Here is a 62,411-nt window from a genome sequence, read left to right on the forward strand (position 1 = left end):
ATTAAAGTACTTTCCATGTGTAATTTTTATCTACTGTGGGGCAGGGGGAGTATGCATTACTAGCTAGTTATGATTGTTAACCATTTTTTATATAGTTTTCAAGATGCGTTACTTGGGCTTGAGCACCTCAAGGTTGTTCCTCATCCTAAGAGATTAGAATGTCTCGCTTTAGTGCAATTTCCTTTAACTTTTGCTTGTAATAGAGGATTTTGATTAGAACTGGGTGGGAGTAATGTTAATGAGATGGCTGTGGTGGAAGCATGGTCATTCTGCTTCAGTATTGTTGGGATCAATGATGCCATACCTGTTATGTGCTATGACTATGAACTTAAACTCTTACTAATGATTTCATGTTATATATACTTGAAAAATTTGGCATCTTCTGTAGCTCAGTAATCTTGTTAGAGTGTTGTCTTTTACACTATTTTGTGAAGGTGAAATGTCCAGAAAACTCTTACTATTTTTTTTGTTAGAAATGAATGGTCTGAGTTTGGAGAAGCTCCTTTTCATCTCAATTTTTGCAAGTCCTATTATCATTTATACAGTAGTTGCTGAAAATAGTAGTTTTGTGAAGCTTTTTGCCCCCACCCCTCACCCAAAAAAAAAGCAGGATTTGTTTGGATGTACGGCTACAGTTTTCTTGAATAAGAAAAGTAAAGCAAAAAATCTAACCAAAATATTTTTGTAGCTGGAGAATTGATTTTACCTTTCGTACTTTGTAAGTGACTATTCAATATCTATTTGCTTGGAAAAGGCAAATTTAGTATATAAACCTATCTGAGACTAAATGTGTTAACATTTAGCATTGATAAGTCTATTTAATTTTAAGTTCAAAGACTGTGGGTTAATGTTTAATTGTCCATTGAGGTGAATTTTTTTAATGGGAAAACTAGAGGATACTTCACCCATTTTTATTAGGTTTTTTTTTTTTTTCGTTATACCTTATAGGGATGTTGCAACACACAATAATAAAAAGTTCTCTGATTAACTTAGTTGTTTCCAAGTCTTATGATGTTTTTGATTCCATAAGGTGGGACCACTTGTGTGAAAGAGCAATTTAATTAATTAGAGCATAATGTGTCAAGAGGTGGCTGAACATGGCTCAAGTTGAATTAGTAAAGAAGGTATGAAATCGTAAGATATATAATGGAAATTGTGGTTTTTTAGTGTTAAATGATGGGAAAGTAATCTTCTGGCCGAATTCAAAGACCAATGTTAGTTGAGTTGAGTCGATCTGTGTGTAGGTAAATATACAATCTATGCATGCTCGCGTGATGAGCTGATATCTTTGTCCTCAATCTCTTATGAGGGTAGGAGGTGCCATTTTGGTCCAAGGATCATGGGCAGAATGGGACAACTTACAGATCTGGTGAAAGAAGGAAAAGATGGACCATTGGAGTGTTGGTATTTTCAATGTAAAGAGCAGAGGTGCTACTGAAGTATTTTTAATAATACACTTTTGAATAAATGTATTTTCGCTAGGTGGGTAATAATACAGTTTACTAGAGGAGTGCATCTCTCAGCTAAGAAGAAACTTACCAGATAGGACAGGTGAAAACTAGAGTATCAGAAGAGCAGGTAAAGTGGGAATTGCGAAAAGCATGAGGTTTTAAATTAGAGAAATCAGGTCAGAACCCTCCTGTGTTTTTTGCCATTTTGACGTTTTAAGACCTTAGTTTTCAATTTGATAGATTTGAGACCTGAGTTTGGATTCATTCTAAATTCGAAACCTTCGTCAGCATTTCCATCAAATTGATAACAGAAATTGATGTGAAAATATACAACACTCAGATACTTATAATAAAAAAATAAAAAGGTGATTGGGTTGGCTACCCAGCCCAGCTATGGCGGTGGCTGACGGCTGTGAGTGGCACGACCCAACCTCCCAGCCACCCACAGCTTACGGGTGGCCTGCGACCACCCTCTATTATGGAGATGGTCGCGAGTGAACCCTTCTTTACAGTGTGGTGGTGGTGAGCCACCCCTGTAACAGACGGGTGGCTTGTGGCGACCCCCTTAATAGAGGGTGGTTGTGGTCCACCTCCTAAGCCATGGGTGGCCAGCATGGCTGGGCTTTTAACAACCATTTGATGCTAAAAGTGGTCTCGAATTTAGAATGAGCCTAAACTCAGGTATCAAATTCATCAAATTTGAAAATTAGGATCTTAAAGTCAAGATGACGAAATGCAAAGGGGTCTTGAGTCTTGACCTTTTTTCCTTTTAAATTGTGCTATATTTTATGAGACAGTAATTAAAGGTCTATTTCACCCTGTAATTTAGAACCTTAGTCTTAACTAAGAGATATAGTTGGTTCGATTAGTCATTTGGTACTGTTTTAAATTTTTAATAGTTAGAAGCCTATTCCGATAGTTTTTTTTTTTTTTATAAATTTTGAGTGCTTGCTTTTATTGAACAGCTGTTATAAAGAAATCAGTTGGAAATGCAATTTACTCAGCTTCTTTTTGGCGCTCTCCTTTGGGCATTAGTTAATGTGAATTAACAATTATAGATTTTCCTGTCCTTGTAAAAGTGCTAACAAGTTTGCATACTGTGCCAGAACTGCACCTTATTATGTAGTTACCTATTTGTATTATTATTTTTGGCTGTTGGATATGTCAATATATATTGTACTGCAGTCTTTTTTCCTAGCCTGTCACTTGGGTTTCGAGATGTTGCGTTTTATACACGTGCTCACAACTTTTTATCCCTCCTCCTGACACCCACCGTCCCCCTGATTACATTTTTCTTGTATCTTTTGTAGGACCAAGATGCAGAAAATTTTCAAGGTTATGAAACTGGCGATAATGATGAATCCAGTCCTGTGGATGAACTACAAAAGGTACCTTAATGCATTCCTTGTTGCTGAACTTTTTATTCTTTTGATTGGATATGTGAGGCGTCTGCTTGTGCAGGATGAAGTAGAGATGGAAAATGCTGCAGAGGTCATCTCAGTTCAACAAGAACAAATCAACCCACAGGCAGAACTGGAGCATAATGAGATAGATCCACAATCAAAGGGACAGCAATACATTCCCAGAAGGACCTATCAGAACCAAAGAGGTGGTCGTGGTGACCGTGGAGGTGGCCGTAGGGGTTATTCCAATGGCCGTGGCGGACGAGGCAGTGGCAGGGGAAGTGGATCCTATCAGAATGGTCGCAACCAATATTATGAGCAGCCTGGAAATTATTATCCAAGGAACTTTTATAACAATAGGGGAAGGGGTGGCAGGGGTGGACAGGCTTATAACAACCATGGTTCTGCAGTTCAAGGCAGTCATGCCCCAGCTGATGTTGGGGTGCATTCATGACATAACCAATTAGGTGTTCATATGGTGTTTGGTACTGCCTTTCTTTGGGAAGGGGGTGAAAATGTTTTCTAGTTTGCGCAAAGCATGTTTTGAATGTTGGTTGCTGTTGATGAATTTCACCATCCCGGACCACACCCTTTTGTAGTTCGGTTAATGCAGAACTTTTCATCAGAAACCTTTGAGAAAAAAATAGTTTTGCGACATTTTTCATTCAAAAGTGCAGTGCGGATGTATGTTTTGCTTTTTATGTGGTTGCCTCAGTTCTTGGATGAGCAGAGTACTTCAGGTCAGGAACCTTGATATTGACTATTGAGAATCAAGGCTTCTTCATGAATCTGTTAGCAGCTTATTGCATTTCCTGATCTGCTTGGAATTTAATCTTGCAATCAGATTTTATTAAATCTAAATTTCTGTTTGTATTTGGTCTCTCTCCCTATGAAAAGTGGTTGTCATGACACACTCAATAAAATACTAAGGGTGTGCAAGTGGTTAGCGGTTATTGCTTCTAATTGCTAACCACAATCTTCTTAGGCGGTAATCAAATGTTGCAACTGCACCCGCTCCATTTTAGGTGGTTAGCGGTTTTAAAACTACTCTGCTTATAAAAAATGAACGTTTTGGACTTATTGTTTTTTGGTATTTTAGATCTTTCTTTAACCTCTGTTTAGGGCTTATTTTAGATGGTTTTGGACTTTTTTTTAAAAAAAAATAATAATAATTAGAAGGCTTCAAAATGTAATGAAGTTGAAGAATATTATTATTTATGAAGAAAGATTAATTTCATTAAACTCAAAATGAAAACTCTATATCATATCAAAACGCACTAAAATGATGTCGTTTTTTGCAACCCCTTATAAAAACTAACAGTTATTAAATAAAGGTCCGCTTTTACACACCCCTAACACCCATAATGTAAATGGAAGGCCATTCTGGCATGCAGCAGCAGTAAGCAACACGAGATGCTCAAGGCATATCTCTCTTTTGACATAAATATTTGTAAAGGGAATTAGATTGTTGATGGGGCATTTCTTTGGCATTAAAATTGACTTAAAAAAACTCTCTACTTTTTCATTTACTTTTCCCCCAGTTTGTGTTTCCACTACTTATCCCATGCACTTTGCACTTAGTTTTGTTCATTAAAAGGCACATCCCACTCCCCTCGTCATAGTGAAAGCAAAGCTTCGAGAATGCACATGAAGACCGAGATATGACGTTAATTATAGAGCTTCAACGTCAATGGGGTATTTAATTGGAAATTTGGGAATCACAAATATTGACTTTTCCTCTCTTCGTTACAAGAAGACAGTTGGCCGAGGAATAAAACTTTGGAAGCGAAGTGCGTCATACGGCAGCCGCCAAATCAACAGTCGTTAGCTTTCGACTGTAAAACACCCCAAGGATTGAACGTAATTGGCACGTTGGTTAAGCTTGTGCAATTGGCACCGTTCATGGGGGGATCCAAGAATCTAGCAGTGGCGCCGAAAAGGCAATAATCCGTGGCCGGTCACCTGTGGCTGTGGCTGGCATGGCTGCTGCCAACTCCAAAGTGAAACTGGGGACCAATCGGAAAGAGAGTAGAGAGATGCGCTATTTTAAAGGGACACCATTTAGTTATGCCATGCGGGCTTGTTTCCACTGTACATGTTGTCATCACTTTTATATTATTCAATTTTAAGAATTATTCTTTTTCTTCTACTTTTTCAAAATTATTAAGTTCGAGTTTGTCACTGAATTAGAACAGATTCATAAGCTGCTTAATTAACTTATTCATTCCCTATATAAAGTAAATGTCGTCGTTATTTATATTTTTTTTCGCAATTACATACTAATCATTAATAACCTAATTGTTGTTAAGATTTGATCATTCAATTTAATTACATAAATTAATTTTGTAGTAATATTTGCTAAAGGAGTTGATTCATGTTCCATGAATTATTTCTCAAACACATAACGGAATAAATTGTTAGGTTCTGAAAGAATTTAGATCTTAGACTCAGAAGGAGCCTAAACCTTTTCAAACAAAAGGTTTGGGATTAATTTTCTGCTTCTTCTTTATTAATTGATCACCATTTAAATAGGGGACTACATAACTACACAACTAAAAATGAATCAAACTAAAAGACTTGGAGATAAACTCCTACAAGGAACAATAGAAACCTACTACTAAATGACTTATGTACCATGGTGCTATGCTAGAGTTCCTTCTAGTGTTCTTCTGGTGTTCATCTAGAAGGACATAAATGTAATAAAAAAAATTACATCTATGTCCTTCTAGATGACATAGATCTAATTTTTAAAATTTTTTTTTTATTACATTTATATCTTTCCAGATGGACACCAGAAGAACACTAGAAGAAGTTTTAGCATTCCTCACAAATAATTAAAAGACTCTGACTTAGAAAGATAACTATAACTCTAAGATAGGATAAGATACAACAAAAATAACTGGAAGAGTTTTATAGAATATGTGCTTATGAGTCATGGCAACGTCTTCTAGCTGCTGTAGAATTTTACTTTCATAGCAATTCATTAACGCTTTTGTCTTCCGTATTATTATGAAAATGAAAATCTAAACGTCCCAAACCATGGCCGTTCAATGACACAAAAGAATTGCCGCATCACAATTTTTAATTTAATTTAATTTAATTTAAGCCACTAGCTTATGCTTCAACTATTGTAATATTAAAGCCAACGGTGTACAAAAAAGAGTGTCTGCGTCAAACAGCAGGACGAGAATCTAATTCTCTATCTTGAAAGCGTGATAGCTGTTGTAAATTTGCTCGTTACAAACCTTCTTTCTTGCTTTGCTTTTTTCTTCCAATCGATCACTTCTTGTTACCGACCTTCAGCCTATATAAATCCCTCCAGCCTCTGACCTCCAACCATATCCCAAAACCCCAACCCATAAGAGAAGAAATCTGCATTAGGAAGCAAGAAAAATTAATGGGAAGCAACTTTTCCGACATGGAGCACCCCCGCAAAGTGTTAGAGACACGTAATGAGTCAGAGACATCTCACCGCGTCCTCGCCTTCCATTCAAAAGACCAATGGAAATCCCACTTTGAGGCTTCCAAGCAAACTGACAAACTGGTAACACTACATACCATTGTGATTTGTACGTGTGTGCTTACTGCTTCTTTATTTATTTTGACGGGCTTAATGTTATTTTCTGGTGCTGAAGTTGGTGATTGATTTCACGGCAACATGGTGTGGACCTTGTCGATTCATCGAGCCGGCCTTCAAAGAGTTCTCTGCCAAATACAGGGATGTCGAGTTCGTCAAGATTGATGTGGACGAGTTGGATGTATGGCTCTCTCTCTCTCTCTCTCTCTCTCTCTCTCTCTCTCTCTCTCTCTCTCTCTCTCTCTCTGTGTTCTTGCTTAGCTTTCCTTCTTCTTTTCCTACAATATTGGTTCGGACATGATTGTAGTAACGAGGTTTAAATGCATACAGTCTGTGGCTCGGGAGTTCGCGGTGGAGGCCATGCCAACGTTCATATTTATTAAGAAAGGGGAAGTGGTTGACAAGCTGGTGGGGGCTACGAAGGAAGGACTGCAGAAGAAGATTGAGAAACACAGAACATAAGAATGCCAATCATGGAGCGCGCATGATCCTGACATGGCCACTTGAATGACAACGACAGCCAAATAATAACCCCCTTACTGCTGCAATATATCTAAAATAAGAGGCCGAAAGAGGGTGTCTTTCTTACCATGTTTTTGTAAAATGCGTCAGCATCTTTCATATTTTAATTTACGTAAAATGCGTGAGCATCTTTTATATTTCAATTTATATATAAAAACTTCCCTCCCTCCCTCCCTCTCTCTCTCTCTCTCTCTCTATACTCATCAGCAATATGTCACTGCAGTTTCTTCAGCTGCCAATTTTCCATTACATTACATCTTTTCCAGCATTAGGGATTTCATCACTGTAAAAACACGAGGGTGAGAGCACAAAGAAGTAAAAAACAGAGCAGTTTCATATCAAAACAAATGAACAAGAACAGTACTTTTCAAAGACAATAGCTAAATCTCATAGTTGATCCGAGATCTGTTGATGCACCAAAATACGCTATTTAAAATGTTCTCTTTGTGACTGCACATTAAAAAAAAAAAAAAAAATGAAAAACTTTCTTTACATTCCTAGTTTACAGATTATAATTAAATAAACCAAAAGTCATCTTGTGGCAGCTAAGGCGGCAGCTGAGGATGGTAGGTTTTTCCCAAGGCTTGACTGTATGCTACCAACAAAACTACAACAAAAAATGGGCAAAATCCGTTCAAACTTCCATCCTACTATTCACAATATTCGCTCTTATTAGTAGGAACACGACATATTTACATTTTTAACTGACCTCACAATGTTAATCAGAGTCACTGAATAGTTATAAACCTGTCCTTCAACACAACTAATTATCAGCTCCACCCAGTGCCCTCCTCAAGTCAGATTTCTGTTCTGCTGTGAGCCTCGTAGGAAACATAACGTCAAACTTAATTATAAGGTTTCCTTTCTTGTTGGGTTCCTTTGAGATGGGCATTCCTTCATTAGGGATCACCATCTGATGGCCAGGTTTTACAATATCGGTCATTGAGATAGCAAGACTCCTTCCATCCAAGGTTGTCAAATTATAAGTTACCCCAGTGAGTGCATCCAATAGTGATACCTTATGATTAACCACCAGATCATTTCCATCCCTCTTGAAAATAGCATGAGGTTTCTCATCAACCACAAAAATTAGATCGGCCGGAGTAATGCCAGGTTCTTGGTTGCCTTTCTCAGGAAAAGTGATTTTTGTGCCCTTCTTCCAACCAGGTTTGATGTCTATTTTCAAGATTTCTTCAACAGGCTTTGGCCTACTGCAAAAAGATTTCTGGTATGTGAGGCCATGAAGAGAAGAAAAGTTGATATGATATGTAGTGGCATTAGAAAACAAACAAACCAATGAAGATGCCACAAAGTTGTAGGAGTTACATTTCCCTTCCCTTTCCTTTCTTTTCTTTTCTCTTTTTTTTTTTTTTTTTTTTGGAAAAGCTAAGGTTTTCAGGAAAAAAACTGAACATTCAATTACAGCCACACATGGATTTAGAACTAGGTTCCAGCCACTTTAGTTCAGAACTAACTAACGTAAGGTTGATTTATAGATTCAACTGAGGGCCCAGCTAGAATCCTGAAAGAACACAAATTTTACTGATACAGATCCAAAGATTAGATAGGAGATTAAAAGGGGGAAAAAAGAGAGGCTAATCAGTTCGGGTACATTCCTAACTTCAAAAATAGGCCGCAATATAAACAATTAACTCATAGTTGTAAACTCACATTTCAATTTTCAAGAAAAGCTAACAAAATCAGCCAGGCTAAATAAAACTTTCATAATCGGTTTGTCAAAGCTAAAACAAAGAACAATTTTCTTTAGTCACCAGTGCCTGCATATGACAATTTTTCTACAGCTTGCAGATGATAAGTACAGACAGCTCAACCCAAAATGAAATTGAATGTCATAGGTCATCACGGTTTCTTGAGTTTAGACCAGACACATTCCATAGAACACGAAAGCAACCCAGTCAGGGTAATCTGCTTTTTGAATCTACTCAGCCTGAGTTGGGCTACAAGTTACATGAAGCCCTTCAAAATTTTGACTTAACTGAGTGTTTAGAAGGCTAAACATACTAAAGTCTGACTTCCACTAGGCCCCAAGGGAAGGGAGAAGGAAAGATTCAAACTAATGACCTCTGCTTCATGAGGTCACAATAGTTTACTTTGGCCAACAAATTCTTTAAGAGCAAAGCTACAGTAAGTAGTAACTGTTATAAGAAACCACACATTATGGCAGACGACAAAAGCTAAAGAGAAATCAAATATTTTTCCTCATTTCCTTCGCGCGTGTGTGAAACCATAAGGTGATACATGTTTGATAATCAAAATTATCAGAACAGCGTGGAAGCTTCCTCATGATTATCTACAACAGTTATATACTTTTATTGGAGGATGTCACATAGTGATTCGTGAAGATGGTCAGATATCCAAGCCAAGGAAATTCCACCAAATCCAGTTATTCGGCCTCCAAAATTTCATTGTCAATTAAGATTTTCTCAAGCTACTGTCATGAAAGAAAATCCCAAAATGGCATAAAAAATGCATAATTCATGTTTTCTTAAGCCCAAAACTGTTATATTCTCATTCCTACAATTTTATAACAATAGAATCTCAAAATTCTCCCCGAAAATGCACACTCCACTCAATCTTAAAGAGAAACCCAAATTGGCCATCATTTTCAAGCATCCACATCCCACTAATTGCCACTTTGAAACGCTACGACACATTATAAACCTCTCACATGCATCTACACAGAGACATTTGGAATCCAAACGAAAGAAAAGTCGTACTGTTAAATTGAAATAAATTAATTAAAAAAAAAAAAAAAAAAAAAAGGAGAACAAGAGCAAGAAAAAGAGAGACCGTACCCAAACTCATCAGGAACAGACCGCGAAATCCTCATCTTCTTTCTGCAACCCTTGTAGAGCTCCTCCAAGCTACACACCAGCTTGCTCTCTATCGCCGCCGCCTTCACGTTCGCCATCTTCTTCGCCTGGCTCTTCCCAGCCACCTCGACACCGTTCCCATTCTTGAACCTTCCCCCGCCGTCATCGCCGCCGAAAAACTCCGCGAAGATGTCTTCGGCGTCTCGAGGATTCCACCTGAACCCCGAGGGCCCCCCGGCGGAGTTAGGGCTTGCGAACTCCACCGCCTGAAGGCCCTCCTCGCCATAGACGTCGTAGATCTGACGCTTCTGAGGGTCGCTGAGCACGTCGTAGGCCTCGGAGATCTGCTTAAACTTGGCCTCTGCCTCCCTCTTGCTCGCCGGGTTCTTGTCCGGATGCCACTTCATCGCCAGCCTCTTGTACGCCTTCTTCAGGTCCTCCTCGCTCGCGTTCCGGCTCACCTTCAGTATGTTGTAGTAGTCCACTCCCATCTCTACTTTTCTCCCTTTGATTCTCCCAAACTCTCACAAATCTGCGAGTGTTCTGATTGTTTATACGATCGTTATATTCCAATGAATGTGAAATGTGAACGAAATTTCAACCGAGGTCGGACAGAGAAACCGGCGAGTCGGCCGTTGTCAACAAGGCCAAAGCGAACGCGCTAACGAGCAGTGGCCACGGTTTTGATACGCGTCACGGGATATTCTTCTAAGGGGAATGTTTGTGTAACGGTTGTGGTATTGGAAAATTCGTGAAAGTCCAGCAATAACTGGGACAGATAATACTGACAAATCATAATTCCTTTATTCAATTTTATTTTTCATTTCAATTTATATTTTATATTGGCAAATTTTTTCTTTTAAATTGAATTAGAACAATTTCTATCAACTCCGTTTATAAAATTGCAATGTATCTTTTAACATGCGGTAAATAAATGCACACATTTTTAAAAAAAATTATGTTAATTATATAAAAAGATGTATTTTTCATATTTTTAAAATATTTTATAGACAAAATTTAAATAAATTCTTATTAAATGGAAACTCCTTTCCTATTTTATTTTAGTTTTGCTCGTTTCAATGCGTTTTACATTGTATTTGGTAACAGGTTTGTCAGGTTATCAGAAACCGTATTTTCTAATATTAAAATGCCAAAATATATAATATTAAAATGAGAACGTGCAGTGAAGTATTAGTAATAGCTGGAGAGTATCTTCTCTTCTGTTGGAAGAGTTTTTCAAAATACGGTTACACAGAATCTGGTGGATAGTCGCGGAAGGAGCGAGTGGAATCATTTCGATACGCAATATGTCTGCTACACGACACCGTTTTTTGTTTATTTTATTCAACAATTCCCCCGCCTTTTACGCCTTGAACGTTTTACCTGGTTTTCGAGATCTATCATATTTGGATTGGATTTTTAAAATCTTTAAAATCCAGATTTTACCAATTTAGAGATTTATTAATATATATATATATATATATATATATATATATATATATATATATATATATATATTTTCAATTCATTAGATTTGATTAAGTTGATGTTGTAATCAAGATTTTAAGAAATCTACTTATGATGATCTTGATCCATCACACCCAATTAAAACTTGACAAATATTGGGTTCAGTTTTTTTGAGCTTCATTGTTAATACCAGGTATCCAATAGTTAGCATCTTAAAATGAGTTGTAAAGAGTAGAATAAAGTCATAAACATACTTTTGTTCTAATGTAGGACCAAGAATGAGGTACACTGTTAAAATACTGTCATATAAAATTGAAATTATATGGTAGTAAAAATCAATCATATTGTCAACATTTTAAAAAAATTAAAAAAAAAATCAATTTTTATTGTTATATCATTAAGTTGTATAGCAATCATATAAGAGTAATTCTAAAAATTATCTACAAGATGGCCCAGTGTTAAGGGCGATCTCTAGCTCCATTCCCAAATTCTGCTGTTCTCTTCAACATTCCCACTCCCCCAATTCAAAAATCTGAGTCAGCACTGTTGAAAATCAGGAATATTCGGTCCTTGTATTCTAACGTCTTCCGTGAGCTTTCACTACTTTGAAATTTTGAATCAGAAAGGCCCGCAACATGAGAAATTGGGAAGTCTTGTATTAGTCTTTTGGTGGACTTTGAAAATCATGTGGTTTCTCCCGTGTAAACAATGCTCTTTCAATTTCTTTTCATTCATGTGATTTTGTATGAATCCAAACAATTCCCACAATGCCTTATGTTGTTTGATTTAAATTTATTTTTGTTGGGATAGTTTATGGTACGGTGTAAACGGCACGGGTCTCGTTTCGATATCTAAGTCAGTCTTTGATAAAATATTCAGTATGTCGTTTATATCTGAGATATGAGCCTATTTAAAAGAAAAGAGGTGGAGTCAAACCTGAATTAACTTTTCTACTCCCGCTTAAACTAAGAGTGACTGGAGTTTGATTTGGTCTTAGTCTTATCATTATTCAACTGAGAGTTTGACTGTTGATTACATTCTTTAAGGAATTCTTATTGGACATGGATTGAGACTCCTACTCCAATTTGACTTTGAGGAGGATTATTCCCAACAACTTTATTTATTTTTTAATGAAAAATTTGAAATTAAATCTATCATTGCCAAATAAATCTTATCATTTCTATCAATTATGTGTAAATGTGACAAAATTTTTTTTATAATTAATGCTATTAAAAAACATACGAGAGAAGCACGTACTATTACAAAAAAATATGTATTTTTCATATGTTAAATGACAGATATAGTTTTTACAAGATAGTTTATAAGAAATTTCTTTCAAGCTATTTCAGAAAAAAAATTTCAATATGTGTAAAAATGCATGGGGCTATGGGATTAAAGAAATGTTACACATTTCAAAATTGGTGCGTAAGTAATGTGTCATAATCTTATGTAATTTATTATTTTAAAAAATATGTCATCATTTCATAAGATTGTGACATATTATTTGATGACCAAATTTTAGATAGAAATTTTGACACAAAGGTTGTTACCAAGAAGTTATTGACAGGTTATAATGTAGTTACATGAAACCGCCACGTGTTATAGGGCACTATATCGATCAACAAAATTTGATATTTATCTAAGAGAGCCCCTATTATAAGGATGTGGTGTGAACTAACTTATTTACAAAATCCACTCAGATTCAGACACATCAGCTTGATACACAAAATAGAATAAACGCAAAAACACTGGATTACCCCATGCTTGGTATGGTTCCGGAAACTACCAATCCACGTCCACCCACACCCGACTTTTCTGCCAAACGCCACCGCCGAAATCAACGGAAGGCCACCGTATCTCCTCCTCCTACGCATAAAGCCCTCCGATCATGATTTCTCTGAGAAGCCATGCTCCCAAGAATTTTCTCGGCAACCAATCGGATCAAAGAGAGAAAGTGAAAATGGATTTCAGTTGGAAGAAGAAATCAGGGGAAAAAGTTTGCTTAGTGTCTCAAAGCTCGGTGTAGGAGGTTCAGCATCTATTGACAGCGGGGACTAAGATCGTCGCTGTGGGCAAAAAATATGCCGCTCATGCCAAAGAACTCGGCATCGCCGACCCCAAGGTCTGCCCTCCTCTCTCTCAATATGTCTTTTTTTTTTTTGGAAAACTACAATTTACCCCCTGATGTTTACACAAATTTTCAATTTTGGTACCAATGTTTAGATTGCTTCAATTGCACCCAAGAAAGTTGAAAAAAATTTCAGTCCACCTCCTTCCGTCCAATTGCTCCGTCTGATGAGACGGAAATGGACTCACGTGCGTGGCATGTGACTTATATGCAGATAACCGGACGAAAATACCTTCAAAAAATTGAGCCATTGTTTTCTAAGTCACCCGTTTTGTTTCATGTGTATTTGGTTCAAATATTGGGGAGAGAAAAAGAGAAGATAAGGTTTCAGGAAAAACAAGGGTTTCGAATTTGAAGGCTGACGGAGATGATGGACGCCTCGACACAGGACTCGACCCCTGACCAGATACCCGTCTGTTCTGGGCAATCGATTGGGCACTCGAAGGAGAGGATGGAAGCAAGGTTGGAGTCCCCACAGAGTGTTGCCACTTTTTCACGACAACGAGTATGCTACTGCGAGCGGCGGATGAATGTGAAAACGGCGCACACGAGCAAAAATTTCGGAAGAAGGTTTATGGGGTGTGAAAATTGGAAGGCAAGTAGTACTTATTCTGATCGATTTTAGGGTTTCATTTTGTATTTGGGAGTTCAAATTTGCAATTTTATAGTCAACTTTTGAAATCTGGCTTTTCTGCATATATACCATTCGATGTTGGATTGTTGGTGCTAAAAAGTAGCAAAATCTGGAATGCATTCCAGACAAGTTGGACAAGTTGCAATTTTTTCATTATTTGTTGTGTTTTGCAGATCCACAAAGATTGTGGTTTCTTTGAGTGGGTTGATCCCAAAATGTGTGCACATGGTCAGAGGGTTGTTGGTCGATTGGTTGAGTGGCACGAAAGTTTGGTGGCAGAAACTAAACGATGTGAAACCATGGTTGAAGTAGAAGTTGGGAAAGTGAAGGCCGAAATGGAGAAAGAGATTGAGAAGGTGAAGGCTGAAGTTGACAATGAGAGGAACGCAGAAATTGCACAATACCGTAAAGAAATTGAGATTTGGGGGATCAAATTTGAAGCAGCGAAGAAGAATTACCACACAATGCTTGTGTGTTCGTGGATTTTATTTGCATTGTGTTTCTTCTTCGGACATGCAGCCAAACCAGGAGGACAATAGGGTTGGTTATTTGAGGTTGCCTTGAGTTGTATTGTTAGACATTTTTTGTGCACTTCTATGGGGCCATAGAAGCTAGAAGTGAACCATTTTTTGTGTACTAAGTTGTGTTGTGGTATTTTGGTTGCCTTATTGCATGTATTTAAGTGAGATTATTTGTAGTTGGAGCTGCTTGTATTTATAAAGTAACAGAAATTTATCCCATTATATTTTTCACACTATCATTGAATTAAAAAAAAAAAAATTGATCCACAATCCGATGATATGGACCTGCTTAAAATTGGATACCTTAGAAACAACTCAAGACAACATTATGTATCACATCAACAGGTTCCCTTCAAATATTGTAATGTCATTCCAAAATCACACAAATATCAAAACTTGCAATGCATTCCGAAACCACACAAATATCAAAACCTGCAATGCATTCCAAAACTACACAAATGTCAAAACCTGCAATGCATTCCAACATCATAAAACACATTGTAATCATTACACAAAATAAGCAATTCTGCATTGCTAGTACTGTCTGTCAAACATACAACCACCAATCCTGCATTTTTAGTACTGTATCAAACACACAACCACCAACTGTCAAACACACAACTACCAACTGTCAAACGCACAACTACCAATTGTCAAACACATAACTACCAATTGTCAAACACATAGATTATGCACATGTGCATTAAATATAAGCACATATTTAATTAACGCTTCCATTCTGGCCTCATTCTCTTCCTCTTCGCTTCAGCAATCTCAATTGCCTTTTCAACAGTGGCCACCACACGTTTGCCCTTGCTTTTGGATGCCGAATTAGTTACTGTCCCACTGATTCCCGCACTGCCACCTCGAATTTCATGGCCCCCTCGGATTGCAGGGCCACCTCGTTCATCACTATCACCCTCAGTTAGATCAATAGGTATGGTGGGACCCGGTTTGGACTTCCCAAAAATAGCCGCGACCCTTTGTGTCTTCCGTCTCCTTGGAGGAGGTGGGACCGGATTTGTTGTTGCTAGTGGAGGCAGTGGGACTGGATTTGTTGTTGCTAGTGGAGGCGGTGGGACTGAATTTGTTCTTGCTGGTGAAGGCGGTGAGACCAGATTTGTTCTTGTAGCCTGTGTAGGAGTTCTTGAGGTGGTACTTTGTGTCTGTTCCAAATGAGTCAAATAAGGTGTGGGACTATCAGTATGCATATAGTACATAATAAAAAATAAAGGATAATAAAGATTAATAAACTCACACTGTCTGGAGGTGGGGTAGGCAGCACAACACTTGCATGGATACTTCTCATTGGACATGCCCTTTTATTGTGCCCTCTACCCTTACACATGGAGCATTTCATCCTAGCACCAAATTTTCTCATTCTGTTTGGATTTTTCGGATCTCTACATTCATCAACTTGCCTTTTTCTTACCTTCTTTGGTCTACCCGGGGCCACTCTTGATACTAGGGGTTCCAACTTGTCATGCTGGGTTGGTATCCACTGCTCTTGACTAGGCATTGGGTATATAACTGGCTCATATGCTTTCTTGTACATCTCCACAGTGAAGTACTCATCAACATAATCCTCTGCATTCTTACAACTATGTCGAATAGCAACACATGCATGCACACAGGGGATTCCAGACATTTCCCACACTCTACAACCACAACTTTTTCTCCTCATGTTGACTACAAATTGTCTACCATCTGGACCAGTCACTTCAAACATGTCATCACCAGCATATAGGGCAACATAGTCCATTGATTCATTCCGTATTGCATCCAACTTATTTTGGATTTTAGGAGTTAACTTCCCTGTCAAACTTTGAATGTCATCCCTCTTAGCCTGGTATCTACTCATCAACTTTTTTCGTATCTGCTCCAGCATGGTCAAGATAGGCTTATTGCGAGCCTTTAGAATGTATGAGTTAAAACACTCACATATATTATTCTGCAGAAGGTCACACTTTGAATCCGTAGCAAACCATGCTCTTGACCATGTACTAGGATCAATTTTGGCCAAGTACTCATGGGCATCACTCTTCATTCTCTTCAGCTCACCCATTACCCTTAGAAAATCCCCTTCAGTGTATGCAGAAGCTGCAGCCCATAACTTCTCCTTTAAGGCAATTCCTCTATGCCCCCCAATGTCCCTATAGTTCGCATAAAGATGCCTTACACAAATCCTGTGATCGACGGTTGGCATGACATAATCAAAGGCTGGCATTAGACCCTACGATCAAAAAACCACAACATTAGATTAAGAATGTTAAACATTTTAAAATAAAATGAGATCACACGGGGCACTAACCATGACTTACCTTCTGTCGATCCGAAATAAATGTTGGCCTGCCATGCCTCTCATGGTTCCCAAGATCAGACACTAGGGTTTCCAAAAACCAGATCCAGCTGTCCTTAGTCTCAGCTTCAACTATGGCATATGCAATCGGATACATGTTATCATTGCCATCGCGTCCAACTGCAGCTAGAAGTTGCCCCTTAAATGGCCCTTTAAGGAAACACCCATTCACCCCTATCACAGGCCTGCAACCTTCCAAAAAGCCCTTCTTCATGGCTGCCAAAGAACAATACAGTCTTTGAAACCTTAGATTCGCCTCGGGTACTGTCCTATCCACTTTCATCACAACACAACTTCATGGGTTGGTTGCTCTCAAGGTCTCACAATAGTCCCACAAGGCCGCATACTGACCCCCATGGTTGCCATATATTTTTTTATTAGCCTTGATTCTTGCCCTATACATCATGCTCGGATTCACATCTATCCTCCATCTTTCTTTCACTTCATTCTGTATCACATGTAATGGCATGTCGGGCTGAACTCTAAACTTATCAATCAGTTTATCGGCTATCCATGTAGAGTTTACAATTGAGTTCCTAAATTGCCTGCCACACACATGTCTACCTTGAAGGCTGATTATTTGGAATGTAGCTTCATCATCCACCTGTCTAGCTTACACTCTATAATTACACTTTGGTTCTTTACATACAACAATACACTTTTTTCTCTCATTTTTTTTAAAGGTAATGTCATTGCCCCTCTTCAAATTGAACACCCTAACAACCTCCCTAAATGTCTGTATATCTGGGAATCTCATCTTAACTTCCAAACTTGGATCCCTTCGGTCAACTGCATGGAACTCAGACCCTCTTAACTCAGAATTTTCAACTTCTTCATCACTAGCTACTGGTGAGACAAGTATGTCACTTCTAGCCACATCAGAGTTATTGTCATCGTCATCATGACCAACTTCATCTTTATTATCACCATTACCACCCTCTTCACTATTCTCATCATCACCACCCTCTTCACACTTCTCATCACCCTCTTCACTATTCTCATCATTACCACCCTCTTCACTATTCTCATCATTACCCCCTTCATTATCCTCTACATTACCTTGTTCAACCCTAGGATTATCAGGTTGTACATTAGAGGGTCCAGCACTATCAACATCAACACCAACATCAAATACGTCTTCAGTATCAGTAAGCTTATCATCCCACCAAGGATCATCCAAATCAGCCCTACCTCCATATTCATTATCATCTTGACTATCCTCTTTATCACCTCCTCCATCCCCAAAAGACACAATATATAATTGCAAAATGGCATGCCCATCATGGCAAGCAGACAGGTTCAGCACATCATGGTCTGAAGTAATTAAATGCAACCCATCAGCAAGACTCTTCACGGGGTCTTTAAAATACATTAAATCCCCTAACTTATATCCATATTCCTTACATATATCTTGAATTTCAAAGAAAGATAGTTTATCAAGGTCAACACTATCTTTGTGCAGTTCAACTTCACCACCCGTATACTCACACTAAAAACTCCGGTCAAACCTACCCCCAAAATGGACCTCAACCACTAGTTTATTGTGTGCCATCCTACGAGGTAAATTTAATAAAACATAGTAAGTGACATGTTGTAAAATTAAATAAAGGCCAACAACACATTAAGTGACATATGGGGACCACAACACAGCAACCAATATACACAACCACAACTTCTCATCTGAGGACCACTACTCTTTTTTGAACACACAATACAACAACTAACTTCACACACAGGCACCATTTTTCTCATCTGACCACTGTTGTTTTTTAAACAGACAATACACCAACTAACTACACACAGACATAATCATGTACCATTTTCTCCTGATGGGGACAACTGCTGTTTTTTAAACACCAAATCAACACAAAGCAGCACATCATGCACATGTAAAAGCAAAGCACATGGTCCCATCATCATACAAAGCCACAAAGGTAATTGAAATTCAACAAAACACAAGGACCCAATAAGAAAGCAACTTTTCAATAAAAAATATACAAAGCCAATCATTGAAAGCATCTTCTCAATAAAACAAAGATTTCATAACCCAAAACGACGGAACCCTAAGCACATTTTAGTTCGGTTCCTTCGCTTCATTCAAGACAAAATAAAGGAATTATCGAATGAATTTAAAAGATATCATAACACAAAAACGACGTAACCTACTTTTGCACAAAACCCTAAATTTAAAAGAGGGGTCTTTTTATTTGAACATACCTTGATCGAACACCCACTTCGGTCGGTTTAATCACGACAACCCTTAGCCCAAAGTCGATTTCGGCTGAAATTTGTTGTTGATGATAATCCACAAAGGAATCCTAAATCAAAAATTTGTTGTTGGTTCCTTCTTCGGTCTCCCAGGATGTTTTTCGGGTTTTTACTTTGCATTTGAAGGTTTCTGAGTTTTTAAGCTTTTAAGCGAACACAAGGACCGGTCTTTTTAAATTTAGAAAACAACGGCTCAATTTTTTGAGGGTATTTTCGTTCGGTTATCTGCATATAAGTCACATGCCGCGCACGTGGGTCCATTTTCGTCTCATCAGACGGAGCAATTGGACAGAAGGGGGTGGATTGAAAATTTTTTCAACTTTTTTGGGTGCAATTGAAGCAATCTAAATATTGGTACCAAAATTGAAAATTCGTGTAAACATCAGGGGGGTAAATTGCAGTTTTCCTTTTTTTTTTTTTTTGTTTTTTTTAGGGCTTTACCCCAAAGGGAGTCATTCCAGAAATTCTCGAAGGCCAGGGCCAAACACAGGCCTAAGAGGGGGGTTAGAAATAGTTTTCAACCAGCAATAGACGTGCCTCGGTTAGAACCTCTCTCAACATGTCTTAATCTTCTGTTTGATTCCCGAGAAACCGCAGGGAAAGAAGAACAAAAATAGGAAATTTGTAGGAGTGAATAGGAAACGGGGAGGGTTTTGACTTGTGGAAGCTCGGTAAAGGATGTTGTTGCTAGCTTGTCGAGTAATGGTGGCGAGTTGACTCAGTGAGGGAATTGGGTGGGGGAAGGAGTGAGCTTCCGCTTGCACCAAGAGTGGGGTTGAGAGTTTGATCGAGTTTGAGATTTTGATGATGAAATAAGTGTGATAATGAAAATGATTTTGTATTTTGTGTTTTTTTTTTTAATTACTTGTCAACTTTTAATTGGATGCTGTACAATATAGGCTTTACAGTCTATCCGGATACGAGGTATTCTCAAATTGCTTAATGTTGCCTTTAATCATAGTTTAGTAGTTTAATTAGATTTAAATTTCTATTTTCTTTTAAAAAATAAAAAATAAAAATAAAAAAATAAAAAAATAAAAAAATAAAAAAATAAAAAATAAAAAATAAAAAAGCGAGACAATCTACAATTCTTTTGTAGCTTATTAACACGGCACGTAGTCTGAATGCGGCAATGGTTCTCCCGATCACACGAAGCCCACCTCCTCACATTCCGTCCGCGTTCACAATCAACAACAACAAAAATGGCTACTCAGCTAACCATCACAGCCACAGCCGTCTTCTCCTCTTGTTGAATGAGTGTACGGACATGTCTCAGCTCAAACAAATCCATGCTCACACGCTCCGTGCTACCTCGACCAACAATCCACACGCCCTTTTTCTCTATAGCCGAATTCTACACTTCTCGTCCCTGGCTGACATCGACTACGCGTGCCGGGTTTTCGATCAAATAGAGAACCCCAATTCGTTCGTCTGGAACACTCTCATAAGGGCTTATGCACGAAGCTCCGAGCGCAAGGAGGAGGCCATACTGCTATATTATAAAATGTTGGAAGAAGGAATTGTGATGCCGGATAAGCATACGTATCCGTTTGTTTTGAAAGCATGCGCGTATTTGTTTGCGCTGTTTGAAGGGAGGCAGGTGCATGCCCAGCTTTTGAAACTTGGGTATGAATCGGATGTGTATATTAACAACAGTCTGATTCATTTATATGGTACTTGTGGGTGTCTGGATTTAGCACAGAAAATATTTGAAATTATGCCGGAAAGGAGTGTGGTTTCATGGAATGCCATAATTGATTCCTGTGTTCGGTTAGGCGAGTTTGATACTGCATTGAAACTATTTGGTGAGATGCTGAACATGTTTGAGCCTGATGGGTACACGATGCAGAGTGTTATTAGTGCTTGTGCTGGTCTGGGTTCATTGTCTTTGGGGATGTGGGCTCATGCTTGTTTGTTGAGAAAGTGTCGTGCTGAAATGGTTGATGATGTTTTGGTGAACAATTGCTTGGTGGATATGTATTGCAAATGTGGGTCATGGGAAATTGCTCAGCAAGTCTTTGAGAGGATGCCTAAACGCGATGTAAATTCGTGGAATTCAATGATTTTGGGGTTAGCCATGCATGGGAAGGCTAAGGCAGCATTGGAGTATTTTGACCGTATGGTTGGGACAGAGAGGTTTGTGCCTGATTCCATCACGTTTGTTGGTGTTTTGGGCGCATGTAACCACAGAGGCCTTGTAGGCGAGGGCCGTAAATATTTTGATATGATGATTGCTGAGTACAAGATAGAACCCCAATTACAGCACTATGGATGCCTTGTAGATCTTCTTGCTCGTGCGGGGCTCATTGATGAAGCTCTCAAGTTGGTGTCACATATGCCCATTAAGCCTGATGTTGTAATTTGGAGGAGTCTTCTTGATGCTTGCTGCAAGAAGAATGCAGGTGTAGAGCTTAGTGAAGAAATGGCCTCACAAATCCTTGAGTCAGAAGGAGATGATAGCAGTGGTGTTTATGTGCTTTTGTCCAGAGTCTATGCATCGGCTCGCCAGTGGGATGATGTTGGTTTGATTAGGAAATTGATGACCGATAAGGGTGTAACGAAAGAGCCTGGTTGTAGTTCAATAGAGATGTATGGCACTTCTCACAAATTTCTTGCTGGGGACACATCTCATCCTCAAACCAAAGAAATATATCAGGTTTTGGATGTGATTAAAGAAAGACTAGAATTAGTAGGGCATGTACCTGACGTTTCACAAGCGCCAATGATTGATGAGCTCATTGATGAAAAACAACATGCTCTTAGGCTGCACAGTGAGAGACTTGCCATTGCTTTCGGGCTTTTAAGCTTGAAACCAGGCATGCCTATACGTATATTTAAGAATCTTCGGGTATGTGACGACTGCCACAAGGTCACCAAATTAATCTCTAGAATCTATAACGTGGAGATTATTGTAAGAGATCGTGCTCGGTTTCATCATTTTAAAGATGGCAGCTGTTCTTGCATGGATTATTGGTGACGGTATTTTGTTGGATGAAGAGTAATCACTCATTGGATGTTTAAGGTTAAAGAATTTGAAGAGCTTTCTTTATAGTGAGAATAGCTTGGCTTGATGATGCACATGTTCTCCTGTGATATTATATGGTTTGTCAGTCGACATGTTCATTTATATGCATATTCTGTATGGTGCCCCTTGCATGTCCAAATTATTGCTAAAACCATGCCTTAAATTGAGGCAGTTTTCCGGTAAACCCCAAGTAATATTATCAACATCCTTCGGGATTTCTAAAATCACTCTGTCGATGTCACCATTTGACTCTTATCTTTTGAAGTTGCTCACACATGAAGCAAGATGATGGGAAACTACCAAGAGGGGGAGGGGGGGGGTCCTTTCAATCACCGGATAAAATTTCTCTATAGATAGATGCATCTCCATGAAACACTTTTACCATGGTCACAAAATTCATTCCAAAATGTAACATAGCATAATATTACACCTTCAAATCACTAACTCAATTGGAAAAACTCTAAATAATTTTTGAACAAAATTAATTATGCAAGTCTCGGAAGAGAAACTAGAAGCAGCAGGAGATGCAAAAGCGCCAAACTATATACATCATTCAAATGCAGAGAAGTGTGCAGAAAGTATACAACATAATCTTTGATGAACCCCATTGAAAAGTACCCTCAGATTTGCTTCCAAGAACCAAATTGGAACATTATTGATGGGGAATTAGTGCCCTTATAACTCCCCATCACAGCAAACAGGCACAAGTGATTCTAGTTCTCTCCAATCAATTGTATACGCTCTGCATAAACACAACAGGTAAGACGGGCAACCTATTATGATTCCTTTGCGGTGGGCAATATGAACAGGCCTGAACCAGAATGTACAGAACAGTCGTGCATATATTCTCAACAAAACTGTAATAGTCCACGTGATTCTTCTTATAATAAACGTGATTTTGCAAACTCCTGTGCCACTGATGCACCAAAAAAAAAGGGGCAGAAGGTTAGGCAAAAAGTCATCATGAAATGGAAATGGGGCAATGGAAAACCCAAAAAAAAAAAAAAAAAAAAGAACAGAAGAAGTGGTCTAGCCTTTGTAGCTAAAAGCCTAAAGTGAAGATGAAAGAATAGGATAATACAAGTCAGGTTCATAGTTATCTCAGTGATCTTTTAATAAAGTTAAAAATGATCTAAACTGCTGGCCATTAGCCTTATACCTAGTGCGTCTACAATGTAGTCAAATTTATCTACTCACATGACATGTTAAGGCAAGTAATAGAGATGAAATAACCGTTATCCTGATGCAACATTCCTTGCTTCCCAGCTCAAGAGTATCAAAATAGCAAGGAATGATGGACTTAATTTGCATCTGTAGTTTCCAAGCATCCTTCAAGAGTGTCTAACATGCACCCTACAATGTTCCTAACACAGACCAAATACGTGTCTTTTTAGTTTGCTACCGCTAAGCAAGTGCTGAAATGAAAAGGACTAAAAAGGAGACTCCAATGTTCTTGGCAAGGGCATGTTTATCTTTCCTATGCAATGTTTGATACTTTGATCTACATATACATGATTTTGATTTTGATCACCCTACGATTAGGTCCACAAAGCATGGTTGTTGAACTTTTATGCTCCATTTGGTTGATAAGAAGGTATAGGCAATCAGATCAGATCAGATCATTTGTAATCATACAACTAGCACCTCAACCCAATAAAATTCCAAATCTTTGAACCTTTAATTTACTCTGCCTTTCAAACAGCCAAACAGGACACAAAAATTGTATACTATGATGCTGAACATATTTCACAGCCTCATGAAGACATAACACTTGACTATTAATGTGCAGTCATCACAAAAATTCATTTAGAGATCAGGAAAGACCGAACGAAATCAAGGTAAAAAAACTCACCTTCTGATGAAGATAGAACCAGAACGACATGCATAATCGCATTTGGAGGGAGCTGCAAGCTAAGGGGAAAAAGCTTTCCATTCAAGGGACTGCGAGTACACACAATGATACCCTCCAACCCCGTCTCCTCCTCCAATTTACGAGTCAATTCATCAACCCTACTCCCATTAAAAGTAAAAGAATACCCCTCCAAGTTTTCATCGCCCACATCACCATTATCCTCAGCCACATGGTAGTATATAGTCCTTCCATCTGCCTTGGGTGGCGAACTCACATTGGAGTCAGTCGACTGCAAAATCATACTCATATAATTAACAAGCTTTTTATTTTATTTTTTTGGCAAAAAACTAACCCCTAAAAGAAAAAGTCGAAAGCTTTATTGTGAAAATCTCAAACCTCTTGTCTGGAAAAATTCTCGGATTTGACTGAAACCAAAGAATCCGAATGAGGAAGCGTTGGTGAAGGCGAAGGTTTATGGCCCGGAGAGTGATCGTGAATGTCAACGATATCAACATTCCAATAAATCCAATCCTGAGTAGCGGTCCTGTGAGGAATATCATGGGTCACCGAGTTCCGCCAAGGCGGCAATCCCCCATTGCCCCTCAAGAAGTTGCCGTACCGGGTCTTGAGCTTGACCTGGTTCCCTTCTCTAATGGGCTCCCACTCGAGCGAGGAATCGAGCCTCTGGGGCCTCGACTGGACCACCTTGAGACCGGTCATGCCGAGCAGGAAGGGACTGTTGGAGGCGGTGAGGTACTTGTCGTAGCAGCTCTTGAGGCGGATGATGGAGTCGGAGTTGGGCGCGAACTCCACGGTCCAGCGAGCGTTCTTGGAGGATCCGTTCCGGTCCTGAGTCACCTTCTCCTCGTCCTCCTCGGCCAGCAGGTACTTATCATGGTGGCTACGCAGGCGCACCGCCTTGGCGTTGCGGAAGAGGTCCATGCCGGAGCGGAACTTGTTGGAATTGATCTGCGCCAGAAAACCCCAAAACAAAAGAAGCGACAAGTGTGAAACTGTAGGTTTCAAAACTTCGTTCGGACAAAGAGAGGCTTCTAGATTTCTAGTAAATGGGAAGAGAAAAAATGGTTTTAACTTTCAATTCAATTTACTACGTTATTATTGGTTTTGTTTCGTGGCTGGCGCTGACAGGTTCATCTCCTTCCTCCTCAGCGCCAGCCAGTCAGCCAAGATGGCACGACACGTTTCGTACATACGCACGCGGCTACGCTTTTCATGTTCCGTGTCCGCGTGAACCCTGGGTCATTATTTTTGACTTTGGATCTGAGCAGTCGCCCAGCCGTCCACCACCGAAGGTCTAATCACATTAAAACATTTTAAAAATAAATAAATAAATACCATCTAAAACTCATTAAGAAGCAGATGATTTTATTGTTAAGGATGATAGGGGTATAAGTGGAAATTTCTAAATATTGTCCAGATAAATATTGGAAACCCAAGTAGAGATAAAGCTCAACGCCTAGGCCTAGCCGCCTAGGGCATGGTCTGTCCACCTCAGCCTTTGCAGTTGTCCATCTGAAGTAGTGGGGCAATGCCATTTTCCTTTTAAATGCAGCTGATGTTGAACGTTTTTGACGTAATAAATAAGATGAAAATGGTCGGAAATTAATTAATATTATTTGAGAAGCCAATTACAAATGGCTAGCTAGGTGGACACCCTGATGAATATACCAATTTACAGGCCACAAAGAATAAAATAGGATCAGAAATGACTCCACAAGATTAATCGGGCAGTGACGAAAAGTAGAAGGAAGAGTGCAAAATTGACCAAAGTGATCGTGCCTTTTTTAAGTAGTGCAAGTTTCGTGTCACCTTTGTGTAGTGCGGTATGGTTGGTAGACGTCCATCTACGAACACTACACACATTAGTGGATTTAATTTATTTTTTATTTGGATTGGGAGCGACGGTGTGAACGCGATCCTCCCAATTCATTTTGCTTTAATATATTTCTTCTACTGTTTTGCTAGTTTAGACGTACGTGCCACGTGGATAGGGCCTGCCACCATCCATTCTTATCCTATATATAAACGCATAGACTTTATATATATATAATATTATTTATTTATTTTTAGAAGACTTTTAACTATTGTCTTAGGGCAGTGTCAATGGTCCTCAATTATCGACTTTAATGCTTTCACACTTTTTTGATGTGATTATTTATAAATTTAATGGTGTATAAGTTATTATAGTTAATATATTATCATGTTATTTAAAAATTTTAAATGACATACAACTACTTAAAATAAAGACCCGACTTTTTTTGTTTTTCTTACCCTCCTTCTTTTATGTCATTAAATTAAATCCCTTTTTATCAGTTTTGGCTAGAATGTCACACTACATTGTCTAACCACAAGAAATATAATATAACTTTTTATTGTATTATTGAGTATCTCATTTTATTAACACATTTGGCTGGCAAAATGATGATAGTATTATCGAACGAAAATATTCTGAATTGCAAAACTCTAATTTCTGGATTCCAACCATCACTACCAAGAATATTGAACCGGCCTCTATATTAAGAAATAAATCCTAGAATCTCCTTTTAAGTGTATAATATTTTTTAATAAAATATTTAAGGTACTACAATATTTTTAACTCATGCAAAATTAAATTCAAATATTACACTAACTACCCATTTTTGCAGTCTTGAAAAACTTTTGTTTAACATTTGGGACAACTATAATATCATCGATCATTTCAACTCGATCGTTATCAATCAATTAATCATATCTTATCTTCTTCTTCTTCTTCTTCTTCTTCTTCTTTTTTGTATTTTCGCAAAAGTTTTGGAGTTTGGACCGTTAGGGAAGAGTTCTCCAGTATTCTTAGATGATGATCAGGCTATTGAAAATTTGAAACTCTTCTTTGTATTATCAAGAATCAAGCCCCTTCTTTTCTTAACCCAAAAAATTAAGAATAAAAGGAGTTAATTAATAAGATAAACTCAAACAACAAAATAAACCGACGATTAATAAACGTAGTTTACCTGCTTTAAAGACAATCTGGGTGAATTCGCCGATATAACCGACATGGGCGACCCCGGTTCCGAATCGAAAACCTCGTCAGACAAAGAAGACAAGCTCGACCGAGACGACATGAAATCGTGAACCGAATCGGCCTCCACCGCCTCCACGTCCCACAGGATCCAATTCTGCGTCGACGAGACGTGTGGGTCGTCGGTCGTGATCGAGTTTCTCCACGGCGGCGTCCCTCCGTTGGCCCGGAGATATTTGCCGCACCAGGTCCTCAGCTTCAGCTGGAACCCATCGCGGATCGGCTCCCACTCGTACTTCCAGTAGTAGGCCTTTTCCAGCACGGTCTGGAGCACCTTGCACCCGGTCATGCCCAGAAGAAACGCCAAGTCCGTGGCGGTCAGGTACGTGCCATAGCAGCTTCTCAAGCGTATAGCGTGGTTTTTCCCTTCGACCAACTCAACGAACCATACGGCCTTCCGCGACGAGCCGTTGCGGCTCTGGCGTACCTTCTTTCTGTCGTCGTCGGCAACTAGGTACTTGTCCAGGTGGCTTCGGATTTTCACGGCCTTGGCTTTCTGAAAAACCTCCATTAATTTCCAAGCTCTAACTTCCAAGACTAGTGCTAGTCCTTCTCTTTGCTGGGTATATATATATATATAATAATTGGATTTTATTTATAATTAAGGTAAAGGTTTATTATGTATGGGCTTGCTTGTTGGTATTGGAATTTTCATTAAATAGAGTATTTTCTTTGTTTCTTAGCGAGCAAGATTACGAAATGAACGTAGAGGAATTGGAAAGTTGACAGGAAACTTCTAGGCTGCGCAATTCATACGTCCTAATTAACTATTACAAAAAGAAAATAGGAGCATGGATTGTGGTACGCGTGGAAGACTGTGGAGCTCGTGGGGTGTACGGAGGTTTCGTCTTTCTAGAAGCAGCCAGCAGGGGAGTGGGGATGTTGCCTGCTGGTCTTCGTGGGCACAGTGATGGGGGTGGGCCACCACTCACCAGTCGTGTTAGCGTTGACTGGTTCAAACTATGACCAAATCTTATCGTTTTTTAATTACTATTATTATTTTTTGTAATTGTATCGTTTCATTTTGATTTCTACGAAATTTCCTCTTTATTTCCCAAACTAATACAGTTATCACTTATGGGAATTGTTGGTCCTATTCGTCAAAAAGAGAACACGGAATTTTTTATTTTTTGTTGAACAATCAAGAGAAAATAGATTTAAATGCACTTTATTGTCAAGAGTGCTGACTTCTTTACGACTTTATTTACTTCATAAAATTTTCGGGGTAAAAAACTCAGTTGTGTTTATTTATTTATTTTTTAATCCAACATCACTGTTAAAAAGAAGAAAATAAGTATATTTTAATTGAAGAAAGTTTTCATTTTTTAAAATTTGATTGGAGTAAATTTTTTTTTTTAATTCAGTTTATTAAATTATTATGTGTCTAAAATGTATATAATTTTCATAAAAATTATTAAAAATATATATTTGATAATCACATATTCTGATAAAAATGTGCATGAGAATTAAACATGCATTTATGACACATTTCAGTTTAATAACTCCTCCCATCTATTTGGATAAAACATTTATCGTATCTAAGTAACGGTATTTAAGTACGTAACAAGTAGCCTTTAAAGTAAGAATGGACTAAAAAAAAGAAGAAGAAGACTGATATCAATATATATATATATCATTGATTAGACCCTTTTAATCATGGGGTGACGCGCTAATGTTTAACACCACTGAATGATTATCTCTTTAAGTTTAAGTGGACAGGAATAAATTAATATAATTATTTAATTTATATATATATTGATCAATATATATCATTGATTAGACCCTTTTAATCATGGGGTGACGACGCTAATGTTTAACACCCCTGAATGATTATCTCCTAAGTTTTAGTGGGTAAGAATAGATTAATATAATTATTTACTCTATATATATTCTATGTGAAAATTCAAACTCATTCTTAATAGGTGATACATAGCATGTGAAATATTTGATTAAAATGATAAGTGAATTTTAAAATTAGGGTTCGAATTCATGACATTTAATTTTGATACCATGTTAAATAATCGATTATCCTAAAAATTTAAGTTGATAACAATAAATTAATTTAATCATTTAATTAATATTATAAATATTAAACCCAAGAGAAAGCCCATAAAACATGAGTCTTCCCATTTTTCGATCTAGTATAGGTTACAATTTCGAGGATTCGAGCATGTTGGGAAATATTTCCACTAATTAATAAATGGGCATGGAAGCACAACTTTGCCCATTTATTACCCATAGCCCCAAAAAAGGCCATTAACTGGGCGCATCAACTGGGCCCCTCACTCGAGCCTATGTGTGGAGCCACCTGATCCATCGCATAACCTAACTAGGCCTAGCTAGAAACAACCCATAGAAAGCTATGAGAAGACCAATGCTTCGAGATATTCGAAACATGTCCCAAACACGTCTCGGCCTACATCCCATACAATCATGCCCTGGAACATGGGTGTGCACGATTTGGACACAAGGAGATGCGCCCATCCGACATGTGGAAACCCACATTCCAGAAGATACGAAGACTCACGTTCTGAAAGTGGAGACCCACGATCAAAGAACTAGTTCCCGCCAATTCCGAGGAAAACCAACTCTACCCTTCAATATAAATACAAACCTATCTTCAGGTATTCTCTTAGCTAAAATTATTATTATTGAGACATTTATATAGATCATTCAAAGAACTGACTTAACATTAAGGTAGGACTAGCTGGCACCTCCACCAAGTATTACGGAGCTTACTATTTTGCGAGAAAATATGTCAAAAACTTTATAAAAGCTTGTGCCGCTAGTCCGAAAAGTATTTTAACACAGCAGCATCGAAAAGGGAAGGAATCTTTGGTCCAATAAAGTTGGAAGGACGATTCACTCTTCATGAATTGAATAAGAAAGAGACAACTCACGGCAAGTGTTTCAAGTAGCTAGATGGGGCAAAATAAATTAAACACATAATTTAATTTGAAGGCATATATATTTGATTTTTTTTTTTTTTGTCCTATTATTTTCTCTTTTTTTTTTTTTTTTAAGGTATATGTTTTGTTGGGAAATAATCTCATCAAAACCAGCCCATTGTTGAGGAATGATGGGTTGGTCAAGTCTACGTAGACTTATGAAGACTTCTTAATCATTTAAAGTTTATAAAGACACAATTATTATAAATGTATTTGACTCGGTACACACTTGCATCGGATAGAAGATATCCCAAGAATGCAATGAAGAATACTGGGTCAACCCATAAACAAATACATCTCAAAAGACCATGACTGGTGAGTATATCACAAGTTGGTTATAGAGTAAGTGCATAACTGGGAGGTGACCAAGACAAAGGATATGTAGGATCTTTTATCCTGATATGCTAGGAGGGACTCATGAGGAGAATATGCCCTAAGATTTTTCAGGAAGGTTACGGCAAAATCTCAATTCTATATTCTCCGGGATTAGCTTTTATTTCCGGATACTCTTAGATAAGCTTTTTATCTAGGATTCTTCAATATAAGCTTTTATCCCACATGATTTGGGACAAGAGTTCCATGCGAATTCAAATAAGGAGCAATTCCATTTGAATCTCACTCAAAGGTCGAACAAGACTTCCTACTTATAAATAGGCTCATATCTCAGGTATGAAGAGAATTCGAAATTATTGTGCTTTGACTACTCCATATGTATTGTCCAAATAAACTAACTTAAGCATCGAAGTGAGATCTCGCCGGCACACAAAAAGCACCAAAGAACGTACGTCACCAAATCAGAAAACTAAACTGTCCCAACATGTATGATACTGTTTGAATACATTATTTGTATCCGTTAATATATATATATATATATATATATATATATATATATATATATATATATATATATTTATGAATAGTCTAAAACAAAGGTTTTCACAAAACTAGTGATGTTCTCACTTACCTAACTTGAGTTATTGTATGCATCAGTATGCATTATGCAAGGGGCGAAACTACGTTGACCCTTTCAAGTTCTAACTGGTCCCATGAAAGTCATAAAAAAATCTATGCAAATTCTTTTAAAATTAAGTTTTTAAAAGAACATGTATTTTCTATTCTTTTTGCTTATTTCAAATGAGTCAAGCAAAAGAGAGAAAGAGAGAGCATTCTTGTAAGAAACAACAGAAGAAGCTTGGCCCACTCCAGTGTGAATATAATTAATGGTGGCAAATAGCATGGCCCGCGAGGTAACGAATCAGGTTGGTCTTCACTATTTTCACACTCGATCATTTGAAAATATGCAAATGACAACATTTAATTATTCTTTTTCTTCTTGGTCGTGCGTTCATACACAGTATTCATATTCCCACCAATCCAGATTCTTAATTAGCATTAATTTCATTAAGTAAATATGAACGAATCTTTATAGGCCTAACCACTTGAGCAGATGAACAGTGTTAAAACAAAAGAGTTCACAAGCAATTATGTGTCTTTGTTATTTAATTATTATTTATTTGTTAGAGTCAATATTTAAGTAGGGAATAAATAGATAGTATGTTATCCTTAAATACTTGAATATTATCTTTATTAATAGTTGTTAGTGATAAGATAGTCATATGATACATATCTACGAGAGTAGTTTATATTTATCGCATTTTTTTGTAACTCTATATAAATTTATTGGGCTAATGAATAAAGGAAGCAAATATTATTAATATTCAGCTCTTGAATTGATTTGGGAGGCATTAGGATTTTCCGAACTATATACCCTTACTTATTCGGTACGTGTTTGAGTAATTAGGCACGTAACAAACGAGTAATTCAAAATTTATTTGGGCAGATGTGCCTTATATTAGTTCTATTGCATTTGTTGTCCAAATCTCTATTCCAATACACATATATATACACTTTTGGGTCTGTATATGCAAGAATTTTTCTCTCTAATTTTATGAACTAGGGCTGGTCATGGACAAGACTTATGGGCCTTCAAATAGGTCTGCTATCAATCTGGGCCTGGCAGGAGCCCTTACTGTAGGCTTGAGTCAAGATCAAAGCAAGCACCTGTCCAGTACAGGTTTTGGCGGCTAATACTAACCTAATTGATTTAATTCGTTGTTTAGGCATCGATTATATATATATATATAAAAAGAATGACCTTTGTATATAATTTAGTAATTAGTCATCGAAGGGCATGATTCTCTCTTACTCTCTCTCTCGACTCTCGCTCTCTCTGTCTGCAAAACAAAAGGATCAGTATGTTGATCGCCGGGAAGAGGGGCTTCTAAGCCTCCCTTCCCCGGTAGAATTTTTTGCTCCCTCCATGGTATGTATCATGGGGATGGTAGTCTTTCTCCCAGTCATTTAGGCTGTGGAGTTTTGTTCTCCGAGTCCTCTGGGCTCTGAAGTTTGTGTTATTTATGTTTGTTTTCTTTTCTGTTCTTCTCGTTCTCTGGCAGGAGGTCCTTCCCAAGGCGTCCGGCGGGGTGTTCTTGTTTTTGTTTTGTCTCGCCGGTGGAGTGTATTTGTGCCTAAATTGTTTCAACTTTTGATGCTAAATCTATGTTTTTCCATCGGCTTTCTAGAGAAACGCGCCGCTCAGATAGGTTCATCGGCGTCTTCTTGCTTCGCCGCTATTTGTTCCGGCTGTCAGGATCATCGGTGATAGGCTCGTGATTGTCACGCGCCAGTGAAGTTTTCTCTTCAACCGGCGCGTGGAGGTCTCGTTCCGGCGTTTTTTTGCCGTGCAAAGGCGGCGGTCGGGTACTGGGTGGCTGATCTGATAGCTGGCGGTTTCGGGGGAGGCGCGTGTTGTACACGCGCCGATCTCCCGTGAAGACAGTGTTCCCCTCTGACGTTTTTTGGATTGTATTTTCTGCTAGATGTGTTTGTGTATTCTCTTGTTTCTAGGTACAGTTGCTTATGTGTGGCTCAAGTTTTACTAGAATTTTCTTTGTTAGGGGGCTGATTGTAATTTTAGTGAAAATTGAGATTCTATATATGTAATTGTTTTTTTAAGTCAGATCCTTCTGACTTAAGAGTGTGTGGGGGGTATGTCCCTCATTACTCATGATGTAGCCTTTGGGCATCTAGAAGTTAAATAGCACATGCTATTTGTTAAAAAAAAAAAAAAAAAAGATACTTTTTTTTTTTTTTGAATTTTTCTATTTAAAAAAATCAATGCGCACAATTTTAATAATTTCTTAATTAACCTTTTTTCTTTATTTGAGTTTAGATTAACGATGGTAGTTTTAATTTGTAAACTTAATAGTTTTTATTAAAAATAATGTATAAAGTGATGTCTCTCTTGAAATAATTTTTAAAAAAGACCAACATCAACAGTATAGAATAGTGAATGCATTGATACATCACACAATTTGCAGTGCTATAAAACAAATTTCCGTTGCCTCTGAATTTTTTAAACACTGGTTACTCAACTTATATTAAAGATTTAAAAAAATAAAAATAAAAATATCCATTTATTTTCTTTACTCTTTTCATCCGCAATTCCCCCTAAATCACAAGCAAGCTGTTAAAAAAAAAAGAAAAACTAAAACTATGGGTCGTCAAACTACCCTTAAATTTGCCTTAGGGATGGTCGTCTCGAATGATCAATTTTGGATTGGCCAAACCACTCATACGTGTTTTGAGATTGGTTTCGGGCACTTCCTTTAGCAGAATAGGAGGTGGCCTAACTATTTTATTAGCCGAATTTGGGAGTAGTCGAAACCATCTCAAGGTCACTTCCTTTAGCAGAATAAGGTTGTTGAACCTCTAGAAAGGCTTAATTAAGAGTGGTTCGGCCACCCTAGACGTCAATTTAGGGGCAACCACCCCCCATTTTAGTTTTAGTGTTTTTTTTTTGTTTGTTTTAAAAAAAAAAGAATAATTTTCTCTTTGATATTTCTTATATTTTTAATCAAAAGAAATACATATTACCTTTTGATTGAGTGTAACATGACAGACAACATCATTAGAAAATTAACAGAGAATAGATAAAATTATCTATTTGTTAACAATTAAAATATAAGAGAGTAAGTGACAAAATTTAAATAGAGTGATTTGATCAAAAGTCACAAATCAACCCCAATGGAGATTTATTTAATTTTTATTTTTATTATTTTTTTTTTTTTTGTCTTTAAAAAAGTACTCAAGGTAGAAATTTAAAAATTAACAATCACTGAAACGAGGACCTCCAAGGTCAGGATTCAGTCACCTACCCTCCCCCAAAAGAATGAAAGTGAGTTGAATTCCGAAATTTAAAAGGCATTATTAAAATGCACGCTCCGAGGAAAAAAGGCATTTATGAAAAAAAAATTGATTGGCCAACTCTTTTGTTGTGTTTTTGTCTTCACTCCACCTCACTTCACGTGACGCTCAGCTCCCTTCACTCTCCACGAGACCATTTTCCCTCTTTGGCTGTCCCACTCACTCACTCTGCCGCAGCCACTCCAAGAACCTAGCCTTCGCAAATCTCAAGTCTGTGGCTGTGGGCTGTGGCTGTGGCTCAGATTCAGATCTCTCCCAGTCCCCACCCCATTGATGACTTCTACAACCACACTCCCTCATAACACTCATCCTCCTCCATGCCTCCACCGCCGCATTCCACCACACTCGCCTTCTTCGTTCTGATACTGTACCCGCTGTTTACAGCTTCAGCAGCAGCCGTTCAGAGATGCTCTTCAGAGCCAGAGACCTTCAGATCTCCATGCCCACCGTTCACTTCTACGCCTTCCTTCCCCTTCTCATCCTCACCCGGCTGCGGCCACCCTTCCTTTCAAATCAAATGCTCTACTCCGCACTCTATCATCTCCATCAACGACCTCTCTTTCTCTCTCGTCCGCTTCGACCCCAACTCCTCCACTCTCACCCTCTCCCCGCATCCGTTTAACACAACCGCAACAACTGGCAACTGTTCCTCCCCTCAATTCGCCTCCATTCCTAGTCGATCTATCAACCTCTCAGGCTCAGCGTTCCGAGTCTCCGACGCTTCTTGTTCTCGCCTCTCTATTCTCCGACCCTGTTCCCCGCCGACTCTCCCAAACTGCAGCCATTGCGCTTGGGAATGCAAGCTCATCAAGAACCCAGTTCAGCTGCTCCATGGCTGTGGTGGCTCCACGCAGCATAACATCTCAGAGCAGGGCTGCCAACGCGACGTTTTGGGGTTCCTCGACAACTTTCTGATCAGTTTCGGTTTTCAAGTTGAGTGGGACGAAGCTCAAGACGCTTACTTTTCGAGCTGCAAAGCTTGCAAGGCTAAGAATGGAGTCTGTGGCTTCAATTCCTCCGACCCAAAAAAGCAATTCATATGCTTTCACTCCCAGACCCGCTACTTCCCTCCATGGATTCATTTAGGCAGCCCAAAACGACTTGGCATTTTGTGCTTAGCATTGGCGTTGACGTGTTTTCTCCTGGTTGCTGCAGTGATTCTCCGGTCTAGGCAGTTGAAACCGTCAGCTATAGAGGAAGACCCAAACACTCTTTTCCTCCACCGCCATCGCTCGGCTAGTCTCCTCCCACCAGTCTTCACCTACGAAGAGCTCGAGTTGTCCACCAACCGATTTGATCAGAAGCGCAAAATTGGCGATGGTGGGTTCGGGTCAGTGTACCTGGGTCAGCTCTACGACGGCCGAATCGTCGCCATCAAGTACCTCCACAAGCACCACCGCCACGCTGCCGCCGGCGGAGCCTTCTCCACCAAGTCCTTTTGCAACGAAATCTTGATCCTGTCCTCCATTGATCACCCAAATCTCGTGAAGCTCCACGGCTACTGCAGCGACCCGAGAGGGCTTCTTTTGGTTTACGACTACGTCCCTAATGGTACACTCGCGGACCACCTTCACGGCCCAAAGAGCTTGCACGGGAAAGGGTCTTTGACTTGGCAAGTGAGACTCGACATAGCTCTCCAAACCGCGATGGCTATGGAGTACTTGCACTTCTCTGTTGTCCCGCCGATAGTTCACAGAGACATCACTTCGTCCAATATTTTCGTGGAAAAAGATATGAGAATCAAAGTCGGGGACTTTGGGTTGTCCCGGCTGCTCGTTTTCTCCGAAACGTCGTCGTCTAACTCTTCTTCATCTGGGTGTGTCTGGACCGGGCCTCAGGGCACACCCGGGTACTTGGACCCGGACTATCACCGGTCGTTCCGGTTGACGGAGAAGAGCGACGTGTACAGCTTGGGGGTGGTGTTGTTGGAGCTGATAACTGGGTCGAAGGCAGTGGATCAGAGTCGGGACAAGAGAGAGATGGCCCTGGCTGATCTGGTGGTTTCCAAGATCCACATGGGCCTGCTCCACCAGGTGCTCGACCCGGTCCTGGCGCTCGATGCAGAGGCCATGGACGGCGTTCTTGCGGTGGCCGAGATGGCGTTTCGGTGCGTGGCGGCCGACAAGGACGACCGTCCCGATGCCAGGGAGGTAGTCGAGGATCTCAAGGGGATTCGGAGCCGTACACGTGGGGTCATCCGAGCGTCGAACTCGAATGCCGGTGATGACGTGTCAAAGGCTTGAGGGTTGATTTGATATGATGTGACAGTGGGCGACGTGGGGTTCAGTTGCACATGTGTGGGTTTGACTGCATAGGATTACTTTTGTCAGAGGCCTTTCTTTTCTTTTATGGAAGGTTTGTTTGTTTGTTTGTATTTTTTTTTTTTTTTCTTCAAAAAAAAGAATGTGAATAGATGTGTCGGCTTCTCAGTCTCTCCTCTAACTTCTCCTCTTTTGCTTTACCTCTAATCTCCACAGCTTCTATTTTCATTTTCAATTTCGTCGTGAAGAAAAAAACGTGAATAGAGAGAGAGAGAGCTTCCTAGTAGTTGCTCATCAGAACTACTTTATTGACTTTAACCTATGGTTCAGTCATGTGCAAAATGTGTGTCGGTTATAGTTACATTTGTTCTTAGTATTAACATAAGCTTTTTGACTTCAAGGATGTTAAACATCAGTGAACTATTTATAACCCTTCTAGAAGAATAGACGTGTTCATCTCCCAACCAACGTTTTTTTGATTATGATCAACATTTAAGCAACTCGAATAGCTTATTAAGGTAAAAAAGAAGATGAATAGGGGAGATCACTTTGTAGGGCACTTGACTTTCCTTTCTCCTCTTTTCTACACAAGCAGCTAAAAAAAGGGTTGGAGGAAAATGAAACGAGTTTAGAGTGTGCTTACAATACGTAATTATTCAGGTCACACTTGCGTAAAGCATGGAGCAAAGTGTACCCTTTGCCGCCATATTTACATAGAAGAAAACACAATGAGTACCACTGATAATAGCTTGCAAGGCATCACAGGATATCTTGGAAATGCTAAAACCCTGATTGTGACTTGTGACCATACCATGCTATTTGAAATATGCAGTCTCCAAAGCCCTGGCCTTCTCCCCTGCAGTTGCAGCAGCTTCTTTTCTTCCTGTAAGGTTATAGCCTCTCTCCTGAAGCAAAGATGGGAAAATTTATACAAACTCATGCCAATGGCAAAACTTCTTAAAGCTCTGATTAAAGGCGGAGCTATACCAGAAGGCGCCACAAGAAAGGAACTCCTTCCCGCTTCTTGATCCGCTTCTCGATTACGTCAATTGCTAGAATGATAAAAATATTAGTTATGTCTATGACAAAACCAAAACCAAAACCACAGTGAAGTTTAATGGCTAGAAAGCAACTGATGTCTTACCCTTCACAGCTTGTCCAGTATTCAGCAACATACTGTACCAGACTTCGTTGAATACATCAAGTTGTTCATCAGACGCCCCGATCATCTAATGTAAAGGGTACAATTCATATTTAAAAAAAATCCAATATGTGAAGAAAAGAAAAAAGGAAAAAAAAAAAAAAAACAGGGATTTTGGAGCACACTCCGACAGAGATTAGTACTAGATGATCATACCTTGCACTTACTGGCATCAAACTCTGGACCAAGCAATTCCAATGCCTTTTTGTCATTTCCACTACCGTACTCATACAGGGCTTCCGCAAGCTGAGAAACAGCAAATATGAAACGCGATTAAAATTTAAATACAAGTTCCAATTCAGAAATATTATAGAGAAGTGCACATAATAGAATATGATAGTCATTTATATGGCAACGGAAGCAGCCATCAGAACAAACCAGCATTCCTCTCTGCATCAGTTGTTGCTTCTTCTTGTTCATCACAGAAAATCTACAAGATAACAGAATTTCAATAAACTCATTGCTGGATTGCATTTAAAAAGATGTTCATGAGAGGGGAGAAGATCCTTCGAACCTGGATTTCAAGCCTTTTAGTAAATCTTCAGCTTTAGACAGGTCTCCAGTGCTAGCCAAGGCCCATACTATCAAGGAATCCAGGTGCCACTCTATATACCAGTTTGCCTGAACATTTTGGTGCGCACATTCAGATATTGCAGAATAATTAAATTATGCTCATAACGATATCTACCATGGCACGTACAGATCCCATTTTGAGGACAACTATCAAGCAAACATGAAACACGCTACCCTAGCAAATTTACATCTGATATGTGTTTCAATTTAAGTTAATATAAACCTTGTGTACATTATAGTTCTGGTAATCTTCAAGTGATATATTATATATTAGTCCTTTCACAAAACTGTGTGTTATCTATGTGAAGAGATGGTACATCAAATTTCATATTCTTTGGTCCATATAACAAGGGGCAATTTTATAACAAGATGAACTGCAATGCAGGTTGGGGACTTCAACAACATGAAAGAAACTTATTAGTCACCAAGTCTGATAAAGAAAAGAATTGTTCTGTTACACTTTACCAACTATAACTGGAATGGAGAAATTAAGCACTATAATCAACAAAAGCCGTAGAAGTTGAGAAATCATTCAGACTTTAATCTCTACACTAACTTTTTTGTTTGAGACTTCCATCTCATTTTGATGTTGTGGCATAATGTTTGCATATTACACACTGTTGTTCTAGAAATGCCAACAGACACAAGATAAGATTATGATCTACTTTGAAAATTACCACACATGACACAAATGCATGATTCATTTTTCAGTTCCTGTTAAGGGGCTGTTTTGGAAGCCGATAATTGGCCAGCCTGTTACAATCCAGAATAATTATCTTTGTTTTAGATTCCATTAAGGGGATATCTGCACAGCCTTTTACAATCTAAATATGAAAGATTATGTTCCATAAACATGCGGTGCCTTAAAAAAACCCATAGAATCTTTTCTGATAGCTGAATATAAAATAGGTATAAATATAGTTAAACATGTTAAGAATCAATTGCCTAGCCTATCCACTAGTATTATATAACTCCAAAGCTCCTTAATTATATAGTTAGATGTACAATTTTATTGCAAGGGTGATATATTGTAGCTCACTTGATCTGTCACGCAACCAGCTAAGATCTTGAGACGGTCCTCAAAGGCATCAATTTCAGCCCGTACATACAGCCGCAGTAATAAACCGAGCGCATTTAAGTACACCTAAATGCTGAAGAAGTTAGGACTTAGGACTCATAACATTTGTAAAAAAAGAAAAAAGGAGAAAATGTGTTTAGTTGAAGTTACATGAAACAATATACCTCCGGACACACAGCATCACTCTTTTTCAACTCCTTCCAAATACAATGGTCATATACTTCTAAGACTCTTTGAATTGGAGAATTACCTTCCAAGTAACAAAGAGCTACATGCCACCAATTATGTGTCAGCCTGGAGATTTTAGCTTTTTAGGAATCAAAAAAAGCAAGAAAGATATTACAATTCATGGCTAAGTATTAATTAGAAGAATTAATATGCATACATAAAAGAAGAACAAGAACTCCAAGAAGATGAGCATCCTTCCATGAACTCTACTGCTTCTTTAAAGCGGCACTCATACTGTAGAACATGGCACAACTGCATAACAAATTTGATGTTAATGGAAACCATAAGGGGCTGGTAATTAATTAAATCCTTCTCACTGCAACAATTTGCTGACTGTAAATACGAACTACCAATCTACCAATTTTGAATTATACTTTGGTCGGTTCCATAATCAAAACTTGGAACCACGCAACAATTTCTATCTTTTTCCCAATTTATCATAACTTTTCTATTATCAGGAATTGCAAAGCATAAGTGCCAAAATTAGAGAGCTTTGGTACGAGTATAGAACCACAATCCTTGTATATAAAAACTAAGAAGCTGCATGTTCTATTATTATATATTGAATAATGGGAGAACCGACAATTAGATTGAAGTAAAAAGCTTGAGTAAACAATATGTTTAAGCAAAAACAGTAGTCAGGAGGTAAAAGTCTTTTAAATCAACCTAAAGGAAGAAAACTCACAGCATGTTGTGCCCAATAGTCTTGCTTGTTGATCTCAAATCCTTTTTTTGCAGCTACATTAGCATCTGCCATTTGGTCAAGCTCCAGCAAAGGAAAAGCAAGCAGGCCGTATACGTAATTCTCTTCTTGATTCTTTGGTAGAACCTGTTGAATTTACAAAGTGCAGGACAAAATTGATATGATATAACTGATGTTCAGAACCTTAAGTTAACATGAATTGCAATTACATCAAATGCCCCAAGTCCTATAACTTTATACATTGCTGACCTTGCACTATGCGCATGTGCAAAAAGATCTAATAGAAATGCTCCTTCCAACAATTTCAGGAAATAATAATAAAATAGCACCTGTTGAACAAGATCCAAGGACATATCAGGTCGACCCATGTAAAAGCATAACACTTGGGCCCTCTTCAGAGATACCAGATCTCTTGGGAAATCTTTTAAGAGCTGCAAAAGTTAGATGAATTAAATTAAACAAGAACGCTTGTACAGCACTAAAGAGTAGTGAACCTAAATCAAACCAGCATTGGAGATTGTAGCTCCTATCAATTAGTTTCCCACAGAGTATGATTCCAATCTTTTAACACTAGTAGCACATTCTTCAAGATAACAAAATTTGTGCAGAAACCATGTAATTCTCTTAAAATACAACCATTAACAAAAATTGGACTTTAAACCATTAAAAGCAATTGCTGGCAAGATTGGGTTCTACGTTGTTTCAAACACCTTAGAATGTAACTCGAGAGCAACATCGTCGTCTCTATCTTCAGATATATAATAATTGACGGCATCAAAAACCGCTTTCTCGTACTTAGTGGCTTGCTCCTGAGCGTAATTACAAAATTTCATTCAGAACCAAAAAAAGAAGAAGGAAAAAAGGTACGTTTCGAAGCATAACAAAGAGACTTACGAGGCGTGACTTAGCGGCTTGGAGATGGGAAGGAGCTCGGGAACGAGCTGAGGAGCAGAGAAAAAGAGCAGCCAAAATGTTGGCCAACACGCAGTCCTTGTCATGGGCCGGCGCTTCCAGAATCACTGACCTCTCTCTCCCACAACTAAGCACCTTTCATATCATTCATCAGTAACACAAACCCATTTCAGAATTTTAGACTTCCAATTATGAACCAACAAAAAAAAATTAAAAGAAGCCGAGTCTGAGGCAAAAGAGAGAACCTGGTGATAGAACTTGTTGATGGCAGATATACAAGAGTCCGAAGAGGTTCTGACCTCGTACCCCCACATATCCAGTTTCACTCCTTCCATCTCTCTCTCTCTCTCTGAATCGGTGTCCTAGATTGTGTAAAAGAAAGGCGCAGAGAGAACACCCAAATGAAAGAAACGACGGTGTTTCTTGTTAGAAGATATGAAGTTCCATATAATATACTTCCCATATATTTCATATTTGATTGATATTATAATATTTCATATTTACGGTGTGTTGTAACCAAATCATAGGGATTTAATTATTATATTTTATGAGAATTTAATTACCATATTTGTATTTACTTTACACCCTATAAATATGAACTTTTGTATTGTAAATAACTATGCAATAAAGAAGTAAAATGTAGTTTATTATAAGCTTTTACTTTTTTCTCTTCTTCTCTCTCTTTCTCTCTCTTTCTTACATAAAATTCTCTTGTCTCTATTCTATTATTCTACTATTTGTCTTTAAGTTTTCTATCCTATTATATTTTTTTATCATTTCTTAGCCAAAAGTGTTTCGTGGACTCCAACGGGAACTGGGTTTCATAGTTTGTAGGAAATTTGGATTTTCCTTACCAAAAATGACTGCTCCATTCATTCAAGAGGCTTTTGTCAGGTAGATCGCATGAAAACGCAGCGCCGTTACTTGTCGCGGTCTGCTTTGCTTTGGGTCCTAGATAGCATCGCTCTCCACTTGCTATCTAAAATCAGATTCTGCCGTGTCTTATTGATGCGTTTAGGATAGAGGCATCGCATCAATGCCTCTCTATTTGAAACCATTTTTTGGACAACATCTTCTCCATTTCGTTTTCAAGGTAAATGAAATGAAATAAAATGGAGTCATCCCCAAAATGGTTTTTAAAATATGTGTCACCATCTCACAAGACGGTAACACATGTTTTAAAATAATAAATGTTATTTATGATTGACAAATCATTTAAGAATTAACTGATGAAAAAATAAATTTAATATGTGTAGCACTTCACTTTTCAAAAACGGCCTAAATATTGCCACATAATCGAAGATAGCAAGTATAGTTAACCGGAGAGAACGTTGAAGTTGAACAGGAGATCAGAATTCTCTATAATTATTTGTCCGAATTTAAGAGAATTTTGGCAAGTGATTGTAAAAGACCACTTTATAGGACCCACCTAACCAGATAAGTGGTTGGGTAGTTCTATTTTTATTTGGTCAGGTGGGTTCCATAAGCAATCTTTCACAATCATTTGTCCGAATTTTCTCAAATTTAGATAAATAATTATAGAGGATCCTAATCCGAACAGGAGAGGAAGAATGGAAGAATGATCCAAATTCAAATTTACCTCATTTAATGGTGTAAATTGTGTTACATCATTTAATTTTTATTTATTTTTAAATAATGTGACAATATAAACAATATATACATAAGTATCATATTCTGTAAAATTTAATCAATCTCAACTATGAAATGGTTCTAAGGGAAATGGAGAGGATATATTTTTTACCAACCAGATTGCCGGTCATTATTTAATAGTTCACAAATTACTATATTGTATTGAGGTCTTTGTTATTGCTTCAATTCATTTCTTCATTTAAAATGTACCGAATAAATTGAGTTACATAGATATTTAAAATAATAATAATAATAAACACAAAAAGCTTTAAGATTGGCCTTTAAGGTGTTTGGCCATCTATTTGACGGAGTGGTTGACCACCCCCTCAAATAGAAGCCAAGCTAGATTTTTTTTAATTTTTAAAAGGTAAAAAGTTAATTTTAGAGGATTTTATATATATATAAAAAAAAAAAAAAATTATATGGGACAATCCTCAAACTCCAAGGTGGTTTTGCCTATGTCCTCAAACCACATTTTTTAAGCTGAGAAGGCAGGCAACCACAACAAGAGAGTGGCTAGAGTGGACTGTGAGTTGATCATTTCAAAACGATGGCCGATCACCCTCTTAAGAAGTTTTATTTTTATTTTTGTTGAATCACTTTTTCTAAGATGGCTGACCACCTCCCGTGAAGATGAGAATGAGGGATGATCGACTCATCCCTTAAAGTCATTTTGTCTGAGTGGCAAGCTAGTTCCTTGAAATGAATGGATGGTCCTGCTAGTCGTTTGAGGGGGTGATCGACCGTCATAAGTCATATCTCATTATATTTATTTATTTTATTTTGTGTAATCTAAATTTCGATTACTCTATGAGATAATAACCCTTAATAGTTGATAATCGTAAATTGTGAAACAAATTAACTCTTAATTTATTTAAGCTTGCATATAGTAATAACCGTGCTATTTAATCTCGCACATAAATTTAAATAGTAATCTAAAACGCCTATTACCTCATATACGGATAGCGAATAATAATCGTAATAATCATGTAGATGTGGATAATAATCACATTATACGAATGCAGATACTTAAAAATGATAAACGCATGTAGGACACCATTGAGAACAGGAGGATATTTTTTAAGGGAGGTATGCCGCTCCCTTTGAAAACCAAAACATAATAATAAGATGCCAAATTTATGAGTCACCACATGCATAAACGAAAAGGCCATTCCTAGCAAAAGGAACATCACAGAGGCCATCAACACGAAACTAAACATACTACTTAGGAGGAGCTCCTCTCATCTTGGCCACAAGAACCTTAGAGAACTCCAAAAGCTTCTCGGGCTCTGGCATAACACCTTTAACAGCACCATCGGCACAAAACCTGTCAGCCCATTTCACCAGCCCAGGAGTCTTCGCTCCGTCGAGCAGCGTCACCCCACTCATCTTCTCTGTCGCCCTCAGCCACCCCAAGAAGCACCCAAAAGCAATATCCAGGAACCCAATTCCATCTCCGCCAAAGAAAGCCTTCCCTTTGCTACACTTGCCAAAGGCTTCCTCCAACAGCGCAAGCCCTTCGGCCAATTGCTCCAGCACCGCTTTTATGGCTTCCTCTCCTTGGGCAGCCAGAATGCCTCTCAAAGTCGGAAAGAACTGCATCCGCATCCATTAGAATTTCATTACGAGTGACAAATCATATGCTCTACCAAACCAACAACAAGAAACAAAAAGATATGCCAAACAGCTTAATTCAATTGGACTAACGTCTCTTATCAAACCAATAAATCTTCATTTAAACCCGAATTCCACAAACTGAGATGTAATGACATGTATGGCCCACCTACATTAGATTTTAAGAAGCCTCCATAAGGCTTGGCAAAATGGGTTTACGTGTCAATCCGTTTAATTAATTTGGTAAAAAATGTGTCATAAACGGGTTGACGAGTCATAAACAGGTTGACAGATCATAAAACGGATTATAGCCTAAACCCAAACCCTATATATTCGTGTCGGATTCGTGGGTTGTGTCAAAATTGCCAACCCTACTCCATATGGTACAACTAGACAAGTTCTCAAACTCTTTTTCACTTGGTTTGACTTGAGTTCAGTTTTAGTTAGAACTGCATCAATTAGAATTGGAAACATGTCTTGTAACAGATCATAAGGAATATGTGTTCCAATTCTAACTAGTCTTGTAACATGGGATAAGACTAGTTATGGGGAATAAGGATTAATGTCCAAAAAAAAATATAAAGAGAAAAAAAATCAATGTTAGATCAAAATTTAATAGTAATTTATCACATATTTAGTAATAATTTTAAAAATCACATTAATTTTGAGAAGACTCAAAGAAGATTGAGTCATTCTTATAACATTACTCCTGTAAAGGGATTGTCTCAAGACACTCAACGGTTTAGGAATAGAATTAATACTGGGTAGCAATTTGGTTGATTCCTATTTAAACACAACAATAGAAACTGACTCGACTGATACAATGTTGCAAATAAGGACAAGTACGCAGCTAATGGACCATACCCTGCAGTGATACGTCGTTATCTCGGCTAACAACTGACAGCCCGTGACTTTATTACAATTGACATCCACGACTAAAGACAACCCACGACTTGTGCATATATGCACCTCATATAGTCATATTGGTGTTTTTAAAAATTTCGAGAACCAAAGAAACAAGAGAGAAAATGAATTATATTTTAATAAAGAAATAAAGAAAACAAAAAAAAGTGTTCGAGAATATTTTTTTCTCACCAATTGTTTATCTTCATACAATAAATGAACACATCTACGAGTATCGAATACGAGCGGATAACATGAAACTAAGATGTAGTTTCACAAATTCAATAATAAATTTATAAAGAAATGAATAAAAGATAGATAATAGAATAATAAATTTACAAAAGAGATGAATAAAATATGCACAATCGAAGGATTTCTCTCCAAACAAAAAGCTTCAAAACTCGATTTCATTTTTCTTTTTCCGGCAAATTGTTAGCGACCAACCAAAAGGGTCGAGGCAAAACACCAAACCAAACCGTAAAAATCAAACAAACATTTGGTGGTCACGAGGCCGAACCTTGTCCCGACCCTGTATCCTTCTTTGGAGGAACCAAAAGTCCAAAACAAGCAAAGAAGCAACCCATCAAAATCCATTATTTTTCTAAACCCACAATGATTTTCGCTCACTAGGGCCGGCCTTGGGTTCGCAAGAGATGGACCTTTTCGCTACTGATTCCTTTCTTTCTATTTTTTAACCATCGTTTCGAAATTATCAAGGGCGTGTCGGTTATCTCACGTAATTCAAGCAAATAATTACACCTTAGATTTTAACATTAGATCTAATTCATAAATATATAACAGATATAATGTGTACTTGAAGAACACCATCATAAAAAAAATAAAAAAAATCAGTACCTTGTCGTCAAGGTAGGCAGCCCAAAATCGATGAATAGCACGATCATAAGGATCGGAAGGGAGGATGGAGGGACCGGAAGTCCAGACGTCGTCAATGTACTGAACAATGACGAGGGACTCGCAGATGGGCTTGTCAGCATGGATGAGAACCGGGATTTTCTTGTAGACAGGATTGGATTGGAGAAGAAGCTGGCTCTTAGGCTCAAGCGTCTCTTGAAGAAACTCGTACTCAACGGCTTTGATGTTAAGAGCAATCCGAGCCCTCATCACAAATGGGCTTGGCCATGCACCCAGAAGCTTCACTTCGCTTTTCGCCATGATCAATCACTTCTCTCTTCCAAATTAAGTTGCCAGTTTCTGAGATTCACAAAACCTATTTAAAGATGATCATCTGCTTATGAGCGTTTGTGTGCGCGACCGAGTCTTATTCGATCGTCGATTAAATAAATGCTGAGGAAGTGTGCGTGTGTGTGGACTAGTCTTATTAGATATTGTCGATTAAATAAATGTGTGAACACAGAACACTGAACATGTGTGTGGACGACATGCGCGGGCACTCGATCTATTGCGTCATATTTAGGTAGTTGTTGGTTGTTGGACTCCTTAATTCGTTTTGAACTTTTGACGCCATATCATATTCATCTTCTTCAAGGAGAGAGAGAGAGCCTTGGCTGAAACTGCAACACGGTTGCACTTTTTTCTGGTCGTACTTAGAAAGCACAGTAGACTTCTGACCTCTGACCTCTCCGGCTCTACCTTTCATACGATGCCGGCCTTCATTTTTGGACCAAGATCCATAGCCCTTATTTGGAATGATTTAACTTTACTGGATTTAGACGTGTGTTATTTGCAAACATATTTATGACGTAATATTATTTATTTAAATTTTTTTAAATGGCGTGATTTCATTTATTAAGCTTTAAAATTGTTCTATATTATTTGAAGATCTTTTAAACATAAAAGCTAAATGCTAAAAGAGAAAAAGAAAAATAAGAAAGGACTGAGCGTTGTTGAATTGATCAATTAATAATAAAGGAATCATACCAATTGAAGCGTTGTAAATCTTGTGATAGAGCTAAAAGTGAACGCGAAGAGGAAATATATAGGAGAGCTTAATTCTTTAAGACCTAAAATTGAAGATGGATATGAAGGTAAGGGGGAAAGTGATAAGAGAAATTAATGATACACATATTCTCACACTTTCAAGTTTTAAATGGACATTATTTGACGTGGTATTAAAAAATTATTATTAAATTTTAGATGAATCACTATTAATTTTTGAATCTATTGGTAATTTTTACGGAAAACAAAAATGGTAATTTAAGACCAATGTATCCGGTCAGTTGATGAATTATGAGCTCAACTACCATACTCATGATTCGAAGCTAGTTGCAGTACTCTTTGCACTAAAAATGACATTATTTTTACGGGAAGAAATGTGAAATTTACACCACCCTTACCCTGAGAGTCTTAAGGATTTTTTTCCCACAAAAAGAATTCAACAGGAGACAGACAATAACCGAAATTAATTAAAGATTGCTATTGCTTCATTAATTACTACCTAACAGAGCAACACTCCTTGTAAAAATAAGAATAAAATTATCATTACACATTCCTTTGGATAGTTTTTTCCTTAATTTTACAAGGGATTAATACTCTCAGGATCCAAATACTTTCAATTAGACCCGAGAATAGCTCCAAGCTCATAACCCTGTACAAGCTTCTAGAAATGACTTCAAGCCTTCAAGGGAAAAGACGACAAAACAACCATGACTCGGATCACCCAAACCCAAGGTAGCTTTTATTCGTGGCCTTTGTGCAGTGTAGTGACATACATTATGGTACTTGGAGTTAACGTTGTTAAGTTTGGAATGATTCGAGGAAAATTACGTAGTAAACAACGAGGCATTAGATGTTCTTTTTGAACACGTGCAATAAAAAAATGGTATAAATATATATTCTAGGTAGGAAAATGCAAGAATTCCCACCCTTATCCCACCCCAATCCCACCAACTCTAAGTGTTTTAATTTTTTTATTTAATAAATCAATTTTCAACTTTTTACACTTAGGGTTGGTGGGATTGGGGTGGGAATTCTAGCACTTCCCTTCTAGGTATCTTATTTTTAAATCTATTATTAAATTTATAAAACTCACATTAGGTCCCACGAATTTAATAATGAATTTAAAATTTAATTGCATAGAGAATTAAAGATGTAAAAAAAATGTATGTAAACCAAAACATGCCAAAACATGATAAAGATGCCAAATTTATTCTTCACCAAGTTTTAGAGTCGCAACAAACAAAAAGGCCACTTCTAGCAAAAGGAACAACACAGAGGGCATCAACTACTTCTGTGATCAACACGAAACTAAGTCGTTCACAGAAACAAACTTATTACTTAGCAGGAGCTCCTCTCATTTTGGCCATGAAAACCTTAGCAAACTCAATAAGCTTCTCGGTCTCTGGCATAACACCTTTAACAGCACCATCAGCACAAAACCTGTCAGCCCATTTCACCAGCCCAGGAGTCTTCGCTTCGTCGAGCAGCTTCACCCCACCCATCTTCTCTGTCGCCCTCAGCAACCCCAAGAAGCACCCAAAAGCAATATCCAGGAACCCAATTCCATCTCCGCCAAAGAAAGCCTTCCCTTGGCTACACTTGCCAAAGGCTTCCTCCAACAGTGCAATCCCTTCGGCCAATTGCTCCAGCAACGCTTTCCTGGCTTCCTCTCCTTGGGCAGCCCGAATGCTTCTCAGAGTCGGATAGAACTGCATCCATTTGAATTTCATTACGAGTGACAAATCATATGCTCTACCAAACCAACAACAATAAACAAAAAGATATGCCAAACAGCTTAATTCAATTGGACTAACGTCTCTTATCAAACCAATAAATCTTCATTTAAGCATTAATTCCACAAACTGAGATGTAATGACATGTATGGCCACCTGCATTAGAGTTTAAGAAGCCTCCATATGGTACAACTAGACAAGTTCTCAAACCCCTTTTTCACTTGGTTTGACTTGAGTTCAGTTTTAGTAAACTGTATCAATTGGAATTGGAAACGTGTCTTGTAACAGATCATAAGGAACATTTGTTCCAATTCTAACTAGTCTTATAACATGGGATAAGAATAGTTATGGGGAGTAAGGATTAACGTCCAAAAAAAAAAAAAACAAAACACTAGGTGAGAAAAAATGGCATAGTTAATGAATTATATATGTGGATTGAAATTTTCATTTGTCAAATTCAGCCTAAGAGAAAGGGTTGTGGGACTCATGTATCCCGGGAAGATGAGTCCTTCAACTACTCATTCAAATTTTGCGAAATTCAAACAGCTTAATAACAGATTTGATCTTGAACATAGAATTATATAGAATTATGTTCAACAGCCTTAATGTAAGGGGAAGTAGTAAGGAGGATTCAAAATTGATGTAGCTTTAAAATTATTATTAGATCAAAATCTAATAATAATCTATCACATATCTAATAGTGATTTTAAAAATTATATCAACTTTGAGAAGACTCAAAGAAGACATAAGTCATTCTTATAACATTACTTTTGTAAATGGATTGTCTCAAGACTCTCAACTGTTTAGGAATAGAATTAATATTAGTTAGCAATTTGGTTGCTTCTCATTAAATACAACAATAGAAACTGACTCAACTGAAACAATGGTGCAAATTAAATAAGGACAAGTACCCAGCTAATGGACCATACCCTGAAGCAATATGCCATTATCTCAGCTAACAACTGATAGCCCGTGACTCCACTACACAACTGACAATCCACGACTAAAGACAACCCAACTTGTGCATATGCACCTCATATTCAATGGTGTTTTTAAAAATTTGGAGAAGGAAAGAAACAAGAGAGAAAATGAATTATATTTTAATAAAGAAATAAAAAATAATAATAAAAAAGGGTTTGAGGGGTAAATGAATTATATTTTTGCTCGTCGATTGTTTATCTCCATACAATAAATGAACACATCTACTATCGAATACGAGTGGATCACATGAAATTAGGATGTAGTACCACCAATTCAATAATAAATTTACAATGAAATGGATAAAAGATAGGCAATAGAATAATAAATTTACAAAGAGTTGAATAAAAGATGCACAATCGATAGATTTCTCTCCAAACAAAAAGCTTCAAAACTCGAATTCATTTTTCTTTCTTTTCCGGCATATTCTCAGCGACTGTAACGAGCTCAACATGGAGCTCATTACTGGTGCTGACACGTGGATGTTGAATGCTGACACGTGGGGATTACGCGGGTAGCCGCTGAAGGAGACATCAAGACTGAAGGCAGGATAGAATAAACACTGAATAAAGGCTGCCGTTTTATTTCTTACATGTAACTAGACGTTGTCGTTTCATTTGAATTCCTGTTATTTCCCTTCTTGAGCAGGACTTGAGCGAGCTTGTATAAAAGGGCAGAGAGGTGGGAGAGAAAGGTATTCAAGTTGATTGTAGATCAGATTTGGATCTGGAGGTCGGTTGGCTCCTCGAACTGCCATTGTTGCTCAGCAAAGCTTTTGCTAATACAATTCCATTTTCTTCTTCATTGTTCAACATTTTCTCTCAACTCTCAACTCTCTTCTCTCTATTCTCATTTCTCTTTGAAACTCCGTAACAGATCTTGAGAACTGTTACAGCCACCAACCAAAAGGGTCAAGGCAAACACCAAACCAAACCGTAAAAATCAAAGCTTGAGAACAAACAAACACTTGGTGGTCACGAGGCTGAACCTTGTTCCGACCCGGTTTCCTTCTTTGGAGGAACCAAAACAAGCAAGAAAAGCAACCCATCAAAATCCCTTATTTTCTCTAAACCCATAACGATTTTCGCTCACTAGGGCCTTGGGTTCGCAAGATATCGACCTTTTCGCTACTGCTTTCTTTCTTTCTACTTTTTTAGCCATCGTTTCGAATTATCAAAGGCGTGTCGGTTATCTCAAGTAATTAAAATAAATAATTACACCTTAGATTTTAACATTAGATCTAATTCATAAATATATAACAGATATAATGTGTACTTGAATAACAACATCATCATTAAAAAAAAAAAAATCAGTACCTTGTCGTCAAGGTAGGCAGCCCAGAATCGATGAATAGCACGATCATAAGGATCAGAAGGGAGGATGGAGGGACCGGAGGTCCAGACGTCGTCAATGTACTGAACAATGACGAGGGACTCGCAGATGGGCTTGTCAGCATGGATGAGAACCGGGATTTTCTTGTAGACAGGATTGGATTGGAGAAGAAGCTGGCTCTTAGGCTCAAGCGTCTCTTGAAGAAACTCGTACTCAACGGCTTTGATGTTAAGAGCAATCCGAGCCCTCATCACAAATGGGCTTGGCCATGCACCCAGAAGCTTCACTTCACTTTTCGCCATGATCAATCACTTCTCTCTTCCAAAGTTGCCAGTTTCTGATCAGAGTCACGGAACCTAATTAAAGATGGTCTTCTTATGAGCGTTTGTGTGTGTAAACGAGTCTTACAAGATAGTCGATTAAACAAATGCTTAATTGCTTATTAGGAAGTTTCTGTGAACGAGTCTTACTAGATAGTCTACTAAATAAATGCGTGTGAACAGTTAACACTGAACATGTGTGTGGAACGACGTAAAGTCGTCGCAAACAGATCTGAAATGGCCTGTTACTGAAAAATAGGGGGTAAAATTGTCTAAAGAATTTTTTTTATTTTTTATTTTTTATTTTTTTATTTTTATCAGAATTGATATGACAATTCTGCTCCTTAATTTTTCGCTAACCGGCTCCGGCTCATTCCATTTCATTTGGAGAAATTTTAGGTGTGTCGAATTTTTTTTATCAAAATATGGGTACCAAGATAATATAGAACTTATTCATTAGAGATGATTATTATAGGTCTAGATATTTGGTGATGAAATTTGTAAAGAAATAACAATAAAAAGTAATAAAAGACATTTTGGCACTTCAATGGGCCAAATCTCCCTTTAGCACATGGCTATAACCTTACGGATTTTCTGATAATAATGCTCTTGATACACATTCTATTAACGATGTTGAATTTAAATACAAATGATTCAAATAACTACCTACAAGAGTGCTAGAAATAACTATCAACTACCTACTACCCACGACATGGGATAACTTCTATGGTTGAAATCCACTAACACCTAACTTCCCCTAAGACAACTACCCTCTAGCAATTATTACCCATTAAACAATTACCCCTAATTACGTAAATTACAACTACTAAACATATTAATTCTACAACTACTAATGAAATTCATCAATCATGATTTGGCCCATACCAATTGAAGGGTTGTGATAGAACTAAAAGTGAACACAAAAAAGAAATATATAGGAGGTCGAGCTTAATCCTCCAAGACTTAGAATTGAAGAAGGATATGAGGGTAAAGGGGGAAGTGATAAGAGAAATGCTACACATATTCTCACACTCTCAAGTCTTTTTAAATGTTATTGATATGGAGTCTCTCATTTTTTTATTTTTTTTTTCTAAACAAGATGGAGTCTCTCATTGAACGTAGCTCGTTATATCAAAGTAGAAATCATCTTGTCAGATAACCACAATAATAAGTTAAGCTTGCGTATTCGTTTGTTAAACGTTGCGGAATGAATTATATTATAATCTAATTGCGTCATAGACCCAATCCCAATACGTGTTTGATAATCTTCTCTAGTGGAAGATTGACTATTGAAAATTAAATTATTTCACAACATACTATTTACCATGTGAGAGTGAATATTAATTAAATAATTAAATTTATTCATTCTTATAAGTTTAAGCTTGTAGAATAAGCGGTGATCGATCATCTTCTCCGATCAACGATTCACCTTTGAAAATTAAAATGATTTCACAACAATTTCGTCAACTCTCATGGTGAAGTAGTTGATAAGTATTTGTCAAGAAGCTAGACTCTCTAGATGCGATATGCGATGGATGAGGCACCCTAAAGGATTAGTCACAGATTCATGCTACTTAATTGTTAAGCACTTCATAACAAATGCTGGACTGCTGTTTTATCTCATATTGTTACGTCTTGCCCGTTGTGCTTTACCATATAGCACAATGATTAAGCAACTTTTATAATTAATTTGAAGAGATAAATATTTAAGTTGTTGGAGAAGCAAGGATGCAAGAAAACTATAGAGTCGATCACTAGACACTAGTGGTGAGATAAATTTAGCTTAAGATTTACGTGTTGTGTTCATAAAAAGAAAAAAAGAAAAAAAAAATAAAAAGAGAGATTTAAGAGAAGTTTTCCATCCTAATTCTAATTAAGATTAATTGGCTTAAACCTAGAAAGTTTAAATGTCCCTTTCATAAGATGCCTATATTTTTGGACCAAGATCATAGCCGTTATTTGGAGTGATTTAATGTTATTGTATTTAGAGATGTGTTATATATTTGCAAACACATTTGGTGTGGAATTCATGCATTACACCAAATGTGTGTCTGCAAATATTATTAGCCTTGCATTTAACTACAAGGTATATAAAGACATATTATTTAAATTTTTTAAATGATATACAAACATATTTATCACGTGATATTATTTATTAAATTTTAAAATTGTTCTATATTATTTGAAGACCTTTTAAACATAAAAGCTAAAAGCTAAACAAGAAAAAGAAGAGAGGACTCAGCGTTGTTGAAGCGATCAATTAATAACAAAGGAATCGGACTAATTGAAGGGTTGTGGTAGAGCCAAGAGTGAACGCGAAGAGGAAATATATAGGAGAGCTTAATCTTCTGAGACCTAAAATCGAAGATGGATATGAAGGTAATGGGGAAAGCGATAAGAGAAATGCTATATACATTCTCACATTCTCAAGTCTCAAATATGACGTGGCACTAAAAATTATTATTAAATTTTTACGAGGAGAAATGTGAAATTTACACCACCCTTACCCTAAGAGTTTTAAGAATTTCTTCCCACAAAAAGAATTCAACAGGAGACAGACAATAACTGAAATTAATTAAAGATTGCGACTGCTTCATTAATTACAATCTAACAGAGCAACACTCCTTGGAAAAATAAGAATAAAATTATCATTTTGCATTTCTTTAGATAATTTTTTTCTTAATTTTACAAGGACCGAATACTCTCCGATCCAAATACTTTCAATTAGACCCCAGAATAGGCCCGAGCTCATAACCCTGTACAAGCTTCTAGAAATGACTTCAAGCCTTCAAGGGAAAAGACGACAAAACAACCATGACTCGGATCCCCCAAGGTAGATTTTATTCGTGGCCTTTGTGCAGCGTAGTGACACACATGGTATTTGGAGTTAACATTGTTAAGTTTGGAATGATTCAAGGAAAATTACGTAGTAAACAACGAGGCATTAGATGTTCTTTTTGAACACGTGCAATAAAAAAAAAATGGTATAAAATATAAATATATATTCTACATCTAATAATAAAACGACCCAAAACAAAAGCACTTTGTTCCAAAGAAATAATTTGGGGAAGAATAAACTTTAACCGATTAGCCAAAACTTTAGAAATCAATTTATACTATATGGCCACTAGATTATTGGGGAAGGAGGGGTTTATGGCTTTGAAACTTGACATGAGTAAAGCCTATGATAGGATAGAGTGGGATTTTTTGGAATCTATGCTTTGGAAGCTTGGCTTTGCAGAACGGTGGATCAATCTTTTGATGGTGTGTGTCCGGACAGTGACATATTCTATTCTCATTAATAGCAGACCTTATGGGAGGATTGTTCCCTCTCACAGTTTGAGGCAAGGTGACCCTTTATCCCCTTACTTATTTATCCTATGTGCTGAGGCTCTTAGTTCTTTAATACGGAATACTGAACGGGATGGAGGGATAACAGGAGTCCTAATTTCCCGGGGAGGGACTCAGATTCATCACTTATTTTTTGCAAATGACAGTCTTTTATTTTGTAGAGCTAGTTTGGGAGAATGGAGACGTGTTGAAGAGATTTTAGCTCTTTATGAATTGGCTTCAGGTCAGAAAATCAATAGGGAGAAGACCTCCATATTCTTTAGCAAAAATACTTCTCCGAAGGCTAAATGGGATATTTTGTCAGTGGCAAGGGCTGATCATGTTCAACACTTTGAGCTGTATCTAGGCCTTCCGGCTTTAATTGGGTGGTCTAGGGTTTCTTCTTTTAACTATATCAAAGGACGGATTTGGGCAAAGCTAAATGGTTGGAAGGAAAAATTTCTTACGCATGCAGGGAAGGAAATCTTGTTAAAGTCAGTGGTTCAAGCGATTCCAACGTACACGATGAGTGTGTTTCGACTCCCAAAAACATTAACTAGAGAGATCAATTCCATAATGGGTAAATTTTGGTGGAGTTTCAAGGAAAATATTAACAAAATTTCATGGATGTCGTAGAAAAGGCTGGGTCGAAATAAGGATATTGGAGGTTCGGGCTATAGAGATCTTGAATGTTTCAACATGGCTATGTTAGCTAAACAATGCTGGAGATTATTGAAGTGGCCTGAATCCTTGGCAGCTCGTGTAATGCATGAAAAATACTATCCTGTGGTGGACTTTATGGATTCCAATTTAGGGAAAAAGCATTCTTTTGCTTGGAGGAGTATTTGGCAAGCAAAACCCTTTTTCAAGAAGGACTCATGTGGAAGGTAGGGAATTGTTCCAAGATCAAATTGTGGGATGATAAGTGGATTTCTGCTTCTCCCCATAAAATCCTAGACCCAGTTCGGGTTCTATCAAGGGATTCTAGGGTAGCAGATATTATTAACCAGGAAGCTAACTGGTGGGATATATCACTTATTGAACAAATTTTTTCTAGGGAGACTGTTGAGGAAGTTTGCAGTATTCCTATTAGCCCTCGGCTTCAGGAGGACAATTTAATTTGGGCAGGGACTAACAATGGCATTTTTTTCGGTCTGTAGTGCCTATCATCTTGAAGTAGAGCGGAGGTCGGGATAATTGGAGTACTTCAACTTTGCCTTTTGCTATTCCTATCTGGCATCGCTTATGGAAATTAAATCTTCCCCGATTTATCTTTTTATTCCTATGGAGAGCATGTAATGATATTCTTCCTACAAAAAATAACCTCTAAAAGAAAAAAGGTAGTTATTGACCAGTTATGCCCGATGTGTAGCTCTGAGGCTGAAACCAATGGCCATGTTCTTTGGTGGTGTGATTCCGCTCAGGCAATTTGGGGTAGCTGCGGGGGACCCATACAAAAGAGCTCGGTGGTGGCGGTTGATTTCTTCGGAATTTTCGCCTACCTCTGTGCTAGATTGGAGGATGAGGACTTGGAGCTTTTTGCAATTATAGCCCACAACATTTGGTCCCGTCGAAACAGGGTGGTTTTTGGGAGTGTAGTGTTGCCTCCTTCCATTTTGATAAAAGAAGCTACACAGTTTATTGGGGACTTCAAGGAAATTCAAGCAGCTATTGTAGACCCAGTGAATGAGGGCCAAAACCTTCAATGTAGGTGGCTCAAACCAGCGGTGAATAGCATTAAAATCAACTGGAATGCAGCTTTGGATGGCTGGAAGAATATTATGGGCATGGGGATTGTAGCTTGGGATTGGGGTGGGGTGGTGAAGGCAGCCATGTGGGCGATCATCCCTTATATTAGGGATCCAACTATGGCGAAAGCCATTGGGGCCCGACGAGCAGTGCAATTTGGACGCAAAATGGGGTTTATTTCCATTGAGCTGGAGGGTGATGCTTGTGAGATTATCTTGGCTTTGGAGAATTCTGTGGAGTCTGCTAGTATATATGGGAATATTGTTTAAGAGACAAGGCGAATTTTGGAGAGTTTTCGCTCTTGGAGAATTTCTCACGTGAGACGAGAGGGGAATATCCGAATATGGCTGCTCACTTGTTGGCAAAGTTTGCTATATCTCACCAGTCCCAATGTGTGTGGCGTAATGTTTGTCCCAGTGTATTAGTGAATGTTGTAAATGCGGATAATATTTAATGGAAAGCTACAGTTTCCTCTCAAAAAAAAAAAAAAGTTGTTCACATAAATAAACATATTACTTAGGAGGAGCTCCTCTCATTTTGGCCATGACAAACTTAGCAAACTCCATAAGCTTCTCGGTCTCCGGCATAACACCTTTAACAGCACCATCAGAACAGAACCTGTCAGCCCATTTCACCAGCCCAGGAGTCTTCGCTTCGTCGAGCAGCTTCACCTCATACATCTTCTCTGTCACCCTCAGCCCCCCCAAGTAGCACCCGAAAGCAATATCCAAGAACCCAATTCCATCTCCACCAAAGAAAGCCTTCCCTTTGCTACACTTGCCAAAGGCTTCCTCCAACAGCGCAAGCCCTTCACCCACTTGCTCCACCAATGCCTTCCTGGCCTCCTCTCCTTGGGCAGCCTGAATGCTTCTCACAGTCGGATAAAACTGCATCCATTTGAATTTCATTACGAGTGACAAATCATATGCTCTACCAAACCAACAACAACAAACAAAAAGATAAGCCAAACAGCTTAATTCAATTGGACTAACGTCTCTTATCAAACCAATAAATCTTCATTTAAGCATTAATTCCACAAACTGAGATGTAAATGACATGTATGGCCACCTGCATTAGATTTTAAGAAGCCTCCATAGGGTACAACTAGACAAGTTCTCAAACCCGGCCTTTTTCACTTGGTTTGACTTGAGTTCAGTTTTAGTTAGAACTGTATCAATTGGAATTGGAAACGTGTCTTGTAACAGATCATAAGGAACATGTGTTCCAATTCTAACTAGTCTTATAACATGGGATAAGACTAGTTATGGGGAATAAGGATTAATGTCCATAAAAAAAAAATAATAATAATAATAACATGAGTCATTCTTATAACATTACTTTTGTAAAGGGATTGTCTCAAGACTCTCAACTGTTTAGAAATAGAATTAATATTAGGTAGCAATTTGGTTGCTTCTCATTAACCCATACCTATTTAAATACAACAATAGAAACTGACTCAACTGAAACAATGGTGCAAATAAGGACAAGTACCCAGCTAATGTACCATACCCTGAAGACAACCCAACTTGTGCATATGCACCTCATATTCAATGGTGTTTTTAAAAATTTGAAGAAGGAAAGAAACAAGAGAGAAAATGAATTATATTTTAATAAAGAAATAAAGAAAAAAAAGAAAGAAAGAAAGAAAAGAAAAGAAAAGAAAGGGGTTCGAGGGGAAAATGAATAATATTTTTGCTCGTCGATTGTTTATCTCCATACATAAATGAACACATCTACTATCGAATACGAGGAGATCACATGAAATAGGATGTAGTACCACAAATTCAATAATAAATTTACAGTGAAATGGATAAAAGATATTGTATAAAAGGGCAGAGAGGTGGGAGAGAAAGGTATTCAAGTTGATTGTAGATCAGATTTGGATCTGGAGGTTGGTTGGCTCCTGGAACTGCCATTGTTGCTCAGCAAAGCTTTTGCTAATACAATTCCATTTTCTTCTTCATTGTTCAACATTTTCTCTCAACTCTCTTCTCTCTATTCTCATTTCTCTTTGAAACTCCGTAACAGATCTTGAGATCTGTTACAGCGACCAACCAAAAGGGTCAAGGCAAAACACCAAACCAAACCGTAAAAATCAAAGCTTGAGAACAAACAAACACTTGGTGGTCACGAGGCTGAACCTTGTTCCGACCCTGTTTCCTTCTTTGGAGGAACCAAAACGAGCAAGAAAGCGACCCATCAAAATCCTTATTTTCTCCAAACCCATAACGATTTTCGCTCACTAGGGCCTTGGGTTCGCAAGAGATCGACCTTTTTGCTACTTGTTTCTTTCTTTCTATTTTTTAAACCATCGTTTCGAAATTATCAAGGGCGTGTCGGTTATCTCACGTAATTCAAATAAATAATTATAACAGATATAATGTGTACTTGAAGAACACCATCATAAAAAAAAAAAAAAAAATCAGTACCTTGTCGTCAACGTAGGCAGCCCAAAATCGATGAATAGCACGATCATAAGGATCAGAAGGGAGGATGGAGGGACCGGAGGTCCAGACGTCGTCAATGTATTGAACAATGACGAGGGACTCGCAGATGGGCTTGTCAGCATGGATGAGAACCGGGATTTTCTTGTAGACAGGATTGGATTGGAGAAGAAGCTGGCTCTTAGGCTCAAACGTCTCTTCAAGAAACTCATACTCAACAGCTTTGATGTTAAGGGCAATCCGAGCCCTCATCACAACTGGGCTTGGCCATGAACCCAGAAGCTTCACTACACTTTCCGCCATGATCAATCACTTCTCTCTTCCAAAGTTGCCGGCCAGTTTCTGAGAGTCACAAAACCTAATTAAAGATGATCATCTGCCTATGAGCGTTTGTGTGTGTGAATGAGCCTTACAAGATATTCGATTAAATAAGTGTGTGCGAACATTGACCATGTGTGTGGAACGACGCAAAGACGCAAAGTCGTCGCAAACGGATAAGACTGAAACGGCCGGTTACTGAAAAAAGAAGGGTAAAATTGTTAAAAAAAAAAATTGAAATGGCAATTTTATTCTTTAATTTTTTACCAACAGGCTATCTCCATTTCATTTGGAGAAATGTTAAGTACGTATACCAAATCTTTTTTCAAAAAATGGGTACTAAAATGATGTAGAATTTATTTATTAGAGATGATTGTTATGTGCCTAGATATTTGGTGATGAAATTTGTAAAGAAATAACAATAAAAAGTAAGAAAAGACAGTTTGGGGCCAAATCCTCCTCTAACACATGACTATAACCTTACGGATTTTCTTATGATAATGCTCTTGATATCCATTCTATTAATGATGTTAAATTTAAATACAAATGATTCAAATAACTACCCACAAGAATGTTAGAAATAACTACCAACTACCCACTACCCACACAACATAGGATAACTTCTACGATTGAAACCCACTAACACTTAACTTCTCCTAAGACAACTACCCACTAACAATTATTACCCATTAAAAAATTACCCCCAATTACCTAAATTACAACTACTAAACATATTAATTCCACGACTACTAATTAAATACATTAATTATGATTTGGTCCATACCAATTGAAGGGTTGTGATAGAATTAAAAGTGAACGTGAAGAGGAAATATGTAGGTGATTGAGCTTAATCCTCCAAGACTTAGAATTGAAGATGGATATGAGGGTAAGGCGGAAAGTGATAAGAGAAATGTTACACACATTCTCACACTCTCAAGTCTTTTTAAATGTTATTGACATGAAGTCTCTCATTTTTTATTTTTTTTTATTTTTTTTTATTATTATTATTTTTTTTTCTGAACAACATGGAGTCTCTCATTGAGCGTAGCTCATGATATCAAAGTAGAAATCAACTAGTTATATAACCACATTAATAAGTTAAGCTTGCATATTCATTTGTCTAAACGTTGCAGAATGAATTATATTACAATCTAATTGCGTCATACACACCGTTCCAATACGTTTTTTGATCATCTTCTCGGGTGGACGATTCGATATCACTATTGAAAATTAAATTATTTCACAACGTACTATTTACTTTGTGAGGGTGAATAGTAATTAAATAATTAAATTTATTCATTCTTAAAAGTTTAAGTTTGTAAAATAAGTAATGATTTAAAAGAGTGAAAGTGAATACATTTTTAAATGTTATTGATGTATGGAGTTTGTCATTGAGTGTAATATGATATCAAAGTAAAAATCTTGTTATATAACCAAAATAATAAATTAAGCTTGCGTATTGATTTGTCTAAACATTGCGGAATAAATTATATTATGATCTAATTGCGTCTTAGACACGATCCTAATGCGTGTTTGATCTTCTTCTCCGGTCGACGATTCACTTTTGAAAATTAAAATGATTTCACAACAATTTCGTCAACTCTCATGGTGAAGTAGTTGATAAGTATTTGTCAAGAAGCTAGACTCTATAGAAGTGATATGCGATGGATGAGGAACCCTAAAGGATCAGTCACAGATTCATGCTACTTAATTGTTAAGCACTTCATAATAAATGCTGAACTGCTGTTTTATTACAATCTTTTTACGTCTTTCCCGGGGTGCTTTACCATATAGCACAATGATTAAGCAACTTTTATAATTAATTTGTAGAGATAATTAAATATCTAAGTTGTTGGAGTAGCAAGGATGCAAGAAAACTATAGAGTCGATCACTAGTGGTGAGATAAATTTAGCTTAAGATTTACGTGTTGTGTTCATAAAAAGAAAGAAAAAAAGAAAAGAAAAAAAAGATTTAACAGAAGTTTTCCATCCTAATTCTAATTAGGATTTGGCTTAAACCTAGAAAGTTTTAATGTCCCATTCATAGGATGCCTTCATTTTTGGACCAAGATCATATATAGCCATTATTTGGAATGATTTAATGTTATATATTGTATTTAGAGATGTGTTATTTGCACACACATTTAGTATAGAATCTATGCATTACACCAAATATGTCTACAAATATCATTAGCCTTGCATTTAACCGCAAGATATATAAATACATGTTATTTAGATTTTTTAAATGGGGTGCAAACATATTTATCATGCGATATCATTTATTAAACTTTAAAATTGTTCTATACCATTTGAATATCTTATAAACATAAAAGCTAAAAGCTAAAAAAGACAAAGAAAGAAGAATAGATTGAGCGTTGTTGAAGTGATCAATTAACAAGGTAATCAGACCAATTGAAGGGTTGTGATAAAGCTAAGAGTAAATGTGAAGAGGAAATATGTAGGAGAACTTAATCCTCCGAGACCTAAAATTGAAGATGGATATGAAAGTAAGGGGGAAAGTCATAAGAGAAATGTTACATACATTCTCACATTCTCAAAGTCTCAAATGCATACTAGCTATTTGATGTGGCATTAAAAATTATTATTAAATTTTATATAAATCACTATTAATTTTTGAATCTATTGGTAATTTTTACAAAAGAAAAAAAAAAATTGATAATTTAAGACCAATTTATCCGGTCAGTTGAAGAATTATGAACTCAACTATCATACTCATGATTTGGAGCTAGTTGTATTAGTCTTTGTGATAAATATGACATTATTTTTATGGAGTGAAATGTGAAATTTAAACCACCCTAAAAGTCTAAAGGATTTC

General features: G+C 37.6%; 11 protein-coding genes and 1 non-coding gene across 12 annotated transcripts in view; 4 read left to right on the forward strand and 8 right to left on the reverse strand.

Moving 5' to 3' along the window:
* Positions 1 to 3,525, forward strand: part of LOC133867561 (uncharacterized) — a 10,580-nt gene extending 7,055 nt beyond the window's left edge. The window contains exons 3-4 of the mRNA XM_062304316.1: positions 2,762 to 2,839; positions 2,913 to 3,525. Of these exons, the coding sequence (XP_062160300.1) occupies positions 2,762 to 2,839; positions 2,913 to 3,308 (474 nt within the window). The 3' untranslated portion in view covers positions 3,309 to 3,525. The remainder of the gene's footprint in view (positions 1 to 2,761; positions 2,840 to 2,912) is intronic.
* A 2,613-nt stretch (positions 3,526 to 6,138) lies between these two features.
* LOC133867587 (thioredoxin H3-like) lies at positions 6,139 to 7,096 on the forward strand. The gene is made up of 3 exons (XM_062304333.1): positions 6,139 to 6,398; positions 6,490 to 6,612; positions 6,762 to 7,096. The coding sequence occupies exons 1-3, from the start codon at positions 6,252 to 6,254 to the stop codon at positions 6,891 to 6,893; spliced, it is 402 nt and encodes a 133-aa protein (XP_062160317.1). The 5' UTR covers positions 6,139 to 6,251; the 3' UTR covers positions 6,894 to 7,096.
* Positions 7,097 to 7,375: 279 nt separating this feature from the next.
* LOC133867575 (uncharacterized) lies at positions 7,376 to 10,455 on the reverse strand. The gene is made up of 2 exons (XM_062304323.1): positions 9,770 to 10,455; positions 7,376 to 8,164 (listed from the first exon to the last, which is right to left on the reverse strand). Exons 1-2 carry the CDS (start codon positions 10,276 to 10,278, stop codon positions 7,717 to 7,719), a joined length of 957 nt encoding a protein of 318 aa, XP_062160307.1. The 5' UTR covers positions 10,279 to 10,455; the 3' UTR covers positions 7,376 to 7,716.
* A 4,568-nt stretch (positions 10,456 to 15,023) lies between these two features.
* On the reverse strand, positions 15,024 to 16,748 carry LOC133863111 (uncharacterized). Its single transcript, XM_062299106.1, has 2 exons — positions 15,796 to 16,748; positions 15,024 to 15,703 (listed from the first exon to the last, which is right to left on the reverse strand). Exons 1-2 carry the CDS (start codon positions 16,741 to 16,743, stop codon positions 15,263 to 15,265), a joined length of 1,389 nt encoding a protein of 462 aa, XP_062155090.1. The 5' UTR covers positions 16,744 to 16,748; the 3' UTR covers positions 15,024 to 15,262.
* Positions 16,749 to 19,597: 2,849 nt separating this feature from the next.
* LOC133858970 (U4 spliceosomal RNA) lies at positions 19,598 to 19,745 on the reverse strand. Its single transcript, XR_009898640.1, has one exon. It is a non-coding gene; the product is annotated as a U4 spliceosomal RNA (small nuclear RNA).
* Positions 19,746 to 20,264: 519 nt separating this feature from the next.
* LOC133867596 (pentatricopeptide repeat-containing protein At1g59720, chloroplastic/mitochondrial) lies at positions 20,265 to 22,384 on the forward strand. Its single transcript, XM_062304342.1, has one exon. The coding sequence runs from the start codon at positions 20,297 to 20,299 to the stop codon at positions 22,139 to 22,141; it is 1,845 nt and encodes a 614-aa protein (XP_062160326.1). The 5' UTR covers positions 20,265 to 20,296; the 3' UTR covers positions 22,142 to 22,384.
* A 547-nt stretch (positions 22,385 to 22,931) lies between these two features.
* LOC133867606 (uncharacterized) lies at positions 22,932 to 27,726 on the reverse strand. Its single transcript, XM_062304356.1, has 4 exons — positions 27,050 to 27,726; positions 24,438 to 25,010; positions 24,042 to 24,330; positions 22,932 to 23,105 (listed from the first exon to the last, which is right to left on the reverse strand). The coding sequence occupies exons 1-4, from the start codon at positions 27,626 to 27,628 to the stop codon at positions 23,071 to 23,073; spliced, it is 1,476 nt and encodes a 491-aa protein (XP_062160340.1). The 5' UTR covers positions 27,629 to 27,726; the 3' UTR covers positions 22,932 to 23,070.
* A 6,693-nt stretch (positions 27,727 to 34,419) lies between these two features.
* On the forward strand, positions 34,420 to 36,773 carry LOC133867611 (LEAF RUST 10 DISEASE-RESISTANCE LOCUS RECEPTOR-LIKE PROTEIN KINASE-like 1.5). Its single transcript, XM_062304367.1, has one exon. The coding sequence runs from the start codon at positions 34,649 to 34,651 to the stop codon at positions 36,572 to 36,574; it is 1,926 nt and encodes a 641-aa protein (XP_062160351.1). The 5' UTR covers positions 34,420 to 34,648; the 3' UTR covers positions 36,575 to 36,773.
* A 329-nt stretch (positions 36,774 to 37,102) lies between these two features.
* On the reverse strand, positions 37,103 to 41,711 carry LOC133867623 (uncharacterized). The gene is made up of 14 exons (XM_062304375.1): positions 41,533 to 41,711; positions 41,270 to 41,422; positions 41,086 to 41,184; positions 40,705 to 40,806; positions 40,358 to 40,501; positions 39,830 to 39,924; positions 39,609 to 39,738; positions 39,406 to 39,510; positions 38,308 to 38,414; positions 38,172 to 38,223; positions 37,950 to 38,039; positions 37,737 to 37,821; positions 37,580 to 37,644; positions 37,103 to 37,497 (listed from the first exon to the last, which is right to left on the reverse strand). Exons 1-14 carry the CDS (start codon positions 41,620 to 41,622, stop codon positions 37,408 to 37,410), a joined length of 1,407 nt encoding a protein of 468 aa, XP_062160359.1. The 5' UTR covers positions 41,623 to 41,711; the 3' UTR covers positions 37,103 to 37,407.
* Positions 41,712 to 43,996: 2,285 nt separating this feature from the next.
* On the reverse strand, positions 43,997 to 46,781 carry LOC133867632 (glutathione S-transferase U17-like). Its single transcript, XM_062304387.1, has 2 exons — positions 46,310 to 46,781; positions 43,997 to 44,533 (listed from the first exon to the last, which is right to left on the reverse strand). The coding sequence occupies exons 1-2, from the start codon at positions 46,625 to 46,627 to the stop codon at positions 44,159 to 44,161; spliced, it is 693 nt and encodes a 230-aa protein (XP_062160371.1). The 5' UTR covers positions 46,628 to 46,781; the 3' UTR covers positions 43,997 to 44,158.
* Positions 46,782 to 48,561: 1,780 nt separating this feature from the next.
* On the reverse strand, positions 48,562 to 51,827 carry LOC133867642 (glutathione S-transferase U17-like). The gene is made up of 2 exons (XM_062304396.1): positions 51,399 to 51,827; positions 48,562 to 49,080 (listed from the first exon to the last, which is right to left on the reverse strand). The coding sequence occupies exons 1-2, from the start codon at positions 51,714 to 51,716 to the stop codon at positions 48,706 to 48,708; spliced, it is 693 nt and encodes a 230-aa protein (XP_062160380.1). The 5' UTR covers positions 51,717 to 51,827; the 3' UTR covers positions 48,562 to 48,705.
* A 5,381-nt stretch (positions 51,828 to 57,208) lies between these two features.
* Positions 57,209 to 59,713, reverse strand: LOC133867682 (glutathione S-transferase U17-like). The gene is made up of 2 exons (XM_062304444.1): positions 59,243 to 59,713; positions 57,209 to 57,700 (listed from the first exon to the last, which is right to left on the reverse strand). Exons 1-2 carry the CDS (start codon positions 59,558 to 59,560, stop codon positions 57,326 to 57,328), a joined length of 693 nt encoding a protein of 230 aa, XP_062160428.1. The 5' UTR covers positions 59,561 to 59,713; the 3' UTR covers positions 57,209 to 57,325.
* Between the last annotated feature and the right edge of the window lie 2,698 nt (positions 59,714 to 62,411).

The sequence above is a fragment of the Alnus glutinosa genome, chromosome 1 (assembly GCF_958979055.1).
Source record: "Alnus glutinosa chromosome 1, dhAlnGlut1.1, whole genome shotgun sequence".
Lineage (NCBI taxonomy): Eukaryota > Viridiplantae > Streptophyta > Magnoliopsida > Fagales > Betulaceae > Alnus > Alnus glutinosa.

Excerpts from the sequence above, each read along its gene's own strand:
- LOC133867587 (XM_062304333.1), top strand. The coding sequence starts at position 6,252 with ATGGGAAGCAACTTTTCCGACATGGAGCACCCCCGCAAAGTGTTAGAG. Across the intron at positions 6,399-6,489 it reads CCAAGCAAACTGACAAACTG|TTGGTGATTGATTTCACGGC; the intron begins GTAACACTACAT and ends CTGGTGCTGAAG. Across the intron at positions 6,613-6,761 it reads TTGATGTGGACGAGTTGGAT|TCTGTGGCTCGGGAGTTCGC; the intron begins GTATGGCTCTCT and ends AAATGCATACAG.
- LOC133867575 (XM_062304323.1), bottom strand. The coding sequence starts at position 10,278 with ATGGGAGTGGACTACTACAACATACTGAAGGTGAGCCGGAACGCGAGC. Across the intron at positions 8,165-9,769 it reads TCTGTTCCTGATGAGTTTGG|TAGGCCAAAGCCTGTTGAAG; the intron begins GTACGGTCTCTC and ends ATCTTTTTGCAG.
- LOC133863111 (XM_062299106.1), bottom strand. The coding sequence starts at position 16,743 with ATGCCAACCGTCGATCACAGGATTTGTGTAAGGCATCTTTATGCGAAC. Across the intron at positions 15,704-15,795 it reads CTACCCCACCTCCAGACAGT|ACACAAAGTACCACCTCAAG; the intron begins GTGAGTTTATTA and ends CATTTGGAACAG.
- LOC133867596 (XM_062304342.1), top strand. The coding sequence starts at position 20,297 with ATGGTTCTCCCGATCACACGAAGCCCACCTCCTCACATTCCGTCCGCG.
- LOC133867606 (XM_062304356.1), bottom strand. The coding sequence starts at position 27,628 with ATGGAGGTTTTTCAGAAAGCCAAGGCCGTGAAAATCCGAAGCCACCTG. Across the intron at positions 25,011-27,049 it reads CCAGATTGTCTTTAAAGCAG|ATCAATTCCAACAAGTTCCG; the intron begins GTAAACTACGTT and ends TTTCTGGCGCAG. Across the intron at positions 24,331-24,437 it reads AGAATTTTTCCAGACAAGAG|TCGACTGACTCCAATGTGAG; the intron begins GTTTGAGATTTT and ends ATGATTTTGCAG.
- LOC133867611 (XM_062304367.1), top strand. The coding sequence starts at position 34,649 with ATGCCTCCACCGCCGCATTCCACCACACTCGCCTTCTTCGTTCTGATA.
- LOC133867623 (XM_062304375.1), bottom strand. The coding sequence starts at position 41,622 with ATGGAAGGAGTGAAACTGGATATGTGGGGGTACGAGGTCAGAACCTCT. Across the intron at positions 39,739-39,829 it reads AGTTCTTGTTCTTCTTTTAT|GCTGACACATAATTGGTGGC; the intron begins GTATGCATATTA and ends TAAAATCTCCAG. Across the intron at positions 38,415-39,405 it reads CTGGTTGCGTGACAGATCAA|GCAAACTGGTATATAGAGTG; the intron begins GTGAGCTACAAT and ends CAAAATGTTCAG.
- LOC133867632 (XM_062304387.1), bottom strand. The coding sequence starts at position 46,627 with ATGGCGAAAAGCGAAGTGAAGCTTCTGGGTGCATGGCCAAGCCCATTT. Across the intron at positions 44,534-46,309 it reads CTGCCTACCTTGACGACAAG|TTCTTTCCGACTTTGAGAGG; the intron begins GTACTGATTTTT and ends ATGCGGATGCAG.
- LOC133867642 (XM_062304396.1), bottom strand. The coding sequence starts at position 51,716 with ATGGCGAAAAGTGAAGTGAAGCTTCTGGGTGCATGGCCAAGCCCATTT. Across the intron at positions 49,081-51,398 it reads CTGCCTACCTTGACGACAAG|TTCTATCCGACTCTGAGAAG; the intron begins GTACTGATTTTT and ends AAATGGATGCAG.
- LOC133867682 (XM_062304444.1), bottom strand. The coding sequence starts at position 59,560 with ATGGCGGAAAGTGTAGTGAAGCTTCTGGGTTCATGGCCAAGCCCAGTT. Across the intron at positions 57,701-59,242 it reads CTGCCTACGTTGACGACAAG|TTTTATCCGACTGTGAGAAG; the intron begins GTACTGATTTTT and ends AAATGGATGCAG.